Here is a 72,089-nt window from a genome sequence, read left to right as displayed (position 1 = left end):
TGCAATGCAATTATGCAACTTCAGTATTTTGGATACCAATAAAGGATTTATTACTAGTATTGGTCTGATAACTGCTGAGCTGGGTGTGTGTAGGCATGGGTTCATTAAGATCTGGAGCAGAGATTCCCCCATTATGCAGTGTTTCCTTGCTTTGCTGGTTCCAGAGATCAATACAGTTCTTGCCTGGGGATCTCTGTTCTCCATTCTATACTAACGGAGATGCCTCCCTGTCCCATCTTTGATGCAAATGAGGCTAGGGGACTTGCCTTAATCCTGTCATCCTTGTCCGGGGTGTGTGTGTGTGTGTGTGTGTGTTAGGTGTGTCTCCCACTGCCTTTTCATTGCTTTTTGTAAGTCTTTCTTCTGATCGGCTTTGGTTCAAGCAGAGGCTGGGTACTGCGCCCTGGTTCTCCAAGAACACAGAGCTGATAGGTAACATAAGTGCAGGGCTCTCCATTTGTCCTTGTTGAACCTCATCAGATTTCTTTTGGCCCAATCCTCCAATTTGCCTAGGTCATTCTGCACCCTATCCCTACCCTCCAGAATAGCTATCTCTCCCCCCAGCTTAGAGTCAGCCGTGAACTTGCTGAGGTTGCAATCCATCCCATCATCCAGATCAGGGTCTGCAACCTTTGGCATGTGGCCCATCACGGTAATCCGCTGGCGGGCCGTGAAACATCTTGTTTACATTGACCGCCCGCAGGCATGCCCCCCCCCGCAGCTCCCAGTGGCCGAGATTCGCCGTTCCCAGCCATTGGGAGCTGCAGGAAGTAGCACGGGCCACAGGGACGTACTGGCCACTGTGGGGGGCCATGCCTGCAGACAGTCAACGTAAACAAAATGTCTCGTGGCCTGCCAGCAGATTACCATGATGGGCCGCGTGCCAAGGGTTGCCGACCCCTGATCCAGATCATTAATGAAGATGTTGAATAAAACCAGCCCCTGGACCGACCCCTGGGGCATTCTGCTTGATACCAGCTGCCAACTAGACATTGAGCCATTGAGCCCATCAATCTAGCCACCTTTCTATCCACTTCATAGTCCATTCATCCAATCCATACTTCTTTAACTTGCTCAAAAGTAGGGCTGTCGATTAATCGCAGTTAATTCACGTGGTTAACTCAAAAAAATTAATCGCTATTAAAAAAATTAATCATGATTAATCGCACTGCTAAACAATAGAATACCAATTGAAATGTATTAAATATTTGGGATGTTTTTCTACATTTTCAAATATATTGATTTCTATTACAACACAGAATACAATGTGTACAATGATCACTTTATATTATTTTTATTACAAATATTTGCACTGTAAAAATGATAAACAAAACAAATAGTATTTTTCAATTCACCTCGTACAAGTACTGTAGTGCAATCTCTTTATTGTGAAAGTGTAACTTACAAATGTACTTTTTTTTTGGTTACACAACTACACTCAAAAACAAAACAATGTAAAACTTTAGAGCCTACAAATCCACTCAGTCCTAATTCTTGTTCAGCCAACTACAAAGACAAACAAGTTTGTTTACACTTACGGGAGATACTGCTGCCTGCTTCTTTATTTACAATGACACCTGAAAGTGAGAACAGGCATTCAAATGGCAGTTTTGTAGTTGGCATTGCAAGGTATTTACATGCCAGATATGCTAAACATTCATATGCCCCTTCATGCTTTGGCCACCATTCCATGCTAATGATGCTTGTTAAAAAAATAATGCATTAATTAAATTTGTCACTGAACTCCTTGGAATTGTATGTCTCCTGTTCTGTTTTACCTGCATTTCATGTTATAGCAGTCTCGGATGATGACCCAGCACATGTTCTTCTTAAGAATACTTTCACATCAGATTTGATAAAATGCAAAGAAGGTACCAATGTGAGATTTCTAAAAATAGCTATAGCACTCGACCCAGGTTTAAGAATCTGAAAGATCGTCCAAAATCTGAGAGGGACAAAGTGTGGAACATGCTTTCAGAAGTCTTAAAAGAGCAACACTCCAATGTGGAAACTACAGAACCCAAACCACCAAAAAAGAAAATCAACCTTCTGCTGGTGGCATCTAATTCAGATGATGAAAATGAACATGCATCGGTCCACACTGCTTTGGATCATTATCGAGCAGAACCCGTCATCAGCATGTCCTCTGGAATGGTGGTTGAAGCATGAAGGGACATATCAATCTTTAGCACATTTGGCACTTAAATATCTTGCGACACTGGCTACAACAGTGCCATGTGACCACCCGTTCTCACTTTCAGATAACATTGTAAACAAGAAGCGGGCAGCATTATCTTCTGCAAATGTAAACAAACTGGCTGAACAAGAAGTAGCACTGAATGGACTTGTAGGTTCTAAAGTGTTACATTGTTTTATTTTTGAATGCAGTTATTTTTTGTACATAATTCTACATTTTGTAAGTTCAACTTTCATGATAAAGAGATTGCACTACAGTACTTGTATGAAGTGAATTGAAAAATACTATTTCTTTTGTTTTTTATAGCACAAATATTTGTAATAAAAAATTTGAAGTGAGCACTGTACACTTTGTGTTCTGTGTTGTAATTGAAATCAATATGTTGGAAAATATAGAAAACATCCAAAAATATTTAAATAAATGGTATTCTATTATTAATAGTGCAATTAATTGTGCGCTTAATTTTTTTAGTTGCTTGACAGCCCTACTTCTATCAGATGATCATTTTGATTTTCCTCCTCCTGGTAACAAGATTTTAAAATGTGAGAAAAAAATAAGGACTTTCTTCAATTTGGCATACCTGATAAAATTACCCAACCATTTTAAAAAGACCATATCAGCAAAAACTACATCTGCCATTGTGAATATTAATAAAGTTAATCAAGACTCTTGTTTTAGAATATGTCAGCTACTGAAAGGGTAAGGACTTGATTTGACTTAACTGCCCAGCTCACACCTACAGCATTGCACAATGGTGGGATATATTATGGGACTTCACAACCATGATCACCAGACTCAGTGGAGAACCAGTGATCTGATATAAATGTGGCACAACATCTCTATGAATTATGGCTGCATAATATACTGATTCGCCTTACTTACCTTCCACCGATCCTACTATAACCATGGTAATGTTTGTGAATAAGAGTTTACTAACAATGATTTACCCTTCTAACCCCTTTCAAATGCCTATGGAAAACAGGTATCCCCAGACCTGTGGATTAGTTAACGTCTCTTGAATAGGCAATGAATGTTTGGCAGTCGCCTATGCTGTTAGAGACATTTTTTCTTCTTCCTGCATATAAAAATACAGGTCTGTCTCATCTTACGCTGGAGTTACGTTCTGCGGTCAGCGCGTAAAGCGAAAACCGCGTATAGTCAAAATTACGTTGAATGTAATGGTGGGTGGAATTGCCTGCACTACAGGTACAGTATGAAAATTGTTATTTTTCTCTTTTTTGTTTTGTTTTTGCCAACCACGTAAAGCCGAATTCACGCATGTTAAATGTGCGTAAGATGCGACAGACCTGTATTCGTGTGTATCCATCATTTCTACTTTCTGCCTGAAACAGAATTAATGAGTCAGAAATGGCACTAGTTTTAATATTTTAACCATTTGAATAGCTTTCGTTTAGCTAACATACCGATGCGGTATTCTAGCGGCATAGTTCTGATATTTCCTACTGGACAAGAGAAAGGCCAATGAAGCTTCACAGCTACACCCAAATCCTTGGCAGAACATGAAAAAACAGCTCCCTTACAATATTTGCTTTGAAGAGCTCATCTTGTATTCCATAGAAACTAGCTATAGGGAACAGTAACTTTCTCTGGCATATCCATTACCTCAGTTCAAAACAAGTGCTAACAGTACATTTGAATTTATCAACATTCATTTATTATTCATATTAAGCAGTGCATAGTAGCTTCACATGTGACCGCGGCCCCAGTGTGCTGGCACTGTCCTAACACACAGCAAGAGATGGTCCCTACCCCAAAGAGCTCACAGTTTAACTAGACAAACCAGACAAACGATGGGAGGGGAAAGAGAGGATCAAGTGACAGACTAGAAAATAGAATTTGAGTTTCCTGGCATCCAGCCAGGTGCCCTCTGGACAGGATCACACCTTTGTTCATTAAAAGATGTCATTTTTTAAATATGTTTTGGAGCTTTTCAGACTGTGTAAAGTGTTCCAGGAAACAGAATCATCTATAGTAAATGTATCTGTTTCCTAATTCTTCAATAGTGGCTAGAATGGAACTTTACCATTCTAGTTTCTTGGACTAGTTCAGTCTAGATGAATACCCAAGATGCAACATGGATAACAGCATCACTGCCAGTTTCAACACTACAGTAGTGATCTGAACATTCACTTTCCACAAAACTATCTAAAAAGAAAAGCAGAAGCATGTATAAAAGCCAGTGCGGGAATGTGTCTTTGTATGTACTATTTTTAAGAGAAGTAACCTATGCTTAATTATTTAGGGGACGAACATGACACCTTTAGTAACTTTGATTTCCCACTGGTGTGAAGAAAGAGTAGCTATGAAATTCTCCCACTTTTGATGTTTCTAACATCTGAAATGAATGTGGCTGCAGTTTTGCCATGTGCCCTAACTGGGAAGACAAATAAAAATAATTGCCCAGAATTAGAAAATTCTGTCTCTTCCCATTAAGCTCTATGATGGGTCTCTCTTTATAACTTGTGCATTGTAACTTGCAACCATATTATTCTGTAGCTCACCTGGAATAACTATGGGACACCAGCATCCCTCTTTGATCACACACTTGCAGATGAGAGAGGCTCTGCCACTGCGGAATCAGGGGTGCAGGTGGTGTTCTCATGTATTCTCTCTGTTAATGATATGTCTAGGCAGGGATACACACATCCTGGAGATGACTGCATGGTTATGCTGAGGCTGTCTATGAGAGGGCTTTGGCTTCCTTGACCGCGGGATGCTGCTCCAGGAAGGATTGTTAGGAAGGGAGGTAGTCCACCTTATAAATAAGGGGAAGAGCATCTTTGCACACCAATTTGCAAACCTAGGAGGAGGATTTTAAACTAGGTTCAAAGAGGGAAGGTGACAAAAGCCCACAGCTAGGAATAAAAATCAGCGACCTTAACAAAAGACTAAGTGTTGGGGGGAGAAACAGAACATTACAATAGGATCAAGGCACAACAAGAGGGAGAGGCAGACCAGTTGAAAGTCTGTGGGTGAAGTTAAAAGGGGGAAAATAACAGGGGCAATGTCATGATGGGGCCTATGATAGAACAACAAATCAGGAAGAGAAGATGGATGAGGCTTTTTCTAGAATAAGAGAAATATCTGAAACACAAGGCCTTGTAGCAATGGGGAACTTTAACTACCCGGACCTCGGAGTCCTGGTTGATCGCAGGATGACTATGAGTCGGCAATGTGATGTGGCCATTAAAAAAGCTAATGCGGTCTTGGGATGCATTAGGCGAGGTATTTCTAGTAGAGATAAGGAGGTGCTAGTCCCGTTATACAAGGCGTTGGTGAGACCTCATTTGGAGTATTGTGTGCAGTTTTGGTCTCCCATGTTTAAGAAGGATGAATTCAAACTGGAACGGGTACAAAGAAGGGCCACTAGAATGATCCGAGGAATGGAAAGCCTGTCGTATGAAAAGAGACTTGAGGAGCTCGGTTTGTTTTCCTTAACCAAAAGAAGGTTGAGAGGAGATATGATTGCTCTCTTTAAATATATCAGAGGGATAAATACCAGGGAGGGAGAGGAATTATTTCAGCTCAGTACTAATGTGGACACGAGAACAAATGGATATAAATTGGCAGTCGGGAAGTTTAGGCTTGAAATTAGACGAAGGTTTCTAACCATCAGGGGAGTGAAATTCTGGAACAGCCTACCGAGGGAAACAGTGGGGGCAAAGGACCTCTCTGGCTTTAAGATTAAGCTTGATAAGTTTATGGAGGGAATGGTTTGATAGGATAACACTATTTAGTCAATAGGTCAATAACGTGCTGCCACTGGTAATTAGTACCGAGAGTCAATGTTGGGATATTGAAAGTCTTTTTCCTGAGTGTCTGGCTGGAGAGTCTTGCCCGCATGCTCGGGGTTCAGCTGATCGCCATATTTGGGGTCGGGAAGGAATTTTCCTCCAGGGTAGATTGGCAGTGGCCCTGGAGGTTTTTCGCCTTCCTCCGCAGCATGGGGCAGGGGTCGCTTGCTGGAGGATTACCTGCTACTTGAAGTCTTTAAACCAGGATTTGGGGACTTCAACAGCTGAGTCAAGGGAGAGAATTATTTCAAGAGTGGGTGGGTCAGTTTTTGTGGCCTGCATTTTGCGGGAGGTCAGACTAGATGATCATAATGGTCCCTTCTGATCTTAAGTTCTATGATTCTATGATCTTTTGGAAAAGTAATACAGCCAAACACAAAATGCCCAGTAAGTTCCTGGATGTATTGGGCACAACTTGTTGTTTCAGAAGGTGGAGGAAGTATCCAGGGGACAGCTATTTTAGACTTGATTCTGACTAACAGGAACTGTCTGTGAATCTGAAGGTGGAAGGCAGTTTGGGTGAAAGTGATCATGAAATGATATATTTCATGATTCCAAGGAGAGGAGGGAGTAAGAACAGCAGAATAAGGACAGTGGACTTCAAAATACTACTATGATACTACGGTGTCCCTAGCCTCTGTTTGCCAGAAGCTGGGAATGAGTGACAGGGAAAGGTTCATTTGATGATTACCTGTTCTGTTCATTCCCTCTGGGGCACCTGGCAATGGCCACTGTTGGAAGACAGGATACTGGGCTAGATGGACCTTTGGTTTGACCCAGTAGGGCCATTCTTGTGTTCTTAAAATAGACTTTAATAAACTTAGAGAACTGGTAAGCGAATTTTCTATTTTTGTAGCTTCTCTAATCCCCCTGAGCATTTCACAATCACCATCCCAGTCAGGTGGCTGGAAGTATATTCCTACTGCTATCTTCTTATTATTCAAGCATGGCGTTTCTATTTATGGCGATTCTATGGCACAGTTTGAGTCATTTTAGATTTTCACTATATTTGACTCTATGCTTTCTATCTCATATAGGGCCATCCCCCACCAGCAAACCTACTCTGTCATTCCTATATATTTCATACCCTGGTATTACCATATCCCATTATCATCATTCCACCCAATTTCTGAGATGCCTTTTATATCAATATCCTCATTTAATGCCAGGCACTCAAGTTCACTCATCTTAGCATTTAGCCATCTAGCATTTGTATACAAACACTTGCAACATGTATCAAAATTGAGTTGTTTGCCTTCATGTAATTGAATGGGACTCTTTAATTTGACAGTTTTCTCTTCAGCTGTTATCTGTAGCTTATCAACTTCCATCCTCTCTTCTAAGAACATAAGAACGGACGTACCGGGTCAGACCAAAGGTCCATCTAGCCCAGTATCTGTCTACTGACAGTGGCCAATGCCAGGTGCCCCAGAGGGAGTGAACCTAACAGGCAATGATCAAGTGATCTCTCTCCTGCCATCCATCTCCATCCTCTGACGAACAGAGGCTAGGGACACCATTCCTTACCCATCCTGGCTAATCGCCATTTATGGACTTAACCACCATGAATTTATCCAGTTCTCTTTTAAACGCTGTTATAGTCCTAGCCTTCACAACCTCCTCAGGTAAGGAGTTCCACAAGTTGACTGTGCGCTGCGTGAAGAACTTCCTTTTATTTGTTTTAAACCAGGGGTCTCAAACTCAAATGACCCCGAGGGCCGCATGAGGACTAGTGCATTGGCCCGAGGGCCGCATCACTGACACGCCCCCTTGCTGCCCCTGGCCCCACCCCCAATCCACCCCTTCCATGAGGCCCCGCCCCTGCCCTGTCTCTTCTCCACCTCCTCCCCTAAGCGCGCGCAGTTTTAATAAATATATACACTCAGTAATGCACCTCACTCAAAGGACAAAACACGCACTTAGATTTACTGCCTAAGGCTCTGGGAGGGAGTTTGGGTGGGGGAGGGGGTCTGGATGCAGGCTCTGTGCTCGATGCAGGCTCCAGGCTGCGGCAGGGGGTGGGGGTGCAGGCTTTGGGACGGAGTTTGGGGATAGGAGGGAGTGCAGGGGTGAGGGCTGTGGGGCTGAGGGCGAGGGGTACATGATGCAGGAGGGGGCTCAGGGCTAGGGAAGAGGGTTGGGCTGTGGGGTGAGGGCTGTGGATGAGGGGTTCATGATGCGAGGGGGCTCAGGGCTAGGGAAGAGGGTTGGGCTGTGGGGTGAGGGCTGTGGATGAGGGGTTCATGATGCGAGGGGGCTCAGGGCTAGGGAAGAGGGTTGGGCTGTGGGGTGAGGGCTGTGGATGAGGGGTTCATGATGCGAGGGGGCTCAGGGCTAGGGAAGAGGGTTGGGCTGTGGGGTGAGGGCTGTGGATGAGGGGTTCATGATGTGGGGGCGCTCAGGGCTGGGGCAGAGGATTAGGGTGTGGGGGGATGAGGGCTCTGGCTGGGGCTGAGGATTAGGGTGCAGGGGGATGAGGGGTTCATGATGTGGGGGTGCTCAGGGCTGGGGCTGAGGATTAGGGTGCGGGGGGAATGAGGGCTCTGGCTGGAGCTGAGGGTTTGGGGTTGGAGAGGCTCAGGGTAAGGGAAGCCTGCCTTGCCAGTACTGGCGGAGGGCAGGCACTAGGACCCTGCACCCTAATCCTCAGCCCCAGCCAGAGCCCTCATCCCCCCGCACCCTAATCCTCAGCCCCAGCCCTGAGCGCTTCCCTTCCCCCCCCCGCCCGGCCCCGGCGGGTCCCGCTTCCCTTCCCCCCGGCCCGGCCCCGGCGGGTCCCGCTTCCCTCCCCGGCCCGGCCCGGCCCGGCCCGGCCCCGGCGGGTCCCGCTTTCCCCCCCCCTTACCCGAGCGCGTCTCCGGCGGTCCCGCTCAGAGCCGCGTGGTGAGGGGGCGGGGCTGGGAGCTCCACGCCGAGCGCAGCGCTCAGCCCAGAGCTCCCAGCCCCGCCCCCTCCCCACGCGGCTCGGATCGGGGCGGGGCTCAGGCGCTCGGACGGAGACTCGGCGCTCTATGCGCCGAGGCTCCAGGAGAGGGGCGGAGGCGGGAGCCTCCGCTTTTCTCTTGGGGGCCCCTGCGGAGCTCCCCTGGGGAGCTCCGCGGGCCGCAGGGAAGAGCTCCGCGGGCCGCATGCGGCCCGCGGGCCGCATGTTTGAGACCCCTGTTTTAAACCTTCTGCCTATTAATTTCATTTGGTGACCCCTAGTTCTTGTATTATGGGAATAAGTAAATAACTTTTCCTTATCCACTTTCTCCACATCACTCATGATTTTATATACTTCTATAATATCCCCCCTTAGTCTCCTCTTTTCCAAGCTGAAGAGTCCTAGCCTCTTTAATCTTTCCTCATATGGGACCCTCTCAAAACCCCTAATCATTTTAGTTGCCCTTTTCTAGTGCCAGTATATCTTTTTTGAGGTGAGGAGACCACATCTATACACAGTATTCGAGATGTGGGTGTACCAAGGATTTATATAAGGGCAATAATATATTCTCAGTCTTATTCTCTATTCCCTTTTTAATGATTCCTAACATTCTGTTTGCTTTTTTGACCGCCTCTGCACACTGCGTGGACATCTTCAGAGAACTGTCCACGATGACTCCAAGATTTTTTTCCTGACTCGTTGTAGCTAAATTAGCCCCCATCATGTTGTATGTATAGTTGGGGTTATTTTTTCCAATGTGCATTACTTTACATTTATCCACATTAAATTTCATTTGCCATTTTGTTGCCCAATCACTTAGTTTTGTGAAATCTTTTTGAAGTTCTTCACAGTCTGCTTTGGTCTTAACTATCTTGAGCAGTTTAGTATCATCTGCAAACTTTGCCACCTCACTGTTTACCCCTTTCTCCAGATCATTTATGAATAAATTGAATAGGATTGGTCCTAGGACTGACCCTAGGGGAACACCACTAGTTACCCCTCTCCATTCTGAGAATTTACCATTAATTCCTACCCTTTGTTCCCTGTCTTTTAACCAGTTCTCAATCCATGAAAGGACCTTCCCTTTTATCCCATGACAGCTTAATTTATGTAACAGCCTTTGGTGAGGGACCTTGTCAAAGGCTTTCTGGAAATCTAAGTATACTATGTCCACTGGATCCCCCTTGTCCACATGTGTTTGATGACCCCTTCAAAGAACTCTAACAGATTAGTAAGACAGGATTTCCCTTTACAGAAACCATGTTGACTATTGCTCAACAGTTTATGTTTTTCTGTGTGTCTGACAATTTTATTCTTAACTATTGTTTCGACTAATTTGCCCGGTACTGACGTTAGACTTACCGGTCTGTAATTGCCGGGATCACCTCTAGAGCCCTTTTTAAATATTGGCATTATATTAGCTAACTTGGCGTTACATTAGCTAAGTCATTGGGTACCGAAGCCGATTTAAAGGACAGGTTACAAATCTCAGATTAGTCAAATTCCTCAGATTTGTCACCTACAAAAGCCAGCTCAGGTTTGGGAATCTCCCTAACATCCTCAGCCGTGAAGACTGAAGCAAAGAATCCATTTAGTTTCTCTGCAATGACTTTATCATCTTTAAGCGCTCCTTTTGTATCTCGATCATCAACGGGCCCCACTGGTTGTTTAGCAGGCTTCCTGCTTCTGATGTACTTAAACATTTTGTTATTACCTTTGGAGTTTTTGGCTAGCCTTTCTTCAAACTCCTCTTTGGCTTTTCTTATTATACTCTTGCACTTAATTTGGCAGTGTTTATGCTCCTTTCTATTTGCCTCACTAGGATTTGACTTCCATTTTTTTCAAGGAAGTCTTTTTATCTCTCACTGAGAGATAGTTGTTAAGCCATGGTGGCTCTTTTTTAGTTCTTTTACTGTGTTTCTTAATTTGGGGTATACATTTTGAAGTTGGGCCTCTATTATGGTGTCTTTAAAAAGCGCCCATGCAGCTTGCAGGGATTTCACTTTAGTCACTGTACCTTTTAACTTCTGTTTAACTAACCCTCTCATTCTTTACTAGGATATAGAAAATCTCCATTAATAGATGAACTATGTAGAGAAATTCGTGCCTAATCCAGATGCCCAAACCCCCAACATGATAGTTTTATTATGCAAAGATGCATAAGGGACATGAGATGAAAATCTTAATAAAGAGTTTGAGAAACCAAAGGAGTTAATTAAAGAGGCCCATGTCCTGAGGTACTATGACAGTAAGCATGCAACAAAGGTTCCATGGACACCTCCAAAGAGGGGATTGGCACAGTCCTCTTACCACATTATGGTCAAAACTGGAGACAAGTGGTTTATGCATCATGTAGCACTTACAAAAACCGAGTATAAGTATGCTCAAACAGAGGAGGAATCTTTGGCCTTAGTCCATGGGTGTTAGCTGAAACTGACCATACGTTACTTATTGCCATTGCTAAAAGGCGCCTTGCAGACAGCCTCCCAAGAATATAAAGATTTTTTTCCCCTGTTTTAAATGTACGATTTGCAAATGGAATCCAAATGTGGGAGAGATTTGGTTGTTGCAGACACACACACTCTTTAGTGCATTTGACAAAAGTACAGTGGAGCAAAATCCAGAGCTAGATTTTGTAGGTTGATTTCATTAAAAAAAAATTGGTTTCAGACAAAATGTGGACCCTGATTGCCAGAACTACTGCACTGGATGAGACCCTGCAGAAAGTGAGTAATTTATTAGCACAGGGTGGGTAGGATAGCAATTTCCCAGTCCCATCATCATTTTAGGGGGTAGCTCTCAGTCCTAGACCCAATTTTGTTTACAGAAACCAGGTGGATCCCTAAGGTGTTCCCGAAAAATATACAAATATGTTTAAAGGATACATGATGATCAATTGGGGATTGAAAAATCTAAGAGAGAGGCCAGAAACGTTTTATACTGGCCTCAAATGAACAGCAACATTGAGGAAGCTGTCAAGATGTGCCACATATGCCAAAATACAGACCAAGTCAAGAAAATAAGAGCCTATGTTGGTGGCACAGGAAAAAAAATAGCCTCCCTGGAGCACTGTAGGCATAGATTTGTTTATGTTGACTGGAAAAAACTATGTACTCAGTCTTGCCAGTTATTCTCGCTTTCCTGAGAGAGTTTTTACTAGAAAATACTAGTTAAATAGGTGATTGTGCATGTCAAAACTATTTTTGCTTGACATAGTAATGTCTGAAAATGAGCCACAGTTAAGTGTGTTTAAGCAGTTTGCAGTGAAGTTTGGGTTAGAAATCTAACCACTAGTTCCCATTATCCTCAGTCCAACTTGTTGGTAGGAAAATAGTATTCAGATAATAAAGTACCTGCTGCAAAAGGCTGCCAGATCAGACTTAGCACTGTTAAATTACAGGACAGCAGCAATGAAACATGGTTTGTCACCTGCAGACATTCTATTTAACAGAAAATAGAACACAATATCGGTAATGGTAAAAGCTGATGTCTGGGTCTTTGCAGAAAAGAGACAGAAACAGCTAACAAAAAAAATCCATGCGATTTGAGGACTTCAGAGCAGGCACTTCATGAAATTGATGCAGTGCACCATTTATGATGGAAATCAAGGGGTACAAACAGCCATGGTGAGGTTGCTTCACGGCAGTGCTTAATTTGTAATGAAGGAGGAGCTGGGACTTATGAAAGTAAAAAATAAAATTGCTTAACTGGGCTTGCCACATCAGAAGTGCCGGGGCTATGAACAGCTGAGCCAAGAGGTGCCGGGGCACAAATTAAGCACTGCCTCACAGTCTTAGGAAGTTTTTCATAGATTCATAGATTCCAAGGCCAGATGGCACCACTGATCATCTAGTCAGACATCTTGTATAAACACAGGCATAGAGCTTCCCAAAAATAATTCCTAGAGCAGATCTAGAAGTTGTCACCCCAGACAGACACATGCTGAGGAGAAATGGGTAACACCTTCACCAACTTCCAGAAGGAAGGGATATAAGGGCCAATGAGTTTACCTTTTTCCCTCAAAAGGTCTCAAGTTAGGCAATAACCACAACAGGTCACCAAACACCAATTGTGTTTGGCAAAATCCACAATGGGCGCTATTTCCAGAATTTAAAAGTTAAGCCTGCTTTAGGCTGTAAGCTGTAGCAGATTCTCACCTTCAATGGGATTTTCAAAAATCCCATTTTATACTCAGTAATTTTCTTTTCACTGACTATCCTCAAGGCCATGACATGTAACCTGCACACAAGGGTGGAGTCAGTGTCAGACCAGGAAAGGTACCAAAGAAACAACATTGGTTTCAAAGAGACAACATAAAATGGTACAAAATGAAGTTTCTTTTGCATGAGAGCAAAGCAACATCTGCAGCACATACCTTTGGACATACCTGTTTTCATTACTGTAAATAGATCAATCAAATGTTTCCTGTTTCCACTCTACATAGTTTCTGGGAATTAGGCAGGTAGGAAATGAAAAGCATTTGTTTTATTTAGACAGAGACAATCTTAAATCTTTGTTCTTTAGCAATTCAGGAGACTTGAAGAGTCTATAAGATAATCAGTAGGGCACATACAGAAATTGCTTAAGAAAGCTTATAGTTTAATTTGAATCAATTACACAATATTGTTAATGATAATAAAATAATTAGTCAGCACAAAAGACACAACTCCAGAGCCTCAAATCTATAATCAGGGTGGATTATTATTACCGTGTGTGTGGTGGGAGTAGACAAGAAACTGACAGATTGGTTCAGAACAAATGTAGGAGTGAGACTAGGATGCACAGTATCACCAGATTTGTTCAAGTTGGTACTGGAAGCAGTAATGGCTGTAGAATTGAGAGACTGAACAAGAGGACTTACATTATGTGAAAGGACACCTTAGATTTGCAGATGGATACTGACCTCAAATGCATTGACCAAGAAGGATTTGCAGAGAATAACTAACAAGATATATTGGGAAAGCAGAAAATTCAGACTGCAGATCAGCACAAAGACGACAAAAATTATGGTGATTGGAAGGCAAGAGGTCAAGATCAAACTTGGAGTCAGAGAACGAGAGCAAGTGGAAAAATGTGTGTTTTTTAGAGGACTAATAATGAAGAATGGAAATTCTGAAAATGACATAAAAAGAAGAATCGGCTTAGCTGCTATTATATTTGGAAAACTCTAAGATCTGGACTGCTACAGACCTTTAGAGACAAATGAAAATCAGCATATATAAGACAATTGTTGTGTTGCTACTGTTGTACCAGTCAGAATGTTGGAGTATGAGGAAAGCCAACAAACAGAAGATATTGACTGCAGAAATGAACTGACTGAGGGGAATACGGACTTTTTTGTTTTGTTTTTGCAGTCTTGAAACTTAAGAAATGAAGTGACAAGAAAACTGCTAGGGCAAGAAACAATGCTGTTACAGAAGATCTAAGAAAGATGACTGAGATGGTTTTGACCTGTGTCAAGAATGGACCCAGAAAGGATACCATGCATGGCAATAAATACCAGATTGCAGGGAACTAGAAACAGAGGAAGACCGATGATGCATTGGATAGACGCACTGAAGCATGACCTAGACCAAAAAGGTTTAAAGATGAACAAAGCCATGAATTTGTTACAAGACAGAGACGTCATTCACTCCTATTCTCGCTGCTAAGCTGACGGACGGGAATCAAAGAAGAACTGGTATTGCAGTAGCATCTAAAGGAAGTCCCATTGTGCTAGGTGCTCTACTTCTATTAACGATGCCCACATAGAAGAAAGAACCACATATACAAATTAGTGTATATTTAGTCTTGCAGGCATTAAGGGCACCAGCAAAGTAGGTTGTCTTGGTCCGTCTCTTGGAAGTCACCACTCTGCCCTGTTTTCTGGTCCGGTCTTGTGGTTGTCCCAGTGTTGTTTGTAGTGTTCTCTGGGCAGCATAGCAAAATATTCATAAAAATCTAGCAGTACATGCACTAAATCCTCCTTACTCACCTTCCTCTGGATAACAGTGAAAGGAAATTTACTACTTTATGCTCCTATCAAATTGTACTCCCACTAGGTGAACAGATTACTAGAATTTTGCAAGGCTGAGTTAGCGTCCCATTGAGGATGAAGTAGCTAGAACAATTGCTGGGAGTTATGGGTGCTCAGCCTCTTAATGACAGATGGTTTTAAAGGCTAATGGGATGGATTACTACAACCTAGGGCAGTGGTTTTCAAACTTTTTTTCTGGCAACCCAGTTAAAGAAAATTCTTGATGCCTGCGACCCAATGGAGCTGGGGATGAAGGGTTTGGGGTGTGGGAGAGGCTCAGGGCTGAGGCAAAGGGCTGGGGTGCGGGGGTGAGGGCTGCAGGGTGGGGCCAGGAATGAGGGGTTCAGGGTGCAGGAGGGGGCTTTGGGCTGGGGTAGGGGGTTGGGGTGCTGGAGGTGCAGGCTTTGGGGTGGGACCAAGGGTGAGGGGTTTGGGGTGCAGGAAGGAACTCTGGGTTTGGGAGGACTCAGGGCTGAGGCAGGGGATTGGGGCACAGGGTTGGCTTACCTCAGGCAGCTCCTGGTCAGTGGTGCAGCAGGGGTGCTAAGAGAGGCTTCCTACCTGTCCTGGCACCGCAGTCCACGCTGTGCCCCGGAAGCAGCCAGCAGCAGGTCTGGGGCTCCCAGGCAGAGGTGCACAAGTGGCTCCGCATGGCTCTTGCCCACAGGCACCGCAACCCTCAGCTCCCATTGGTTGGTTCCTGGCCAATGGGACTGCAGAGCTGGTGCTCGGGGTGGGGGCAGCACATGGAGCCCCATGGCCCCCCCCTGTCTAGGAGCCAGACCTGCTGCTGGCAGCTTCCGGGGCGCAGCACGGTGTCAGAACAGGGAAAAGCCTGTCTTAGCAGGGCAGCACCCCGACGGGACTTTTAACAGCCTGGTTGGTGGTCCTGACCAGAGCTGTGGCGACCCAGTGCCTTACATTCCACAACCCAGTTCTGGGTCGTGACCTGCAGTTTGAAAACCACCAACCTAGGGTGCACGTGCTCCAGCTGCTGACATTTGGCACAAGAGAAGTTGGGGGCCCAATCCTACTGAACACTGTCATTGACAAGAGTGAAGCAACATAAGATTCCCCAAGATTGCTGAGAAGAAGATATCAGATTCCCACCTCACACTAGCATCCCTTCCCACTGTCTCTATTATCCAGCAGGTTGCTAGCTAGCTTTTCTGCGGTTTCTTTCCCTCTGAAGCAGGATTGGACAGAATCTGTTTATCTAATTGTGGCAGATACTGATTTTTATTTCCAAGTATAATACTTTATTTCATTAATCTTGACTTCTACAATCATTCTGTTTTGAATAAAAGCATCTTAGGTCAAGATTAATGACTTTCACAAATTCAGTCACAGTAGTTGACAATTCTTCATATGTTAATATTTCATTAAGCATCATGGGGTACCAACTTGGCTAAAATCACTCATTTGCTTAGGTGTCAAGCAACAATTTACCAGAATTTAAAAAAAACAAAGCAAAAGAAAAGCCAAAACAAACTTTCCCTCTGTTCATATGAATTAATATTTATGGTAATTGTATGAATCTGCTAGGACATTATCTGATTAAAATATGACCATTTAAATCATAAATCATTGTTGAACCCACTGTTATATATTTGCAAGAAATCTTGTACAAAGGTTGTCAAGTAAGGTGTCTATGAAAAGGTTATGATTGGCTGATCATGATTATGCTATTTGTATGCATGTATCATTTTGTATTTGAAATTATGAGTATCGGCTGTAGACCTGGATTTCAAATGTTTGCTCCTGGGGTAATGCCCACAAGGTAGTTAGGCAGCACATCTTGGAGGAACTATTCAAATTGAGTAGCCCATCAGAAGAACATTTAACTCACAATGGAAGACGCCCACTTAGCCTGAAGGGACTTCCCTGTGAACATGCTGTTTGAGGTATAGGTAATGATTTCCTGCTGTGACTAAGCGAAATCATACATGGACATGTGACTTGTCCATGTGACTCCAAATGCCATCTTCTTACTGTAATTTTCCACAGTAAGAACAATGGGATTATCTCCACACAGCAAAAGGTATAAAAGGCCCTGGAAACACCTCCATTTTGCCTCTTTCCTGCTCCAGCTCTGGACTATGAACTTATACTAATGGAAGCATTCTAACCAATGGACTGAGGACCTTCCACTGATTTGGAAGCAACCAGAGACTTATCAAGCCAGCAGTTTATTCCATCACTGCTACAAGCCTGAACCAAGAACTTTGCATTTATTGTATGTATTTGACTCCTTTATCCACTTTTAACTCTTGCCTTTCTTTTTATAAATAAACCTTTAGATACTAAAGGATTGGCATCAGTGTGATTTTTGGGTAAGATCTGAGCTGTATATTGACCTGCGTGTGTGGCTGGTCCTTGGGGATCAGAAGCACCTTTTATTTGAGTAGATTGGTTTTAAAGAACCACTCCTCTCTAAGTCTAGTGTTTTTGGTGGTGATATAAGGACTGGAATGCCTAAGGAAACTGCTTTTATGACTTCTTGTTAGCCAGTGTGGTGTAACAGAAGTTTACTTTTGTTGCTGGTTTGGTATATTTCATGGGAGAATAATCTCCAACTTCGGGGTGTCCACCCTACTTCTCAGCAATTTGGTATTCTCAGTTGTGTCCCACAAAGGCAGGGTTACATCTGCAAAGCACCTCTCTGATTTTTTTGAATTTACTAGCGGTATCTGCCAAAAACAAATGTGTGCTTATGCAACTACCCAATATAATGCCTTATGACACATAGGAACATAGGGTTATCGCTTGGACAAGACACTACAAGAAATGAATAGCCACTGAGTGTAGAGTACTGGATCATTCTTGAGAGCTCTGACTGGCAATTTCTTCTTCAGACACTGGCCAAAAGAAGATTACATCCGCACACTCTGGAAACTCTACTGGCCAAACTCAGTGATGAATAGGAAGAAGTGTAACTCAACAACTGTTCTGGTCCTGAAAAATCTGAGTGGTGATTGTGACAGATATGCTTTTCTCTTAAGACTATTGTATTTAACATTATGAATATTATCCAAATAACTGAGCCAAAGCATGTAAACTTCAGTGACTATTATACTAAGATGAGCCAGATGACATGATCCTGTGGAATAATTATAACCCTTTGGATCAATAAATGTTATATGTATTTGTGTGGTCTTGGCTCACTGGGGCGGGATTTCCTATAGAATCTGGAATGACCAGAGGGGTAATTAATGCAGATACCCAGCCTTTGAAGCCTTACTCTCTTGGGGATGGGGGCAATGGCTGCCTGTTTTCTGGAGGCTGGGAGACAAAGGCTTTGGGATATAAAGACTGAGCTTAAAAGAGATTCAGGGCCTTCTTTCTGATTCAGCAAACAGACATGACCTTTTTCCAAGGGAGGACCCAAGTCTGATGAAGGTTTGGAAAGACTGGAACCTGCTACAGTCTCCACAGGACTGACGGGGAGCTACTGGTAAAGCATTTAGATCCTGGTTTTTGTTCTCTCTGTATGATTTTATCCTTAAACAAACGTCCTCTTCTGAAAGAGCTGTTTGGGTCACTTGTAACCACTGGCACACCCTGGTCATAGCCCCTTGAGAGAAAGCATAGCGCATGGGTGGGACATTAGTCAGAACTGTTTGGGGAGAATCACAGCGAGTGCAAGGAGACTGCACCTAAACTCCTGTCTTGAGGGAAAGGGAAACGGGTCCCTGTCCAGGGTAAGCTGACTGCTAGAGGCCCAGGACCTGAACAGGCATTTCTTGAGCAGAGAAGAAGGGTTAAAGGTGCAGTTGCCCTGAGATACCCTGCAGTGGTATCTCAGCAGAATCAAGCCCTCCCTCTGTGTGAATGGTATAAAATGAAGCCTCATCCTATCATTAAAGCTGTGGATTAGAGGTCTGTAAATCTGAACTGAATACATAGCTCTGCCATAGGTGTCCCATGTGATCTTGGGCAAGTCACTTAATCTCCCTCAGCCGCATCTGTAAAATCAGAATCTCTCTCTCTTTCTCTCTCTCTCTCTGAGTTGTCTGTTTAGATTGTAAGATTAGCAGGGCAGGGACTGTTTCTTATGTTTATGTATATGCAGAGCACATCGCTCAGAAAGCCAAAACTAAGATCAGGGCCTCTTTTTCTTGTATATGGGCATTGCAGAACAGATCACTCCTGCACCAGAAAGCATTATAGGTACATCTAGCAGAAGAATCATATTGCTGGGTGGTAGTTGCCAGGTACACACTTCTCCACTGTAATCTTAGGCATTGCCTGTCTGCTCCATGGGGCACTAGATGATTCTGGCTTGACTACTAGTAGGATTCTGGACCTAATTTCTTCTGTGTCTGATGAGATCTTCATGGACTGTTCCAGAAGGTGGAATTTCAGCCTCATATCTCAGGACTTGCATGTCCTCATGGAGAAGGATAAGCATACACAGCATCTGCTTGGAGTGTACGATTCCCCCAGGCAGAAGAAATACCTATTGTGCCAAAGAGGATTAGTCCATTGCAGGAAGGACTGGGCTTGAAGGCCGCAGGTTTCAAATCGGCCATTTGATAAGCCCTGCTTAGGAGGATTCTGTAAAGGGGAGTCTGACCAACAAAATTCGGTCCAGATGATTGCTGGTCAATTCATGGCAATCAAAACAGACAGAGATGGGAAGTGGTTTTGAAGATTTGCAGAAGATTTTGACGTTTAGCCTGAGCTAAGAACTAGCATGTTGGACACTCCCCAGGTTGTCTCACTCCCATGGGTGCTAAGAGGGAATTGAGAGATGGCCAAATGCCCCTTTATGCTCTTGTGTGACAGCATGAGTTTGCACAGGGTTTATGTGCGGACCCAACAGACCCTGCTAATCAAAAAAATCCAGTCTTATGTGCATGAGGTGCACGAGCACCTACAGTGGATTCTACACTGACACACACTCAAAAGAACTGTATTTGTTGCAGCTATTGAAAAGAAAATTCCACCCTTTAAGTATGGTTTGTTCTACACCCCTCTACTAGGAGCTATCTGTCCTCACCTACTTCATCACTTGAGAACTTTTCATTTTTCAAGCTAACCACTTACGACAAGTTTATAGAGGTTAGCAATAATCAACTCTAACATTTATCATTACAATGGGAAAAACTCCACTTTAGCCCTTGCAAATCTTTCACAAAGTATAGTGGTATAAATTGCCAACATGGCACACTGTACAGGAAACCCAACACAAAATCTATTGCATAATTCATTATTTAAACATTGGTAGCATGATGAACTTCTCTAGCTTCCATCTTCTGTCAAAATATAAATGATTTCAGTTTAGAGATTCAGTATTAAATTACAGTAATCTCGGTGTCACTAAATCCACTATTGGATGAATATTAACTGCCAATAAAAAGCAGCCAAAAAACTGGCCAGTGAAAGGTTTTGGATTTGCAGGGGAAAGAGTGTTAATTCCATTTTAGTGTGATACTAGTACATTTCTAACCTGTCTTTGTTATGGCATTTCAGTTGAAATAAAGAGGCAAAAATTATCTTCTGTTCAGCAGATTATACAATATTTGTCGTTATTAGCCATCCATCTTGAAGGCAACTACAGCATTATTTTTATAACTTACTCCTAACATACAACACAATAGCTACTTACCACTAATCACTAATCACCCTTGGTAATACCTGGTAATACACTGCATAGTCCCAGAACAGTTGCCAATGTTTTTCACACCCATTCTTTCAATGTTTTCTTATTCCTTTCACTTAGTAATTATTTTTGGTATTCTATTTCTTTTTTCCTCCCCCACAACTGGACACTTTCTACTCCGCTGCTCAGATCCACTGGTAGTTTCAGATGGCCAAGTTACATGTACTCTCACACTTAATCCATACACAGTGAGCATAAAGTAATTTCAGGAGTCTACTCCAATTGTAATTTCAATTTTATTTGTCTGTACGGTATGTTTATACAGTACATATCACAAATAGAGAATTAAATATGAAAAGCCTATACAAACAAAAAGTGTATTTAATATCTAAAAAGTACAGATACTGCATTTGATTTGATACTTAGGTTTCAATACTTCTTAAATTAAAGGGACAAAGTCAGGTGAAATTTGGCCCCATGTGAAGTAAAAGCAAGTTTTTCAAAATTTAAGATCAACATAATAGGTCTCTCTCTCTCTCTCTCATTTAATTCCCATGAAAAAAGAATTAAGTGTTCCCCTATAATGTGTGCTACTCCAACAGTGCAGCACTGCCCTACTGCATCCTGAAAGGTATCTACAGATTAGCTAATCTGTTTTCATTGCCCACCTTGAGAAAAATGCAAAAATAAAGTATCTAACTTACCCAAAAATAAGTTTTAGTAAAAATTCTCAGTTTTAATGGTCTAATGCATAAAACAGAACAATAAATTAAAGTTAAAGTTATTCTTAGATCATGATAGCATCCCCTTAAGTTTTCAAGTAGATCACAAATCAACAAAGACTGTGGAAAGGGCATTTGTTTTCACAACATGATTTTTTTCAAGCTTAAACATTTTAACTAAACATTTAAAATCAAACAGAACACCACAGTGTACACAGAGATGAACTGTTTCTACAGATCTTATAATGTACAGACATTTGTTCCCCCCATACAATGACTCTACACTGAATATAAAACCCTGATCCTGCAAACATATGCACATACGTCCCATTTAAATCAATGTGTCTAAGTTGTGTGTAAAGTAAGGCATGTCCATAAGTGTTTGCAGGAATTAACCAAACTGTAACAGTTAAGTGAAAAAGATTTGCTCTTTGTCTCTTTAAAAGTGTTTTGTTTTGTTTTTAAAAAGGCCTACCAGGAGATGATGGCCTCCTACAATTAAAGAACACTCCCAGACATTAATTTTACAGTCACTGACAGTCTGAGTACTTATCTACAGGAAATATGGTGAAACTTTGAAAAAAACATTACACATTGCATTCTATTTTGTAATACAATTAAAAATTCTGACTGTTGCAGTTTTGAATATTACTCATGCCTTCTTTCTGAAACATTAGGCATTCAGTTCACTGTGCCAGAAAATCTGGTTTTCTGTTCGCAGATTTATGGGGCTACTGTGTTTAGTCAGAGACAAAAAAAAAAAAAACCATGTGGTTTTACCCTGAAAAATGACTTCATCAAAATAGCATTATGGGATTCCATATGTATTGTGTCTTACTGGTTTCTGTAAGAAGTTTGCTCAGTTTCTTGGGGGGAGGAAGGAGGGTGTTGTTTTTGTTTTCCTTCTAATAAAGCTCCAGCCCCACAAACTCTTTCTGGGCTCCAACAATAAAGCTGGATACCTTCCAGCTGAAGCATTTCCACCAGGACTACAGGATCTGCATGTAAAACTAGGTGACTAGTTACACCTGTCTATGCCAACACCTTTGAATGTAATTTAAGTTTGTACAGATGTAGCCAAGGGCATAATCTAAAGAAAATAGGTTTTCACAGGTGTAGTTCAGGGCTTTATTTAGTTGGAAGAACCTCTATTACTGGTGATGGTTTAGATAGAAAGAATCTAGCTTGTATGTCAGAATCTGCCATGAGTTTGCAGGCTTGGCAGTTAGACAAAACTTTTTTTTTTTACCTGCAAATTTGAGATGGAAATTATCAAAAGACCATGAATATGGAAGCCTCCAATGTCATTTTCACTAAGTTATTTTTCAATATAGAACTGCACTTGAAAGCGAATTACTTTAGTCAGATTTTTACCTGAGTAAAACTGCAAGTTTGGGCTCAAGTTTGATAGTGGTCACTGAAGGGGGAAAAAAAAAATCATTGCTCACAGCTCTTGTTAAACTATACAGAAAACATCTGCATTAAAAAAGAAATATCATTAAGACAATGCATGTAATAATCAATTTTGAGGATAATATAAGTTAAACAGTTTTGAAAATATTACAAGTAAATGTGTAGTTTGTTATGCACCACACACTAGTCTTCTTTCTGTGTCGTCTCAAATCGTTCCATTAAAGCCCTAAATACATTTCCTGGTATTTTCTGATGTCTGTCTATTAAAGACTGGATTGCAGCCTTTGCCTGTTAAGAGAAAAAGAAATTGCAAGGAAATTAACTAACTGTTCTTTTATATTAAACTAGTGGGAATACAGCAATTCATAGAATAGATTTTCATCCTACTAAAAATTCCAGAATCCAGGGCACAATACCTACTTTTAAATTAAAACCAGGGGAAATGTACATAGGATCTTTTTCAAAGAAACCACTTACAATTTATTCCTTTACAGACGCCAATGATGCCTGATGTATCTACTTTTGATAAGTATAAATGGCAAAGCACCAGTAAAAAGTACATGCTCACTCCACCTAAGTGTCTAAACATGTAAAGTTTCCATAAAAATATAAAGAAATTAAGCTAATGATGTCTCATAGCTATCATGATGGGAAAATACACCTATAGAACATTGCCTATCTGAAGCTTTCAGGAGATATCCGAACACTTTTGATTAATTGGTCCAGTTGTCATGGGAGATAGTCCAACAGGTTTTGAAGTCTGCGTTTAGGATTAGAGGAAATGCAGGCACTAAGCAAAAAGATTTCAAAGCCTGATATACAACTCCCTTAAATGATAAATCGAAAGCCGCCTTTTCCAAATCCCCCTAGCTTTGCAGCTCTACAGGACTAGTGCTTTAGGCAAACCATGGGGGGAGAAATATCTGAGCTTTAGTTAAATGGGGTTTAAGTAGTACAGTCAAACATTTATCAGCTATGTCATCTTTCAATAAATATGTTCAAAGAGAGCAAACCAGCTAATGAGACCAACCAATTTGATACTGACACAGTCAAAACTTTCATGAGATAGTGAAGGATCTCCTTTCAGAATGCTTATTTTATAAGTACATATTTAAAGAACTTCTGATTATTGACCTAAAATCGCCATTGCCTGCACCATTCATACCTACCAGTCCACCAAAGATCTGCGGGCCTCCTGTACTCTGCACTCACAAAGGCTAGTCATAATTATATGAACATAAAACAGTAGATGACCATAAAATAGAAATGATGACTGAACTAGTCATCTATGAACATACTAAATTTGAAAAGCTTGTGCATGTTGTGTGGGTGTAGGTCAGACACTTAAGACGACGAAGAACTAGAATGTGTAGCTAGGAGGTGGAGAGATCATTTTGCTTTAATGTGATTTTACTTCCTGTTAACATCCATTATTCTCAATAGCAGATCTGGTGGGTTTAACATTTCTTAGTAGTTTTCTTTTACATAAGCCAAGAAATAGAAGGACCTCCTTTGGGACAAATGTAGATGACTTTCATGAACAGGTAAGTACAGCTATTTTCATCGGGATAGAATTCACACTAGAATTTAAGATTATTTGGGTCAGAATGACAGCTTAACACCATGCACTGTTTCAAGAGCCCAAGAACCTATTTCTGTGCCAGAACTTCCTTACCTCCATTTCATATATTATAGCTATCAGCATAGGACAGAAGAGGGTTACAAGAATCAAACAATGAAGAAATCTATCATGAATTCTGACAACATAAGACAGGGATGTAACAACTATAGATGTGTTTTAGAGGGCCACACTGCGCTATGTAACACTTAACTCTTAAGATAAAAATCACTAACTTGAAAACAAATACTTCCAGTATCTATATACAGTAAAAGCTGTTTTATCCAGCACTTCACCAACCAGAAAGCTCTATAAACCAGAATTTTCTGACCTTCATTAAAAGTCCAGTTTATTCCCCAGTTGGCACGTGGCCAGCAGTGTGTTGGGGGCATGTGAGGGGATGTGGAGCACAGGCTCTGGGAGGGAGTTTGGGTATGAAGCACAGGAGGAGGCTCAGGGTGCCGGATTCGGGGGGTGCTCACCTCAGGCGGCTCCCCACAAGGGGCAACCTATCCCGGCTACTCCTAGGCAGAGGCGCGGCAGGTGGCTCTGTGCGCTAACTCCGCAGCTCCCATTGGCCGGAAACTGCAGCGGTGGCACCTGTGGGTGGAGGCAGCACACAGCGCCGCCTGCCATGACTCCACCTAGGAGCAGCCGGGACAGGTCGCCGCATGCGGGGAGCCGCCCGAATTGAGCGCCCCCAGGGTCCGGCACCCCCCACTCCCTCCCCCGCCCCAAGACCCCTCCCACACCCAAATTCTCTCCCAGATCCCATGCTCCGCACCCCCTCCCTCGCCCCAACCCTCCACCCAAACTCCCTCCCTCTTAGTTAACCCACATTTTTCATTTACCGGCATCCTCCATTCCTCCAACATGCTGGATAAAACAGCTTTTACTGTAATAAGCTTCCAGGATTGTCAATCTCTCCTTATGTCACTCTGAAGCCTAGAGTTTCTGCTGAGTCAGTGTGAAGGGACAGAAACAGCTACAAGCATGGTAGATAGATCTCTTTGTTTAGAATATCACCAGTTTCAATCGTCACATGGATTTTTAAATTCTCAGCCATTTTGACTTTATGAATTACACCCATGCCAAGAATCCTAGGCCACTAATATATCACCACCCTTACTCTACAGGTAATCTGCATAGGCTGTATGAGGGAGACTGCATAGATAGTGGATCTCTTGGCCCAACAACCACAGTTCACTAGGTCCAATCATCACTGGGATTCACAATCTTTTACTTTCCAATTTGTGGAATTCTCATCTATCTATCTATCTATTTATTTATTTAAACACTCATGGCTTCATGACAGCAGGGACTTTCAACTACTAGTATTTTAAACAGTTTCAGTATTGCAAGTAGGGGAAAAAACCCCAAACCTTACCTTTCCAGACAGTTCTGCGGCATTTATATTTGGATCATATGGAATAGGATCTCCAATGTATGTACGAAATTTGACTGGAAACTCTCCGTATATAGGAACAAGTGGTAATCGAAGACGTTCATATATCAACCTAAATAATCCTGTTTTTCAGTTTAAAAAAATATTAATTTGCATTTTGGGAGGCAGTAGATAAATTAACTTGTAAAGTAACCCAGGCCTCTGATCTCAGGTTCCCAAATGAACAACAGTATCTTTGAAGTGCTATTCCACCCTTCATCTTCACTTTGTAAAAATGGAAGAGTCACAGCCAAAACAAAAGTAACCTCAACCCTCTCCTATTATGCCTGGAAGGGAGCTTTTTAGAGTTCTCTTCTGCCAACAGCAGAAGGTAATCCAGTGACTGCCAGTGAAAGGGCAAGGAGAGCTACTTGAGATAGATGGGAGTTAAGATTAGTAGATAGCCTCCTCAAAATCCTGTGGAGAGGGGTATGACTGGAGGGAAGAAAGGGTGCACACAGGACAGCAAACCCTCCCCTATCTAACAGGAGAAAAGGAAACAGGCACCCCTAGGAGACCCTCCTCAACTGATTCCTGTCAGGGAGGGATGTCAAATATCTATTTTTTAAAATCTCCAAAACAACCCCCTACCAAACTAAAATGCACATACACCTATCTCTTCCCCTTGGCCCCCAAAATATGAGAAGGAGAGAATGAACCACACATGATAGATGTAAATCACATTGCTTAACACGCTACTGAAAGATGCTCAGATACTAGCGTAATAAGGGCAATATAAGAACCTATAGAAGGCTAGAATTTAGAATAGAACTAGCTACCTGAATTCAGGGATTTGGGGTCTGGAGGGAAGGGAAAGGAATCCTTCAATTGGAAGAGGCCTGGGTGAGAAAGGAGAGTTGCACACACAAAAAACCTACTGCTCTGGTCCCCACCATGTGGAAGATCAAAGAGCCATCCTGCACTATAGAGTGTATATGGCATATTATATATTGATTTTTAGGAGACAAAATCAGAGGCATCAGTCAGCATTAAGTGGCCTCCATCATATGCTTATTTATTTTACTATTTTTTTTAAAGCACTTATCTCAAGGTCACCAGAGTGGAGTCATCTCAAAGCTGTGACAGTAATAGACCTGTGACCTTAGACTAGAACTTAGTTTAACAGAGTGTAAAGAGATAAGAAAATCATCAGTTACTGGGTTATTAAGTTTTGTGTACAGAGCATACAAGACCTAAGAAAGTCCAAATGTAATGAAAGCAATGACTGGCAGATCTAAAAGGACAAAATATACCAATAATAAGTTAACTAAATTTCTCTAAGATATCTACTAATCCTACTGCAAATAGCAGGAAAGATATTAGATCAAAACAACCCCAATTCTTCGTAGAATAGAAACAAACTCCCAAGGCACTAGAGATTGTAGCACTTCTAGGGATGGAGCTTTTTGCAAAAGCCAAGTTTGGTCTTGTACCTTTAGAATTACAGAGGGTGGCACCATGGCTTAGCTAGCGCCTTTCTAGTGAAAAGGAGCTCCTGGGTTTCATTCCCAGTGATGCCTTCCTTAGCTAGCCTCTCTCCTATGCTGGTAGCTTAGCTACATGGTCTAAGGAACTGGATGAAGGCTCCGGTCTCTTTAGGGGTGTGGGTTTGAATCCCACCTCTACAACATGCCACTTTTACAGGAGGTCAGAATAGATGACTATAATGGTCCCTTCTGGCCTATGAATCTTGAATACTGCATCAATTAATGGTTGTATGTCTATTTTGTAGTGCATGGAGAACATGTGGCTACCTTGCACTTCTCCGTTTGTTGCCCGAGTTCTCTCTGTCCAGAATTCTGTCCCTGATCATGACTGGAAGCAATGTCAGGAGGAAAGATTGCTTTTTGCCTGTAGTACTGTGAAACAGGAGAAGGAGCAGCTGTGGTTGAGATAGAAGGTGCTACACAGACAGATGTGGCTACTGTAGTAATCCTCTGACCCATATGCAGGAGCCTAGAGGAGAGGTATGTCTAATGCAACCTGCACTAGTGGCTCAGCAGAGACCCTGTCATCTAGCTGTCCTAGGAGCAAACTGTTTAGACTTCATGTGTGTGTTTTGGAAGAACTGAAGGGGGAGGGGTAAGTGGAAAGAGAGAGGCGGGACACGTATTTATTTTCACACATGTTTTCTGCCTGATTAGCAAACTAGATATGGATTAAAATTAAGTTGAACTGTTTAGATTTTTTCCCCACCTTTAAATAAATGTAGGCAGCATTAATTAGAGCTGGTCTACCTCCCAAACTCAGAACAGAAAACTCACAGTAGGCATAGCAGACATGTTAATCGTATGACAAATCTAAACACAGATTTTAAAGAGAGTATTTCTACTGAGGTAAGGAGATTGAACATATACAGAAAATTAAAAATAGAAAAATAGATATTTTATATCTTACTTATTCCTCCTAATGTCCTAATTCCTTCCCGAACATTTTGTGTGAACATAGGAATGATGGGCTATGAGAAAAAAGAAAGACAAGAATTTAATGCAAATATGTGGAAGACTGTTTTACATAGTGTTTATTTGAAAACAAATGTGCAACTTATTTGATAAATACATTTCACAGACAGCTGATTTTTCAGTGAACACCACAATGTTCTACAAGCTATTTTACCATAGTACTGAAAGGTCCAAATTGGAAGATACCACCTACTAATGTAGAGTTGGTACAGTTAGTATATTTCAGTCGGTCAATCTTCTTAAAGTCACGTATAGCTTTAGAGCCCCCGCAGCACTTAGAACAGGATTCTGCAAGCATTTGCACATGTGTGACTTTACTCATTTGAGTAGCCTTCTGGACTTAAATAAGCAATTACATATGTGCAAGATTTGCAGGACTGGGACCATAGGGTGCTTGATTAATATATGTGTAGGCAATGTTATTGTCTCAGACCTAAATTAAATTGGGCAGAGCATCATGGCTAGGGATATAAGGAATCATTTGCTGGGGCAAACTATGGGGAGTTATGTTAACATTTAACATATTCTGCTATCCATACATTCAAGTATCAGAGGGGTAGCCGTGTTAGTCTGGTTCTGTAGAAGCAGCAAAGAATCCTGTGGCACCTTATAGACTAACAGACGTTTTGCAGCATGAGCTTTCGTGGGTGAATGCCCACTTCTTCGGATGTCTTGCATCCGAAGAAGTGGGCATTCACCCACGAAAGCTCATGCTGCAAAACGTCTGTTAGTCTATAAGGTGCCACAGGATTCTTTGCTGCTTATCCATACATTGTTAATGATGCTGTAGAAATTGACATAAGGCTGTCAAATTTACAAAAGCTTTTGGAGGCCCTTATTGTTAAAGGTTATTTAATCTCAAATTGGTCTGTCATACATCCACATCATAAATACACACACGCACACCATTAGCTAGCATTTGTAGCCACATATGACTACTATACCGCTTATCATTACACCAGCATTTAGTTACATGAGCATATTTCTCATAGAAGACAAAATATTTTCATCTCATATTTCCTAAGAATTTGAACAAACATCTGTAACATCTTGTAGAACAGTTTAGTACTGTATGGAAGATGGAACTCATGGAAGTCATTTAGCTAAGTCACACTAATAATTTTGAGCCACAGAAGCACTCAGATTTTGGTTACTGGACTCTGACACTTAGAGATTAAACAAATGCTAGGATAATATATCACCAATAGGTTTTTTTTTAGCATTTTAAGGAAAGATACTCCAATACTACATACACTACTGTACTATTAAAAGTTTGTGACATGAGCTTGTGCAAAATGAAAGTTAGCTGAATTTCAATATCAGACAAAAAAGAAATTAAAAAATTATACAACTAAGCATACCTATCTCATAGAACTGGAAGGGACCCCAAAAGGTCATTGAGTCCCCTGCCTTCACTAGCAGGACCAAGTACTGATTTTTGCCCCAGATCCCTATATGGTCCCCTTAAGGATTGATCTCACAACCCTGGGTTTAGCAGGCCAATGCTCAAACCAGTGAGCTATTCCTCCCCATGCATTAAGAAACAGGAGAGGAGATAGAATGATATAATTTAGTTACAAACATTAGGAAGAAACTATTTATGATACATCTATAACATAAATATTTGCTTTACTGTGCTGAGAAAAATAGCATTAGTCCCAGAGAAAGACCTAAAAATCTAACCTTCTTTGCTTCTGTTCTGTGATCCTCCACACACACTCACCACTTTTGCATCAATGGCCACCTGAGCAAAGCCCGTACGATTACCCCATACAAGAACATAGGTTTCATCACTAAAGAGTGCTTCTCTAACTCCACCTGGCGAGATAGCCACCAAGTGGCCATTCTTCAGAGCTTTAACACATTCTTCCTTTGGTCCATGCATAACACCAAACACATCAAGTAAAAGTTTAAAACCTGCAAGATGTAAAAAATAAGTTATCAACACAGAACATTTAAGATGTGTTACATAGCTATTGATTTCACACATTCTCAAAACAAAATATATTGGTCAAGATTTTCAAAACAGTAGTGATTTGGGGTACCCAAGCTGAGATACTTCTAAAAGGGTCTGGTTTTCAGAAGGTATAGAGCATCCATTTTCTGAAAGTCAGCCACTTTAGAAGCATTCCAAATGGGGCACCCCCCAAAAAAATATCACTATGAGGTTTTGAAAATCCTGGCCAATAAAATCTAAACTTTAAAGCAGGCCTGCACAACTCGTAAAGCGGCGAGAGCCATATTATTCCAAATAAAACAGCTGAGGGCCAAACCCCCCAGCCCTGCCGAACCACCATCCCCCAGCACCGCCTGCCCCCTGGAAACAAACCCTCCTTCCCCAGCGCTGCCCCTCCGAACAGCGGTATTGAACCTTGGTAATATGTTATAGCGGGCCCCTAAGGTAGTAAAATTAAGTTAAAGAAAAATGTCTTTTTGCTAGAAGTAGAATAAGATCTTCCCCCAACGATGTAATCAATTGCCCTGTTGAATGAATGAGGTGTGAATGAGGAAGGCGTGGAAGGCAGGCGCCTCCAGACAGCTGAAACCCTTGGAGAGGGGATGGGAGCCAGACCAGATCAGTAGAACGGGTCAGCCATTGACTCCTCACTCGCCTCCTCAGCCCCCCACCCCTCCGACTCGCCTACTGACCCCCCACCATTGCCCGCCTGGTCGCCTCCTCAGTCTCCCACCCCCCCAGCTCACCTCCTAACCCCCCACCACTGCCCGCCCGCCTCTTCAGCCCCCCTCCCTCACCCACCACTTCCCTACTCACCCCCCGCGGGCCACACAGTGAGCCCACGTGGGCCGCATGTGGCCCCCAGGCCGCATGTTGTGCAGGCCTGCTTTAAAGGATTGTTTTTAATGGCTCTGTACATCACACCTAATCAAATTAGGTGCTACCTCATAATCAGTAGTAACAACTTCAATCATAACAAAAAAAATCAAACCAACAAAAACACAGTGATGCCTTTGGCCAGGTTAATCAACTAGGCAGGAGGAGTAAGCACAGTCGACAGGGGCACCGCGGCAGTTGACTCACCACCGTGAGGATGGCCAGGTAAGTCGAACTAAGATACTTCGACTTCAGCTACGCAAATAGCGTAGCTGAAGTTGCGTATCATAGTTCGAACTCCCCCCTAGTGTAGACCAGCCCTTAGTTAACCTCCTGACTGAGATGAATGAGGCACCTCTCAGAGCTATTATTCCAGCCTCTTTGCAGATTTACATACCTCTCTCTTCACTGATTACACTCAATTCATATTTTTGAGGGTTTCCCCTACCCAACCATAACAACTAGCAACTTACTGTTTTTTTAAAAGAAAGCTGAGACCAGGTCCACATAAGAAGTGTTTACTGGTATGGGAATGCCAGTATACTATACTGACAGCGCTCCTGTGGGCACAGCTATACTAGCAAAGCTGTGATTTATACTTGTACAGTAATTTCACAGAATAGGGGAGGGGCAGTACAGGGTGGTTTAAGGTACAGCAATAAGAATGCAGCTTATTCTTCTTAACTGACATAGCAAGATACTCCTAGTGCAGACCTGACCTAAGCAAACTGAGTTATGAGTATAAGAAAAACACTATTTTTAGGTCATCTGATTTTTTTTTTAAATTCATTTCTTAAAAGCGTAAAACATAGGAGGGCAGGGATTAAGAATTTTATTTTAAATTAAAGTTTTGGAGAAGAACGTAGAAGTTAATGATATCTTCTACAAGCTAAAAAATAGAACATATTTTTAACTGATATGATTTAACATGCACAATTCGCTGCTTTTTCAGAGCACATTTTGCAAAGCTGCTGTAATTAGGGTTGAGGTTAGCCAGAGCAATATCATGGCTGGCGATATGGAATATTTGTCTAAAATTTTTTTTTTTTAAGAAGAAATTTTTCCTTCAGCCCCAGACTTATCCTAATTTTGAAGTTTAAACTTGGGCAATAGATTTTCCTGGGTTAGATGGAAAAAAAAATAAGACTAATTCTCTCCCCCTTCCCATGTAATAATATCAAGCACAGTCTAACTTTCAAAGTTCAAACGTTTTACATAGTTAGCCTTTGCTAAGGAGCACTGTGTTCTGAGTTCATAAAAAGGACTCTTTCAAAATGTAATTTGAAGCAGTGAAAAAATAATGTAACTCCACAAACGTGAACTCATACAGAAAGATTCTCAGCAGGAATTCAATAAGACTATGCTAATTTCTACTAGATGAGGATCTGGCCCATAATATATGTATACGTGCAGCACACACGAACACCAAATTGCCCACTTTCCTACAACTGTTAAGAGGCACACGTCAACCAAGATGGACTCCACTCAGTTGCCTAAGACTTTAAAAAAAAACAAAAAACAAACAAAAAAACAAAACAATTGCAAGTCTTAAAATTACGTGAAAAAAGCTATGTTTATGAAAAATTAATGTACAAGTAAAATGAGAGGAAATGGAAGAGGCAAGGTTCCTACAGTACCATGAACTCAGCTATACTGCACATGTTGTTTCCATTTATTTTTATAAATGTGTAGTTTAATGTATTATTGTTCGTTAAATCTAATCCATTCAATATACTGGATGGGCAGGATGGCTGACTTAAGGTTCTTTTATGTTAACTGAACAATTCTAAGGTCTGGTCTACACGGGGGTGGGAATCAATCTAAGTTACGCAACTTCAGCTACGTGAATGACATAGCTGAAGTTGACATACTTAGATCTACTCACCGCAAGGTCTTCACTGCAGTGAGTCAACTGCTGATGCTCCCCCATCGACTCCACCTGCGCCTCTCGCCCCGGTGGAGTACCGGAGTCGATGGGAGAGCACTCGGCTGCCCATTTATTGCGTCTAGACTAGACGTGATAAATTGACCCCCGCTGGATCAATCGCTGCCCGTCATGGGTACAAGCCCTAACACTGCATGGCAGTTCTTTCCATTTAATAACCAAAAACCTAAGTTCTTCAGAAGAGAACACACTCTTATCCATTTAAATAATATGCACAAATATTCTGAAATCTATGCACCTTAAACTATACTGAACTTTTTATTCAAACATTTATTCAATAGGACATATCTGAACAAAAAGTTGGGAGGAAGGAAGAAGGGACATCTTATAGAAAATTCCACCATTTCCTCAAGGACAAGACAAAAGATGGCATCTGGGAGAATTTGTTCCTCATCAGCATTTAGGTAAATTTTAGGTTACTTTAATATAAAAAGTTAGTTTAATGAATTATCACAGGCTTCCATATTTACCCTCTTTAACTTTCTCTATACTAGTGCTCAGGAGGACCTTAACGTTTAGAGTTCATATACATTTATTTAAACCAATGTATCCCTACCTCAACCACCTCTAAGTCCCTCTGCCAAAGCGGCTCGATCCTACTGAAGCCCAGTTACATTATGCATTTTTTCAGGGAGAGGATATTAAAGACATTTTTATTGCCTCTGGCAACTTGAGGGGCATCCCCCCAGCTACTGAATGTCACTTCATACCCTTCCGCCCCAGTCAGTCACCCAAATCACTGACTGCATTATTAAATGGGAGGAAGCATGGAAACTGGTGCTGTTGGTTAATCAAAATGGCTACTTAGTGCTGTGATCTACTTTGCTTTCAGACTCAATGGGACAGATGAGGTAGCAATGGTCACCAAACAATCCTATCCAATCCATACAATGGTATTTATAAACTGGGACAATGCTGGCCTTGGGCTACTACAGACCAAAGGAAGTCCTGTCCAACATAGACTGCTGACAGATACGGTCCGACTACTTGTTCTAATTACTGTGTGTCAGTAATATTATGGTATTATATCCCTAAAAAAAGGGTGTCTACAATTAAATGTTCCAAGCTCACTATATGCAATGAAAGACCCTTACCTGGTAATTTAAAGACAAAGTGATCAGCTACCGTATAGCACATTCTGTTCTTCAGTATAAGGAGTTTAGCCAAGAAGTAGAAATAGTCTATAGGAGTTGCACCATGGTAAAAAACAACAAGCCCAGGTCCTTCTGGTAGTTTTTCCAGACCATGAACCTCATAACCTGTTAGAAGTACAAGGTACAATGGTGTCGATGTTTTATACCACTCATACTCCAATATAACAACATCTTTGAGAAAAGTTAACACATTATAGAGCACAATGAACACAAGAGCTGCTGCATGGCAGTTCAATACTTGGTGACTTCGAAGATGACAAAAGCTGATTTCACAGCAATTAACTATTTTCTCTGAAAGAAGAATTTCACTAAACACAAAGTTTACAATAATACAAAAGCTACCTTACTATCTTGAACTACTGTATCATTTTAATGTATGTTTTCCCCCAAGACATCTACAGTATTGCTGAAGTATTAATAATTAAGACTTAATTAATAATTAATTAAGAACTTAATAATTCATATCACTTATGTAATTGTGATTATTTAAAAATAATTAAAACAAGGAACAGATGAGGGGAAGGATTGGTAGGTAAACCACAGTTTGAAACAGTGACAAATCAGTGATCGAGAACAACTATTTTATGTAAATGGGGACAGGAAAAAGTTTTGACTAGACAATGTGCCCTTCAGTTTTTTCATTTGCAGGCATTTTGTATAAAAAACAAAAACAAAATCTCTTCTTAGGAAAAAATGTATCTGCAGAACTAATGAGATAGTGGCGGCAGAGGAAAGTACTAAAAGCAATTTTGGGACTTGTGCAGAGGTTTGAAACATATTTATTTAAATGTTTTCTTGAAATGTGTTACACACACACACACACACACACACACACACACACACACTATCTTGCCTTTCTTTTATTGGGTAGCCATTTCTAATGGTATTTTTCTGCCCATTCATGTTAAATGTGTAAAATGTTCAGCTGTAGTTTAGTTACATGCTTTCCTTTTATTTTTCTTGCTGCTTTTTTTTGCTTTTCCATGCCTCTCACTCTCTTTGATTGTATCTATACTCTTGCCTCATCTCTTGATTAGCTTTTCCTTTCAAAATTTAAGGAGCTGTAACACCACAGTAAAGAAATGATGATCTGGTTTCCTGGCACGCTGATCTTGTCTATTTGATGAAACACTCTCAAAGCTAGAAAGAGGAAATGAGGTCACTTATCAAAGACTATACTCGTCTAACTCCTTTATTCTACATACAAGTTTTAACTGTAAAAAGAGAAATCCTGTCTGCTGCCAGTCCCAATCCTAAAACTCATACAAATGCTAAGACAATAATGTTAGCAGTATTAGGCTAATGTCATATACAAATAACTTTATTACTTTCATGGTATTAGACAACTTCTCAGATGAACAGAGAAACAGTAGTTGTGCATCTTACTTAAATGGAAAGAAAAACTGCATTTTGAAATAACTAAAGGTGTGCATAGGGGAGAGAGATGTCAGAAAGGCCAGAGAGGATGAGTTTACTTCAGACAGTAGATGAGGGCCTGGAGAGAGTTTTAGCTGTGCAGACAGAATTGTGAAACCTTAGATATGGTATGAGGAAGAAACAGCAAGTGTCTCGGAGAATGATAATTTTCTTTACAAAAAAAGCAATTAAATATATATATGCACATCCTTTTTCTGCTCTTTGATATAGCTGATGGTTTTGGTCCAATATGCTTTAATGGATTTCAAGTTGCATTTTTGGCTCTGTAAGCCTTTTTGATGCAGGCTTTGCACTATCTAGTTATCAATGCCTTAGAAACTCACTTTCCTTTGACTGAATGGCAGAGAACAAGTGCAGATGATTTTCAGGAAGGATTTTGTTCTTAATGTAAATTGCTCTTCAAACATCCTTTTTTTGCTTTGGCTGTATCTAGACAAGGTGGTTATGAAAAAGGCTCAGAAATAGGTGATTTTCTTATGTATAAAGAGCAGATCATTTCTTAGAATTTCTTTATATTTATAGTAGGAGTAGTAAAGAGGCCATGGATGGAGACCATAGTTTTGACATTCTCCTAGCAGAATTGATAGATGTCAAAAATACTTCTTTAATGGAAAAAACCAGGTGACGTATGACTTCTGAATGGTTAAGGCTCCAAGGTCAAGTTAAGGTAATGGGTGGGAAAAGTGAATTAGACTGAAGTTAAGTGCTGATTTTGAGAATCTCTTGACATGAGGCTTAGAAGAGACATGACATGTTCTGTCTAAATAAATTGTACTAACAAATGCTGAGTTGTTAACTTTCAGGGCAATGGCAGTTAGCCTCAATGATAATACAAAGAGAAGGAATTGTAAGCAGCATTTAATTTTGATCCAATATGCTTATTTGATCACCAGTGCTGGGAAAATCAGTGCTGGGATTTTATACATCATGTACTCCTGAGGGCATTCTGCACCAAAATATTAAAAATTCTGCACACAACATTTTAAAATTCTGCAAGTTTTATTTGTCAATAAATAAATGCAGAGGCTCCAGCATGGCATTGGGGGTGCTCAGGCCACTGGCTGCACAAAGGTGGGAGATCCTGCAGCCCCCCCAACCCTCCACCCCTGGGACAAAAACTCAGCGATGAGACTGCCCCGACCCTGACACAGCACAAGGCCTGAGCCAGAAACACCCTGACATGCCAAACCTGCGGAAAAAAACGCAGAAATTGGGTTTGTTTCTGGCTTAATTGGCTTGTGAGTTGTTTGTTGGCTAATTTTTGGCTTGTAGCTTCTTTTTTTAAATCGGCTCCAGCAAGCAGGGGGAAGGGTGGGGGTGCACAATGGGCCCCCCACAGTCCCAGACTGTACGATGGGGGGGGGGGGGGATCTAGTCACATCGGGTGTTGGGGTTCTTAGGAATTGGCTTGTTTTGGCCCTGTACCACTCACTAGGCAGGCACCATGCTCACCAGCAGCTGTCCCTGGTCACGCTTGTGTGTTCAAGTGGTACGCACGGCCCTGGACAGGAGACACACACTGCTGCATGGAAGCGCTCAGTACCATGGCTCTCCTTGTCTCCAGCAGTGCTGTTTTAGAAGAGGTGGTCTGGTCACTACTGCCGCTCATCAGACAGTACCGACACTCTGAGCCTGTGCCCCTCAGGTCTTTAGGCGCAGTGCCAGTACCTGCAGAACCAAATGCCTCATGGGTACTGCACCGCAGCTCCGCTGGTACCAAAGTGGCTGACTTTGCCGGGGATCTCTTTTTCCCAGTCAACTGTTTGGTCTGGGGACTTGTAGTCCTCTTTTTTGTGCTTTTGTGAGAGGAATCTGTAGATTTCCTCTTTGGTGCTACCAGAGTTTGATGTCCCATGGATGTTGATGGGATTGTTGCTCTGGGGGAGTCCCAGGACCAGGAGTCGGAGGCTGGTCTCAGAGAGCTCTCTATCATCAGAAGTCCGAGTGTTAATTCACAGCTCTTTCTGGTACCTTCTGTCAAAAATTGAAGTCGAGGACATTTCTGATACATGGGATTCTCCTAAGTCGCGAATGGCATCGCTGACCAGAATCGCCTCTCTGTAGGCGAGACAGCGTTTAAACCTGGGAGAGCCAGGAATGCCCCTTCTTGGGTTCTTTCCCCACAAGGGAAGAAGATAAAAATCAAAAAGTACAGAGAGATAACTGTTTTTGAAGCCAGAACAAACAAAAACAAAAGTTTGTTTTTTTAGTATACATTTTAAAAGGAGAAGGGAGCAGTAAATGTCTAAACAACAGAAACTCTAGGAGCTACTCTATAAACTAAAACAAGGTTGAGAACCAATCATCTATCAGACTCTGCTCATACTTCATCTCAGGCCAAGGGTGGCTGAGAAGGAACTGAGGGTGGTTCACCCACGCAGCGCTAGATAGCCTCAAGGTCAGGCATGAGACAGAGAAAGCACATGTGTGGGCCAAATGGACACTGCTACCTAAAATCTCCGATTGAGGCGCATGGACATGGATGCACCTAGAGTGGAGCACCCACCGGGATGCTACTCAAAGAACTAATCATTGCAAAAAACAAGGAAAAAAACCCCATCCTCAGTTATAGGTTTGAGCATCTGCATCCTGAGCTAGGCATAGGGTGACCAGACAGCAAGTGTGAAAAATCAGGATGGGGGTGGGGGGGTAATAGGAGCCTATATAAGAAAAAGACTAAAAAAACGGGACTGTCCCTATAAAATCAGGACATCTGGTCAGAGGCGGCTCTAGGCATTTTGCCGCCCCAAGCACGGCAGGCAGGCTGCCTTCAGCGGCTTGCCTACGGGAGGTCCCCGGTCCCGCGAATTCGGCGGCACGCCTGCGGGAGGTCCGCCAAAGCCGCGGGACCAGCGGACCCTCCGCAGGCATGCCGCCGAAGGCAGCCTGCCTGCCGCCCTTGCGGCGACCGGCAGAGCGCCCCCCCGTGGCTTGCCGCCCCAAGCACACGCTTGGCGTGCTGGTGCCTGGAGCCGCCCCTGCATCTGGTCACCCTAGTTAGGCACCACCTGGGCCAAGAGCTATTATTCAAATTCAGAGAGTGCCTGTTTATTACATACAATATTAGAGACACTTATTAGTCTGATGTCCTGTAATAGGGCAGGGGAGGGAATGATATCTCCATTGGCACAAATGCTTTCCGTTTTCTCAAAGACAAATACAGCTGTTTAAACTGCTGCAGGTTGGTATGGATCAGTTACAGCAAAGGCTGTCTGCAGAAAGATTATCTGTAGTGATTGAAGTAACAGTTTTCTTTTGTTTGAGTGCTCACTGAAGTTTTTAGTTCCCCTCCTCACCTGGAAGGATATCACTAATCCATTTTCACATTCTCTATAGAATATAAGGCCTGTCTGTCAGCAGGGACCTCATCTAACATAAGCTGTAAGGAAAGCTGAGCATGGCAGAAAGGGAAGAACGGTAGAGAAGCTGCTAGGCTCTTGGCTGAAATAGCAATCTTAAGGATTGAAGAGGACACAGAGTTACACCCAAATATGGATGGAAAACTGTCTGGCCTAATCAATGCAACCAGGGTATGGTACTGCCTTGCAGCAGGGTTGGGGCGAGGCAGGAGTCAATCCCTCCTCCAAACATGGTTTGAGGGTGGGGGAGTTGGAGACAGTCAAGCAGAGCAAACTGAGGTGCTGCTTAGGCTCTTAATTTTATCCTCTGTCTTGTCAATCATTAGAGACACAAGGTGGCCTGAAGAAGAGCTCTGTGTAAGCTCAAAAGCTTGTCACTCTCACCAACAGAAGTTGGTCCAATAAAAGATATTACCTCACCCACCTTCCGTCTCTAATATCCTCAGACCAACATGGCTACAACACAGCACATTGTCAATCATGAGCACACGTTTATTTTCTGAGCAAATAAGAGTTACATGAAATTTTCAAACAAATACGAAAAAGAAGGCTGATAGGCCTAAGTCATTAAACTACAGTGACAATAATTTCAGCACTTACAAAACAATCAGATCTTGCTTACCGTGCCATATTCTTGCATGTCCATCCCATAAAGTTGCCACCATTTGCCTTGCACCATCCCAGATATCATTGGAATAAGCCTCTTTTAGTTCATTCTTCCTCTTATAAACATAAAGAAAAATAATGGAAATGTAGAGGAGGAGGAGGATAAGTCCAGGAAGTATAAAAACTATTATGAGTGGAGTAAACACCCATAAAAGGTAGGCCACATAATTCAGATAGTCCTCAAGGTACTCCACACCAGTCCATTCTTCCAATATGTAAATTAGGCAGCATAAGTAGCTCATAGGTACCTGCCCTGAAGTACAGGATTCATTTCTATGTATCATCTCCTATTTAAAAAGAGAACAAAACAAGTCAAACTGTCTCCAGATCATGGAAGCTTCTTAATCTAGGGCAGGAATAAAAAGTGTTATCTTATCAGACAAAATAAAAACTTGTACAAATTTCATTTAAATGATATTCATAATATCCTCCAATTGTCCTCATGGAAAGCAGAATGGCTATATTATTAGGATGATGGCCATGTAAAATTTCATGTAACACAGCACAAAAGAATTAATAAAGCAAATGAAAGCTAAGCATTGAAATTTGCTGGCATAACATTGCACGCAGTGTGGACAGAGGTTGTAACAAAACTGACACAGTGGCAAGAATTTAAGAAGGGACACTCATTTTCAGTTATTTAAAATAGATTTTTTTTTTTAAAAATCCACAATTTATGTAGTATGTTAATTTTGTTTTAATTCCTTTTTTTGAAGAGAAGTTTATTTCCCTGTTAACGTTTGTAAAGGGTCTTTTCAACAAGAAAACTAAACTATTTGACTATTCAGCAGAAACAATTAAACTGACTGTACACAAAGTGCAGTAAAATGAACAAAAAAAGAAATGTCTTAATTTCTTTCAAACTACCCAAATGCTTACATTGAAGCTCACAAGTAATCCACTAACCACAGTTGCAGCAGTATGCCACAGGACTGAAAAGTGTCTCTCAAATAGGTAGGTGCCAAGTCATTTAGGAATCACTAAGTCCACCTGGAAACCTACAGATAGCCAATACCAAGTCACAAAGAAGAGTGTGCGAGAAACTTCACCCAACAACTGAGCTCTGCTTTTTGTACTAACTTCAGACTCCCAGTTGATTTATGGCATAGCCCCATGTAGAATGCACTGCATACTATAACCCTGATGTTACAAAAGCAAGAATAATGGTAACACTGTGCATGCATCAGAAAGAACTGGTTGCAACCTCATAGCCAAATACAGATGGAAATTAAAAGCCATCCTTATCAGAGCATCTATAGTTACACAGAACTGGAGATCCAACAGTAACCCCAGTCTGCCAAGTTGAGTAACAAATGGCAGATACACATCCTAAATTAAAAGGGGAAATATTTTCATATCTTTCAGTTGCTTCACTCATCCTACACCATTGCTTTAATGTTAACTGGACAGAGACTCAGCTGGCAATCCATCATCTATTCTACACCACATGAAAGGTTTCAAAAATCTGTTAAAGACAAGCAAGGTCATATGAAACTGAGGCAGAGAGGATGAGACAATATTGTCAGCATACTTAAGACACTGCAACTCATGTCTGCATACAAATCTTCCCACCAGCCCCATATAAACTATAAACGAAATGGGGGGGCCATGATGGAACCCTGTGGAAACACGAGAGAATACTGGGGCAGAAGAGCATTTGCCCAAAACTAGCCACAGGGATCTCTCCAAGAAATAGGAACAAATGCCTGGACCTACAAAGATACTTTGCTGTTGCAACACTCAGCATTGTAAAACCTAACTTTTTACTGCCTAGAAAACAAAAAAGTCACAGAAACAGCGAGATCCACAAAACCTTAGTTAAGTGCCTTTGCTCCCTATACAATGAATGGGGAAAGATAGGCACCTTAGAATGCAATATACAAAACCCAGCATGCTAGGCAGGGAGCTGCCTAAGGTAGCCATTAGGAAATGCCAGTGAGAGCAGTGTGTCCTAAGCCCCCGACCCTCTCACAGAGATATGCACCTATATCTGATCTACAGGGAGGTGCCTATCTGTTTGTGATCCATGAACTGGAGGAAGATAGGTGCACTGGGCCTGGTCTAATAGATGTGCTCAGAGACTGCCTAACTCCACAGAAAACCCCCACCTAGGGAGATGTGGAACCACCTCAATTAGATCTTTTGGCCCAGTGATTAGGGTACTCACCTGGGATGTAAGAGCCACTGGTTCAATTCTTGCATCCCCACCCGAGGAGAAGGGATTTGACAAGGGATCTGATACGTTTCAGGTGAGAGCTCTACCTGCTGAGCTCTAGAATGATTCTCATTCTCTCTGGCCTAATATTGAATTAAAGAGTGCAACTTCAATAGGAGAGATTGAGGGAGACACACATCAGAATATCCCACAGTCCAGTGTTTAGAGCACTCACTTGACAGGCGGCAGCTCTCTCAAATCCCCTCTCAATAGGCAGAAGAGGGGAATTGAACGGGTAGTCTCCCACATCCCAGGTGTGTACCCTAAACACTAGGCTAGAGATTGTAAGGGAGGTCCTCCTCCTCTCCAATCGTCCCGCTGATGTGTGTGGAGTCAGGTGACCTCTGAGCATGCCTACTGGATCAGACCCAGCACATGAGTTAGGTACAGGAACATCTATCTTCCCCTGGCTCATGGATTGCTTGGGGGAATAGGCAAGAGACAAGTGCCTACGCACCTACCATGAGATCGCAGTGGACATGTTCAGAGGCAAGGAACTTAAGCAATGAGTGAGTTTACAGCACTACCTGGGGACTTTTCAGAGAGCATAAACAAGAGTTTAATTCACTTTGCATTCACAACATTGGTTCTCTCACTATTAAGTGTGGCAAGGCACCTTCCCGGTCTCACCAGCCTCAGCTGCTTTTAGCCTTGGCGAGACAGGTTTGGGTAAAATAGTCCCTCTTGGTGGCACAGGGAAAGTTCATTCCTTCTCTCCACCAGTCGTCTTAGCTTGTTTTTCTCCCTTATAGGAGGGAATGCAGCCTCCCCTCCTGGTGAGGCTCTCTGTCTTGCTGTTCCTAACCTACTGGCAGCAGGACTCCTTCTCTGTCTCCTTCCTCCCTTCTCCCAACAGAGAGGGTTTTAAAAGGTCTCAGGCAGCCCTTAGGTGGATCCTAATTGACCGCAGGTAACTCCCTCTCAGCTGATCCTAACTGATTATCTGGTAACCCCTTCTCAGCTGAACCTGATTGACCTGTAGTTACCCCTCCTCAGTTGATAGGGAGGAGGGCCTTTTAACCATCTGAGACTGTTTTCTACCTCCCTCCCCACCACACCCTCCACCTTGCAGCTGTCTGTCCTGAGTTTATCACATAAGCAATTGTCATTCTCTTGCTACTGAGCAGGACCAAGACTCCATTCATACTCTTCAGTGCATCTGCTTCAAAATAATATAGTGAGTATTAGCAGGACACTACCAGGTACTGCAAATACTAATTTAGGCTAAATACTTTCTGAGCCTGGAGTTAGATATTATATCATCATCAACTACTTATGGAGAAATCTCATTAAGAACAGTTTTTAAGTGTAATCTTAACTTTAAATTTTCTAAGCTGTAAGAGCAATTCTTCTGGGCACGTCTCTCTCTCACACACACACACCTGATTTTCCTCAATCTTTCCAAAAAAATCCTATCATAGTAGAGACATGACAACTTTCAGGCAGATTGATTAAGTTATAAGGGTTTCAGGGGTGGAGTAGTAACAACAACAAAAAAGGAGCCACCATGAAAAAAAAAAAAAAAGATTTCATCTTTAGCTATGATATTGCTACCATGTCTCCACCAAAGAGACTTAAAAAAAAAAATACAACAAACTTCATGTTACCATATCTTCTCCATTCCCTCCTTCCATGGTATATCTGCCTCTCTCTGAAACTAACATTTTCCCCCTAGATCAGTGGTCACCAACCAGTAGATTGCGATCGACTGGTCGATCATGGAGCCTCTGACAGTTGATCTAAGCCTCAGTTCCCCATTTCATTTTTTTTCAAGCTAAAGTTAGGCAAAAAATAAAGCAGCATGCATGATCACATCAGACCAGACCCTTTTAAACTAATCATGTTGTTAGCTAGGCATGATGAGTTGACCCCCTCAACGTGACAGGTTATAAATTTGGAACAGCTTCGTAACTACATTTAAAACAGCACTTATTATTGGTTGCAAGTGCAGAATTGAAAAAAGAAAAAAAGCTCACCGTGCATGGGGCACATGTCTACTGCTCAGAAGTGTTTCCTATAGATTAGTCGTCACTAGTGCTCTCCTTTTCCCCTTTTTATAATAAAAAAATACATAATTAGCTAGCTAGCATTAACAACGAGTGATGAACCCAGGCCATCGAAAAAGAAACCGAAAACCTGTAACTTCCATTCGGAATGGGAAAGTGAATTTCTGTTCGCAACAGTGAAAGATAAGTGTGCATGTCTTCTATGCCACAAAAGTACATCAATAAGTAAAAAGGGGAATTTAGAAAGACACCACAAAACAATGCATAGCAAATTCAAGGACAGTGTCCCCTTGAATAGCACACTCCATACAAAGAAAGTTAATGAATTCAAGGCTGTTTTGAAAGCTCAACAGTCATTTTTTTACTAAATCAGCAGCAAAAGGGAAGGCCTCTACTGAAGTATCCTTCGTGTTTGTCATCTGGTGACAAAACACAAGAAATTGTTTACAGATGGAGAAGTATTTAAAGAGGCGACGGCTGTGCCAGCAGACTCCTTATTTAAAGACTTTAAAAACAAAGAGGAAATAATGATGGCAATTCACAGCATAACACTTGGTGCTTCCACAATAGCAAGACGGGTGGAATCATTGTCCAAAGACATCTTTCAGCAAGGACAGCAGGATTTGAATGACTGCAATTGCTATCCACTGCAGTTTGATGAATCACTTGACATCAGCCCAGGTAATTGTTTTTGTTTGAATGGTTTTTAAGGACATGACAACTAGAGGACCTTCTGACTGCTTTGCCCCTTAAAGAGAGAACAAGAGGCAAAGATATCTTCAACGAATTTAAAAAGTACATGCTTGAGAAAATCATTCCAGTCAAGAAACTTGTTTCGATCACAATGGATGATGCATCCGCCATGCTTGGTGAAAATGCAAGCTTTGTTGCATTTTGCAAAAATGATCCACATTTTCTTTCATTTGTAAATTACCACTGTATAATCCATCTGCAAGCATTAGCGAGTAAAGTTATGGACTTCCCACATATAATGAAAATCGCTGTCAGAATTGTAAACTCAAGTCAAGCAAGAGCTGACCAAATTAGCAGAGGAATTCAACAGGCAATTTAAAGAATTAGACATGATGGAGCCAATCATCATGTGTATCTCAAATCCGTTCCTTCCAGAAGACATTGGTGGGTTGGCTGCAATATTCCATCAGCTGTTTGATTTACAAAGTAGTGGAATTGATATGGAGATAGTTACCATGACAGCCAGATCTAGGGACAATGATTTTGAGGGATTCATAAACCGAAAAAAGTAGCCCTGTGACATTATTGACATGAACTGTGACCATATAGATCATGGTGCAACCAAGGTCCTATACTTGCACCAAATTTTGTACAAAGGAGGTCAAGTAAGGTGTCTATGGAACGGTTGTAATTTGCTGGTTATGATTATGCTGTCTGTACGTGTGTATCATTTTTGTATTTGAAGTTATGAATATTGGCTACGTATTTGTATGTCAGTGTGTTTGATTCTAAGTAGCATCAGTGAAGCATTTGGTCAGCTTCTTGAGAAAGGACAGTAACTATGAGGGGTGAACCAGGCCATAAACTACAACGTTGGTCTGAAAAGGATTGGGCCCAGACTAGGAAGGAGTCTAGTCTGTGAAAGCAGCTTACTGGAACATCTTTGAGGGTGAGATTTCATCTGTAATCAGTTTCTTAATGTATTAGGCTTAGACTTGCGTGTTTTGTTTTATTTTGCTTGGTAACTTACTTTGTTCTGTCTGTTATTAATTGAAACCATTTAAATCCTACCTTTTATACTTAATAAAATCACTTGTGTTTATTAATTAACCCAGAGTAGTGATTAATACCGGGGGGAGCAAACAGCTGTGCATATCTCTCTATCAGTGTTATAGAGGGTGGACAATTTATGAGTTTACCATGTATAAGCTTTATACAGAGTAAAATGGATTTATTCAGGGTTTAGGCTCCCAGAAAGACTGAATACTGGGTGCTGGGAAAATCCCTGTTAACTGAGAAGTCCCTGGGCTAAGTGAATCTTAATTTCTGTGAACTGCTGGGGGGGGCATGGCACAACTCCTAGGTCTGTGCTGAAGCCGACTGGTGTGACTAGCTCAGCAAGACAGAGTGGAGGGAAGCCTTTTCTGGCAGGGGGGGTTGTTCTCAGTGGCATCCCTGCACATCTAGTGACAGCCTTGAGGGAGTTTCTGTGACCCAACCCATCACAACCCCCTTCTATTGTCCTGTGCTTTAAAAGTGAAAGCTTATTTTGGTTCCACCTATCTGTGTGAGAGCATTCTCGCAAATGAAGATTATCAAGTCCAAGTATTGCACCTGCCTCAGATGCTCCTCTGCAGGACTGCATCCAACAAGCTATTTCAAATTACAACCCGAATTTCAAGACACTAGTAGATAATGTGCAGTCACAAGTGTCACACTAAGACTCGGTAAGTAGGAAAAATGTATAATTATACATATTAATCACTTGATCTCAGCTTTATATAACAAATTTATTTCTACATTTTCTTTGAGGTACATCTTGGGTTACACTTAAATTCAAAATGTGATCTTGTGCTTAAAAAGGTTGGAGACCACAGCCCTAAATTTTTAGTATATAAGGGGGAAGACTAGGGTTCATCTCATTCAGCCAGCACATGCTAAAATACCACTTGCCTCATCTCCACAAGTGTTTTAAAAGATGTTAGCTAGCATCTTTATAATACACCTTTTATCCCAGTCTAGACAAACCCTAAGTGACAACAGTTTGGAAAATAAAGCAAATCTACCTGTCAATGGCAAGTACGAAAATGTTTCTGTCATGTAAAATGTAGAGACAGTGGAGGAGAGGTTGTTCCTGATTCACCAGTCTGAAAGAATGTATGCTTTTACAAAGTCGTTTACAGCACATACAGTTACAATGTACGTTAATTAGTAAGCTTGAAGAGACATCATTCCATCATATCTCGGCTGCTACTCATACTTTTCCCAAGCGACAGACTAAAATTATAACATGCTAACTAGTTTCACTGTTGCTATTCAGAATCCTAAGGGCCGAAAAAAAGATGTCACTTTCATTCAGCTTTTGCTTGGCGCAGCTGTGAGCATCTGAGGCAGGTACTGGAACTATTTTCTACAGAAGACCATTTTTTAAAACAAATTAAAAAGAGACTGGAGAATAAGGGAAGTAGCAGAAACTCCCCATTTCTGTAGCTAGAAGCTAGAGGAGAGGTTTCAAACCATGGGGCACGCCATCCTGGGGGCATGGAGGAACATTCAGAAGGCGGGGAGTGGTGACACCAGGCGGCTCATGCCAGTGCTGCGGAACATAGGCCAGCCCCCACGGGGAGCGGGGAGGAAGCACCACCTTCACCCCCAACTCATTTCAGCAGGCCACCCAGCCTGTGAGTCAGTGTGAACACCCACTGCAGCCACATCAATTTCCACTTCCGGCAGCCTCCACACCCAGAAACCATTGCACCTGAAGGGGAAGGTACTGGCCCTGCCCTAACAGTGCAGCCTGGCTGCAAGGCAGAAGCAGGAAACCTGGGCTGTGCCATTAAATATCTGTGTATTTGAAACTTACTTACAGTTGTAGTAATTTAATTAAAAGTTATGTTACGGTCTCCGTTAGGTTTATGAGTAGGCTGTCAAGCATACTTTTGCATGTGTCTATTTTTGTCAGGACTGGGGGGCACAACCAAAAATTGTAACTCAAAGCAGGGGGGGGGGAGGGCGGCTCAGCTCAAAAAGTATGAAAACTGCTGAACTAGAGGGAAGAGGTAGAACAACAGTGGCAAAGGGACAGCTTTCTACCACATGTAAATGACCAGTAAACTGTGTTGTTACTTCTGCAAAGGACCTTGCACTGTGATCCAGGCCTTGAAGTGAGGCTACTGCAACCCACTCTTCATGGAGGTCCTGAGTACATGAACAATAGATGGCCTCTTACGCAACACACTGTGAGCACATCACTCCAGTGGTCCGCGTACTACATTAACTCCACGTTTTCTTTTAGATTGAATTCAAAATTGTAATCCTAATTTAGCAAGGCCCCAAACAGGTAAAATCATGGTTATTTCAAAGAACATGTCACCATCCACAACCCACTAAGAAAGCTGCATTCTACAGAGATGGTGCAGCTAGACAAGCTGAGGTTTAGGTTCTCAAGCACCGAAGGCATAACATTCTCATTGGTGGAATTTTGCTTGTAGCCGTAGATCTCCATACTGAATGGATCAGAGGCCCTGGTAGAGGAGGAGAGGAGAAGAGAAGAGAGCTCCTTTTCCTTTCCAACAGCCAAAGTAGGGTTTCAGTATCCATCACATATCTGTCAGCCTGCACCTAGTTTAAGAGATTAAGTTTATGAGCCCCAGCAGTGTCCACAGACAGTTCCCTACCACAAGATGATCAAGCTGCACACCAGATTTTTACCCCTGGACTTCACTGACGCTCCCTCCCCAACTCATCTTTCATATCCATCTCTGTCTTGTAGTGCTCTGGAAGTCATTTCAAAGTGTATATGTGGCTACATCCATTCAAAGTCTATTTAAGAGTTGAGGTCTAACTGCCACTACAACACCTCTCTTTCAGTTGCTCATAACTTTTTCAAACCCAATTCCTTATGGGTTGAGCTGAAAGACTTGTCTGCGTGTGTAACCCTTGCAGAATTTGGCTACCCCGTCACACATAATTATATGTAATATTTCTACTGCAACCACCAGTTTCCTAGGTGCTACTTACAAAACTATGGATTACTGCAAATTCTGTTCATACTAGAACCCAAATGCCTCACTGTTAGGCACCAGAAGGGAAGGGAAGCTCCAGTCCCTTCATCACCAGTACATGGGGCTACTGGGTCTCTGGCATTGACTTTGCCCTGCAGAAACCCAACTGCAAACCCAGCAGGTTGTTTTCTGTTATCCTGGAGAATATTCTCAGGCCTTTCTGCAACTTCATTTTTGTGAGAAAGCCTGATTAAAGAAAGTCTTGTTTTTCACTCTAACAAGTCTAGGATCTGTCTTGACCATGAGTGTCAGAGTTCCAAAGCCCAGAGCATTCCACTGAGAATGCTCTACACAGGGGCGGCTCTACAAATTCGGCCGCCCCAAGCAGTCATGCCCGGGAGGCGCCCCCGAGCCGCGGGAGCAGCGGACCTCCCGCGGGCGTGACTGCGGAGGGTCCGCTGGTCGCGCGGCTCGGCTGGACCTCCCGCAGCTGCGGGCGGTTCACTGGTCCGGCGGCTCCGCTTGAGCTGCCGCAGTCATGCCTGCGGGAGGTCCAGCCGAGCCGCGGGACCAGCGAACCGTCCGCAGTCATGCCTGCGGGAGGTCCACTGGAGCCGGCGGCCGAGCGTCCCCTCCGCAGTCATGCCTGCGGCAGGTCCACTGCTCCCGGGGCTCCGGTGGACCTCCCGCAGGCATGACTGCGGCAGGTCCGCCGGCCCAGCCTGCCGCCCCCCCGGGAAAGGGCCGCCCCAGGCGGCTGCTTGCCCCGCTGGGCTCTGGAGCCGGCCCTGGCTCTACATTCCATCCTAAAAACATCATCCTGTGGTCGCCAGGCATAGCAAACTCAAAGGTTGCAGAGTGCCAGCTACCTCTGACCAGGTTGCAACAATGAGTCCAAACTGATTTTGAGATGATACACCTTCATTATTTGTGGGCAAGTTTCGACAGAGCTATTATGTCCTTGAAGTGCTTTCCACTTCTAACTAGCATCATCTGCATATTTCCCACATTTAACCTCAGACAGATGTTTTTCATTCAGATTGCAATTTCCTTCATATAGTGGAATAGTTTGAAGAGCTCATTGTCTGCATTGGATGAGAAAGATACACATAGCTGTGTCTCATTGGCACAATAATGGTGTCGCACGTTGTCTTCTTACAATCTTACTAAATTACTTTAATTGATGTTGAATAAGACTGGTGACAAGATTAAAGTTAGGATTAAGATTTCCTCTTTGGAGAGGAGAAACAGCAGATGCTCCTCACAAATCTCCAGAATCGGACTAAGAGAAGTTAGCTAAAACAGCTTAACGTGTTCACAGCAACACCTGCAAAGAGCAGCATTTTGCTGTCTATGATGTCAGCTGCATCTGTTATTTCAAGCAAAATTAGCATGGCCATGGGAAAAACCCATCAGTGCAACTAGTGCCATCCCAGCACAAGGAAAAATCTATAGCCACCAGAGTTAAGGACAAAAAGAAGGAGTTTTTTAAATCTATTAGGAACAGAAAGAATCCTGACAATGGTATTGGTCCATTACTAGAAGGAAATGGTAGAATTAGCAATAATAATGTAGAAAAGACAGAAGTGTTTAAAAAATATTTTGATTCTGTATATGGAGAAAAAACAGTACATACAGTCTCATCATATGCGGATGGTAACACTCTTTCCCTGCACTAGTATTTCTGGAGGATGTTCAACAGAAGCTACCAAAGTTACACATTTTTAAATTGGGCGGTCCAGATAACATGCATCCAGGAGTTTTACAAGGTTTTCAATAATCCTTGGAGCACTGGGGAAGTTCCAGAAGACTGGAAGAAAGCTAATTTTGTGCCAATTTTTAAAAAGGGTAAACAGGATGACCTGGTTAATATTAGGCCTATCAGCCTGACATCTATCCCAGGCAAGATAATAGAGTGGCTGATATGAGACCCAATTAAAGAATTAAAGGAAAGCGATGTAATAATGCAAATCAACATGGGTTTATGGAACCCATGTTAAACTAATTTGATATCTTTTTTTGGTGAGATTACAAATTTTGGTTGATTAGACGTAATAGTGTTGACATAATATATTTAAACTTCTGTACAGCATTTGACTTGATACTGCACAACATTTTGATAATACACTAGAATGATATAAAACATGGCACATATTAAATGGATTAAAAACTGGCTAACTGATCGGTCTCAAAATGCAACCGTAAATGTGGAATCAACATCAAGCAAGTATGTTTCCAGTGGCATCCTGCAGGGATCTGTTCTCGGTCCTATGCTATTTTTTACATTTTTATCAATGACATGGAAGAAAACATTAAATCATCATTGACACTGATAAAGTTTGCAGATGACACAAAACTGGGGGAATGGTAAATAATGAAGAGGATCAGTCATTGATTCAGAGCAATCCAGATTGCCTGTTAAACTTGGCACAAGCAAACAATGTGCATTTTAATATGACTATATGTTAATGTAAACATCCAAGAACAAGGAGTGCAAGCCATACTTACAGTTTGGGGGATGCCATACTGGGAAGCTATGATTGAAAAAGATTTGGGAGTCATGGTGGATAATTAGTTGAACATGAGCTCCCAGTGTGACACTGTGGCCAAAAAGTGGGATCCAGAAACAGGAGAATCTCAAGTAGGAGTAAAGAGGTTATTTTACCTCTGTATTTGACACTAATGTCTGGAATACTCAGTCCTGTTCTGGTGCCAAGAAGGATGTTGATAATTGGAGAAGATTCAGAGAAGAGCCGCAAGAATGATTAGAGTATAAGGAAAACATGCCTTATAGCGACAGACTCAAAAAGCTCAATCTATTTATCTTAAAGAAAAGGTTAAAGGGTGACTTGACTACAGTCTTTATATAATCACATAGAGAATATTTAATAATGCACTCATCAATCTAGCAGAGAAAGGTCCACAGTTGGATGTTGAAGCTAGACAAATTCAGACAGTAAATAAGGCGTACATTTTTAGCAGTGAGGGTAATTAACCATTGGATTCTCCATCACTGACAATTTTTTAAATCAAGATTAGATGTTTTTCTGAGAAATATATTCTAGGATAATTTTGAGGAAGTTCTATGGCCTGTGTTATACAAGATGTCAGACTAGATGTTCAATGAATGCATATTTTAAAAGCATTCTTTTCCCTTTACGTTCTGATAAAAAAATGTGTACACAACAGCAAAAAACACCCCAAATAAATACATTAAAAAACTGCTAAAACAATTTTGTTCAAACTGGGTTGTTTTGTAAGATTTAAGGAGCTATAAGGAATAAGACGGGTTTGAAGAAAATTGTGTCAGTGGCGCTAGAGCCATACTATTTAAAGTGAGAAATTCTTATATGCAGCCAAATGCAACATAGGGGTCCCCAGAGAAATGACTTTAAGATCTGTAGAATTTAAGTCAATGACATTTTAAATAATTTGATTCAATAAAAATATTCTACCAAGTGTCTTGTGCAGTTCTCTGAGCAAATACCTCTATGTATAGGACGCCTTATCTGGCTTTCCTGTAATGTTTAATGATCTGTTGTGTTTGTGAACAGAAGTATTTTTGCAACAAAGAGTCCTGTGGCACCTTAAAGACTAACAGATGTATTGGCAAAAAGAACAGGAGTACTTGTGGCACCTTAGGCTATGGCTACACTTGCACTTCAAAGCGCTGCTGCGGCAGCGCTTTGAAGCGTTAAGTGTAGTCGCTTTGCAGCGTCGCAATTTGCAGCGCTGCAGAGGGTGTGTTTTCACACCCTGCTGCAGCGCTGCAAATCTGCAAGTGTAGCCATGGCCTTAGAGACTAACAAATTTATTTCAGCATAAGCTTTCGTGGGCTACAGCTCATTTCTTCAGATACATAGAGTGGAACACACAGACAGAAGATATTTATACATACAGAGAACATGAAAAGGTGAAAGTACCCATACCAATGGTAAGAGTCCAATCAACTGAGATGAGCTATAATCAGCAGGAGAAAAAAACCTTTGAAGTGATAATCGAGATGACTCATAAAAGGAGTGAGGAGAACTTAACATGGGGAAATAGATTCAATTAGTGTAATGACACAACCATTCCCAGTCTCTGTTTAAACCTAAGTTAATTGTATCTAATTTGCATATTAATTCGAGTTCAGCAGTCTCTCTTTGGAGTCTCTTTTTGAAGTTTTTTTGTTGCAAAATTGCCACCTTCAACCTCGCTAACCACTCAATGACAGACTTGAAGTGTTCTCCCACTGGTTGTATTGGATGTATTGGAGCATAAGCTTTTGTGGGTGAATACCCACTTTGTCAGAAGTATTTTTGATTACTCAGAATTGTGTTTCAAGATTGAATGATGTCCAGATGAAGTCTAAATTGGTTGTGCTGGGGTCATTTAATTGGTTAGTGGGTTTGCTTAAAGTAATATAATATATATGGAGATATACCTATCTCACAGAACTAGAAGAGACCCTGAAAGGTCATCGAATCCAGCCCCTGCTTTCACTAGCAGGGCCAAGTACTGATTTTTTGCCCCAGATCCCTAAGTGGCCCCCTCAAGGATTGAACTCACAACCCTGGATTTAGCAGACCAATGTTCAAACCACTGAGCTATTCCCCTAGTGTCAAGGTAATTGACATTGATAATTTCCTGAATATACAGTGCTTTTATTTTTCCTACTGTAGTTGTATTTGTTCACATATTTTTTATTATCAAGTCATTTTTTCTTTTAAAAATCAAAAGCACGTTTTTCATGAGAGCACGATCCAAGCCTGTTGCTGGGTGCATCACACCCGTTGATTTCGGTACGGGTCACAGGCCCAGCCGCGCAGCACCAGGGAACATCACACATTTAGGGCTTCTTTATACATACAAAGAAGTAATGGGGGAGGGGGGGAGGATCCCACCTCACCGCTCCCTCGTGTGCAGAGGAGGAGGATCGAGGTCAATAGTGCCTCAGTGGGGAGCAGCCGGTGATAACCCTACACACGTCTCTCCCCCCAACCCGGAGGCCATGGGCAGGGCCGGCTCCAGACCCCAGCGCGCCAAGCGCACGCCTGCGCCAGGTCCACCGGCGCCGCGGGACTGGGAGGGGCAGAGCGTCCCCCCCCGCGGCGCGCCGCCCTGCTCGGGGCGGCGGAAATCCTAGAGCCGCCCCTGGCCATGGGACCCAGTCGACTGGGCTCCCGCCAAGCCGCGGCCGCCGCAGTTCCGGGGCTGGCTGCAGCCGGCAGAGGGTGACGCGGACGGGACGCGCCAGCCTAGGGGCCGCGCCCCCGCAGCCTGGCCAAGAGGGGGACGAGCCCCCACATCGCGCTGCGGCAGCGGCTCCCCGCGGAGCGACCCAACGACGGCCCCCCCCGCCGCCGCCGCCGCCGCCGCCGCCGCACACGAGGGACGCGGGCGCCTCCCTCCTCACCTCGCTCCGCCAGCGGCTCCGACTCTAGTCCTGCGTCGGGTTTTCTCCTCCACCTGCCGCCCCCGCGGAGTCCGGGTCCCGGCCAGGGCGGCTCCCCTCCCCTCCGGGGCCAGGTCAGGGAGCCGGGGCGTATCGGCGACACCTCGTCTCTAATGAGGCAAAATCCTCCGGACTCCATTGGGTGCGACACGCGCCGCGCGCCGCTTCCGGCGGAAGGAATCCGGCGGTGCGCACGCGCTGGCCGGTGCAGGGCGGAGCCGATCTCGGGAGTTTCGGGGCGCTCCAGAGTGACGCGCGCGCCGGGCCGGGCCGGGCCGCTGCGTTCCCTGCCGCGCGGCCCCTCTGCAGGGGCCGGGAGCGCTGCAGCCGGCGGTGCGCGGAGCCCCGGCGCGGGGCGTTGTCAGCGCGAGAGCCTGGCACCGGCAGCCTCCGTGCCCAGCTCCGCTCCGAAGACCCCGACCAGCCGCCAGAGTCAGCGCTGCCCTCCCGCAGCGCCCGGGTGCCTCCTGCCCAGGTTTCCCATGGTAGCCCCGTGTTTCAGGCCGCTGTCCTGAGAAATCTGTCGGCGAGCTCTACGCGCTGCCAGCTTCTCCAGGCTTATGGAAGAAATCACAGAATCCCGCCTAAAAGAACGAAGGAGCATAAGGGCATTTAGTTTTCATAGGTAAAAGGGAAAGAACTCATGCATGCTCCGCTCTTTTGTAGACAGACGTGGCTTTCTTCAGCACCTTATGTCTAGGAAGGCGGAAGGCTTTTAATTTAGGTCCCAGTCGTGCAAACACTGGAACACATGCATGATTTGACGCACCCAGTGGGATTCTGCATAGGTGTGGTGTAGAATCGGGGCCTCATTGTTCCACTGTTAACCTTTATAAGAGAGGGAAAAGGGCTTAGCTACACTTGCAAGTTAGAGCCCATTAAAGCAGCCCCAGGCACCCTAACTCACTACCCATCCACACTTGCAAGGCACTAAGAGCGCCTGGACTCTGCAGCTGGAGCGCGCCTGGTAATCCACTTCCACAAGAAGCATGATGCTTGCTGCACCTCAGCTGAAACACCGCAGCATCAGTGTTGCCTTACTGCAGCGCAGTTGGCCTCTGGAAACATCCCATAATCCCTTTAAGTCAAGTGGCCACTCTTGTCATTGTTTTGGAATCGGGTGTAGGAATACAGCATTCAAAGCTCTGTTTCTGACAGTGGGCTGCTTATCTGCCCCTGGACAAAGCAACCATTAGTGTGGAATGTTGCAGCTGTGAGTGTGTGAGAGAGAGAGAGGCGGGGGAGAGGGTCTGCTGCTCTCTGAACTTACAAGACGGCATGCTGACATGCTCTCAGCCCCCCCCCCCCCCAAATCCTCTCTTTCTCCCTACACGTACACAACACACTCTCTGTCACACTCCACCTCCCCACCCCCCATTTGAAAAGCACATTGCAGCCACTTGCATGCTGGGATAGCTACCACAATGCACTGCTCTCTGTGGCATTGCAAGAGCTGCTTGAATCTGACACTGCAGCGCTTTCCCTACTGCGCTCTCCGAGGGATGGTTTAACTCACAGCGCTCTACATCTGCAAGTGTAGACATGCCCAAAGAAATCTAAAACAAGTGTGAGGCAATGCAAACTGCTTGTATTGTTTTGTTCAGGAAAATAGAACACAGTCATAAATATGTGAATTTATGATGTGGCAACATTAAGATGCATATAATTTTTAAGTACATGTCCATAATTTTTAAGAACATCAGGAGCAAAAAGCCTGCTAAACAACCAGTGGGGCAACTGGGCAATCAAGATGCTAACAGAGTACTCAAGGGAGATAAGACCATTGCGGAGAAACTAAATAAATTCTTCGCATCAGTCTTCACAGCTGAGGATGTGAGGGAGATTCCCAAAGTTGAGCCATTCTTTTTAAGTGACAAATCTGAGGAACTGTCCAAGTTTGAGGTGTCATTAGAGGAGGTTTTTTAATAAACCGATAACATTAAACAGTAATAAGTTACCAGGACCAGATGGTATTCACCCAAGAGTTCTGAAGGAACTCAAATGTGAAATTGCAGAACAACTAACTTATCATTGAAATCAGTGTCTGTACCAGATGACTGGAGGTAAGCTAATGTGACGCCAATTTTTTAAAAGGGCTCCAGAGGTGATCCCGGCAATTACAGGCCACTAAACCTGACTTCAGTACTGGGCAAACTGGTTGAAACTATAGTAAAGAATGGAATTGTCAGACACATAGATAAACAATCTTGGGGGGAAGTGTCTACATAGTTTTTGTAAAAGGAAATAATTCCTCACAAATCTACTAGAATTCTTTGCGGGGGTCAATAAGCATGTGGACAAGGGTGAGCCAGTAGATATAGTGTGCATAGGTGCAAATGAAAAAAGGCAGTGATGGCCAAGAGCTTCTTTCTATTTTCCTCAGTAGGATTTAACTTCCACTTTTTAAAGGATGCCTTTTTGCCTCTCACTGCTTCTTTCGCTTTGTTATTTAACCATGGGGTGGTACTTTTTTGGTTTTCTTACTATGTTTTTTAATTTGGGGTATACATTTAAATGGAGCCTCTACTATGATGTCTTTTTAAAGTTTCCATGAAGCTTGCAGAGATTTCACTTTTGGCACTGTATCTTTTAATTTCTGTTTAACTAAATTCCTCATTTGTGTGTGTAGTGCCTCTTTCTGAAATTAAATGCTACCATGGTGGGCTGCTGTTGTGTTTTCCCCGCCACAGGGCTGTTAAATTTAATTATATTACAGTCAATATTACCAAGCAGTTCAGCTGTATTTACCTCTTGGACCAGATCCTGTGCTCCACATAGGACTAAATCAAGAATTGTGTTTCCTCTTGTGGGTTCCAGGACTAACTGCTCCAAGAAGCAGTCATTTAAGGTGTCAAGAAACTTTATCTCTGCATCCTGTCCTGAGGTGACCTGTACCAGTCAATATGGGGATAATTGAAATCCCCATTATTGAGTTTTTTATTTTTATAGCCTCTGTAACAGGGCCGGCTTTAAGCCTATTCCACCAATTCCCCCGAATCGGGCCCCGCGCCTAAGAGGGCCCAGGGCCCAGTGAGAATCCCTTCCCTGGCTAGAGGCGCCTTTTTAATTTTTACTCACCCAGTGGTGCTCTGGGTCTTCGGTGGCACTTCAGTGGTGGGTTCTTCACTTGCTCTGGGTCTTCGACGGCACTTCCGCGGTGGGTCCTTCGCTTGCTCTGGGTCTTCAGCAGCAGGTCCTTCAGTGCCGCCGAGGACCTGGAGCGAGTGAAGGACCCGTTGCCGAAGTGCCGCCGAAGACTCGGAGCAGTCCAGTGAGTACAAGCCCCACATGTTTTTTTACATGTGGTTTTTTTTTTTTTAGTCATCCCTGCTGGGGGCCCATCAAAAGTGTTCGAATTGGGCCCCGCACTTCCTAAAGCTGGGCCTGGCTGTAGGGAATACATCCCATCTCTCTATGTGAGACAGATGCATGTATATCTATCATTCTCTATGGCGATAGAAAGAGAGTCGTGTACCTTTATTTGCTATTTTTCTCACTGTCTCTGATACTATGGGATAGTATTAACATGGAAAAAAATCAATGATGGTTATGAAGGAGGTTAGAGAGATACAATGTCAGATAGTAAACAGTATGAAAGTTTTAGAGTTCACTTAAATAGCTGAAAGCTAAAAAATAAAAATGATGACACAAGATGACAAAGCGCCAGGTTTAATTTTTAAAGCAAATTTTACTTAACATTTTCTACTGATGCCCAGGCAAATTTCCGTCTATGCAGAGCCCTTCCCTTCTATGGTGACAATGAATACACCATGTCAAGTAACACACAGACTGAAACAATGTTAATGTCAGCTTTTGCTTTTTGGCCCTGCTCCCCCGGCCGGAGCCCGGCAAGTCCCGCGGCCCCGCTCCCCCGGCCGGAGCCCCGAAATCCCGCAGCCCCACTCTCCTAGCCGGAGCCCCGCAACCCCATGGTCCCACTCTCCCAGCCGCAGCGCGGCAAGTCCCACGGCCCCGCTCCCCTGGCCGGAGCCCTGCATCCCCGCTCCTTCGGCTGGAGCCCCGCGACCCCGGTCCCCCGGCCCGAGAGTGGCAAGTGCGGCTGCCCCGCTCCCACGGCCGGCGCCCCGCAACCCCATGGCCCCGCTAACACCGCCAGAGGGAGGAAATCTGAAGTGCCGCCCGGAGAGTACATGCCCCACAAATCAGGCCCCACACTGGCTAAAGCTGGCCCTGCTCTCTAATCTTGAGCATTTCATAGTCACTATCACCGTCCTGGTCACGTGGTCGGTAGTACTGTATATCCCTACTGATATTTTCTTATTGTTCAAGCATGGAATTATTATCTGTAGAAATTCTATGGTACGGTTTGGTTCATTTAAGATTTTTACTTCATTTGATTCTACACTTTCTTTCACATATACTGCCACTCCCCCACCAGCCTGACCTGTACTGTCCTTCTGATATATTTTGTGCCCTGGTATTACTGTGTCCCGTTGATTGTCCTCATTCCATCAATATCCTCATTTAATACAAGGCACTCTTGTTCACCCATTTTGTTATTTATATATAAACACTTTAAAATTGTCACCTTTTAGCTATCTGCCATTAAGTGATGTAATTAAATGAAACTCCTTTTCATTTGACTGTCTCTCATCAGATCCTACCTGTATTTTATTTTCCATCCTTTCCTCCTTACTAGGACATAGAGAATTGTTACCTCAGTTTCCCTAGAAACCAACCCAGGGTTACACATATTGGTTTTATTAAATGCCGCTATTGGATCAAACAGAAAAGGGATGGAGCTTATTCATGCACTCCTACATTCATTGCATTCATACCCTAATGCACCCACAAAGTCACACAGGCGGAGAGTTACCAGAGACAGCAGAGAAGCCGAGACATAGTAGATCCGGTGTGTCCGCCTGCAGTCATGGGTCCAGGCCGGCGAGCAGGTCAAAAAACCCAGCAGGCTTGTGTGCATGCCTTCTTCCTTTTATTGGAACTGGGCAGCTCCTGTCACTGAGTTTCCCTTCTGTGTCCATCACCAAGAAGCATTTCCAAGCCTTGTTCCTTTCGTGCATACCAGGTTCTTCTTTTCTTTACAGCCCAGGCAGATTGCCTTCCCAGGGCAGATTACATCAGACACACCTGGCTCCTGGCTCTTTTCTCCTTGTAGTTCCTCTCTACCCAGTCCCATATACACTCCCTTGTTCACACTCCTTTATCTCCCACACACACTCTCTCTGATTGCGTGATGGAATATTAAAAAGCTTGGAGGTTTATACAAGTGGTAACTGAAAAGGTTACAAAGCTTGCAAAAGTTAGGGTATGTCTACACTACAAGACTATTTCGAATCAACTTAATTCGAATTTGTGGAATCGACCTTATGAAGTCGAAGTTGTGTATCCACACTAAATACACTAATTCGACTGTGTGAGTCCACAGTAACGGGGCCAGCGTCGACTTTGGAAGCGGTGCACTGTGGGAAGCTATCCCACAGTTCCCGCACTCCCCGCTGACCATTGGAATTCTGGGATTTCCCCCCAATGCATGCTGGGGGAAAAAATGTGTCGAGGGTGGTTTTGGGTAACTGTCATCATTGAACCGTCAATCACGCCCTCCCTCCCTCCCCGAAAGCGCCTGCGGGCAATCTGTTCGTGCACTTTTCTGCTCAGTGACAGCGCGGGCGCCACAGCACTGCGAGCACGGAGCCCGCTGCAGTTATGGCCGTTGTCAACTCCTCGCACCTTATCGTCCACCTCTTCCACAGTCAGCTGCTGAGAAATAGGGCTACTTTTCAATGGTGCTGCGAGCACTGGTGGACCATGGGGGACGTTTTACCAACATCAACGTCGGGTGGCCAGGCAAAGTTCATGACGCGCGTGTTTTCAGGAACTCTGCTCTGTTTAGACACCTGCAGGAAGTTAGTTTCTTCCCGGACCACAAAATAACTCTTGGGGATGTGCAGATGCCTATAGTGATCGTCGGGGACACAGCCTGCCCTGGCTCGTGAAGCCCTATGCAGGCGCCTTGCACAGCGACAAGGAACTCTTCAAGTACCAGCGAGCAGCGTGACCTTTGACTGTTCAGTTTCTTTACAGAGAAGCTGAACCTGCCCCTGTTTCTTTACCAAGTTACTGTTGACTAGCATCTGCAGTTACATACCCGTCCACCCCGCTTCCCCCACTTCCAACACACGTTTAAAAATAAAATACATGTTCCACTGTAACTTTACAAAGGTTTCTTTATTGATGACTTTGCGTTAAAGGGTTGAAACTGGGACGCGGACTGTGCTGGGTAGGGTGTGCAGTGATGTAAAGACCGCCTCTAAACTCGAGGAATGACAGGCTCCTGCTCCCAGAGCGGTCTGCAGTGCTGGACTGGTTGTTTCAACGGAGCCTGCCATCCCTCCTTTTTGGGACTCTGTGTGCGGGGGCTATGTGGCCTTTTGGTGGGGGAGGACGGATACAGATTCCTCTGCTGCGTGGCTCTGTGGTCCAGGACAGGGACTGTTGCATGAGATCTGTAACCCCCCTCCCCCGCTACAAATTCACGTACCCCCCCACCCACACAGAACCTGCAAACCACCTCCCATACCGACCAGGGTGCCTACTGACTGCACTGTGTGTGTGACCTGCTGCTGATCCTGCCCCCGTGTCTGTACCCTGGTAAAGGTGATTGTCCTGTCCAATTACCAACCCCCTTCCCCCCCTTCAAACACAGTCTCCTCTAAAAGAACATGACAGAAACAGTAATTAACAGAAAAGTATTTTTTATTATCAACTAGACAGTTAGGGGATGAAACTGGGACGGGGGCTTGGGTGAGGCGGGAAGGAAAGGACTTCTCAAAATTTAGGGTATGAGAGCTTTTGGGTACTTGAGCACTCTGCTGGGGTGCAGTGACAGTTTTCACGGCCCCTGGCGCCCCTCCTTCTGGTTATTTTGGGTGAGGGGGGTATGAGACTTTGTGGCGGGGGAGGGCGGTTGCAGATACACTGCAGGGGGGCTCTGTTCTCCTGCCTGCGGTCCTGCAGAACATGCACAAGGCGCCGGAGCATGTCCGTTTGCTCCCCCATTAGTCCAAGCAGCGTTTGAGTCGCCTGCTTGTCTTCCTCACGCCACCTCTCCTCCCGTTCGCTGTGTGAGTGCTGGTACAGAGAGAGGGTCTCCCTCCACTGGCTCTGCTGGTCCGCCTCGGCTCGGGAGCACCCCATAAGTTCAGCGAACATCTCGTCCCGTGTCTTTTTCTTTCGCCGCCTAATCTTTGCCAGCCTCTGTGAGGGGGATGCTGTGGCAGGTCTGGAGACAGTCGAAGCTGTCTGATGGGAAAAAGGGAGTGAATTCCTTGCAAAGATACATTTTTGCGAACAATGAACACAGTCTAGTCTGTCTCTGTGAATTCTGGGTTGAGATCCCAGTGCCTGATGGGGCAAAAACCATTTTCGCGGGTGGTTCTGGGTAAATGTCGTCAGTCATCCCTTCCTCAGGGAAAGCAACGGCAGACAATCATTTCAAGCCCGTTTTCCCTGGATTGCCCTGGCAGACGCCACAGCGTGGCAACCATGGAGCCTGTTTTGCCTTTTGTGCCTGTCACCGTATGTGTACTAGATGCCGCTGACAGAGGCGGTCCAGCAGTGCTACACAGCAGCATGCTTTTGCTTTTGCATGACAGCAGAGATGGTTACCAGCCATACTGTACCATCTACCATACCATAAATTGGTAATAAGATGATCACGGTTACCAGTCCTTTTGCACTGCACCATTTGCTGCTGTCATAAGTGCCCCTGGCTGCTCTTAGCCAGGGGCGCAAAAGCCAAAATTGGGAATGACTCCCTGAGTCAATCCCTCCTTTTTGGTATCTAAAAATAGAATCAGTCCTGCCTAGAATATGGGCAAGTGTACTAGAGAACCACTGTATCAGAGAACCAGAGAGCACATCTGCTCTGTGTCAGATCCTGCATAAATTATGAGCTGTATGCTATTCACAGGGGGGTGCTCCTGCAACAACCCCACCTGTTCATTCCGTTCTTCCCCCAGCCTTCCTGGGCTACCATAGCATTGTCCCCCCACTTGTGTGATGAAGTAATAAAGAATGCAGGAATAAGACACAGTGACTTGTTAGTGAGAAATGAGTGGAAGGCAGCCTCCAGCTGCTATGATAGTCCAGACAGGACATTAAGGAGTGTGGAGGAGGGGAGCCCAGCATCCCTCTGCTAGTCCAGGGGCAATTGAATCTTTTCTTTACACATGAAGGGTGGGGGCTGATGGAGCTCAGCCCCCTGTTGCTATGATGAGGACGGTTACCAGCCATACTGCACCATCTACCAGGAAAAATTAGGAACAGGCACCCTTGATCGACCTCACTGATGCTAGTCAGCATGGTTACCAGTCCTTTTGCACTGCCCCATGTGCCAATAGGCTGATGATGATGATGGGTATCAGTCATATTGTACCGTCAGCCACCCATGGCGGGGGGGGGGGAGCAAGGATATTGGTGTTGAGTGCTGCAGCATCGCATCTATCTGCAGCATTCAGTAAAGATAGGGTGATATGTAAAAGAGTCAACAGAGGATTGTTTTCCCTTTCACTTCTGGGGGTGGGGGGGGGTGCGTAAATTGCCGAGCTATGCTCTGACCCACCGCGGACACTGTGTTTGACCCTAGAAGCATTTGGAGCTCAGCCAAGAATGCAAATGCTTTTCGGAGACAGCAGGAACTGTGGGATACCTTGCGTCCTCAGTCCCCCCTCCCTCCATGAGCGTCCATTTGATTCTTTGGCTTTCCGTTACGCTTGTCACGCAGCAGTGTGCTGAGTCTCTGCTACGCCGTCTGTCTGGAGATTTTTTAAAAAGACTTTGGACCAGGCGTAACATTACAGTAATTCCCCTAATTAGATGCAGGAGTCTCCGAGCGAGATCACCCTGAGGACGGTCACTGAAGGAGATAGAGAGCGTATGCTGCGTGAAAGCCAGCACAAACCAGGGGCCTATGCAGCCGTGCTCGGGGAGGCAATGCTCCCTGAGTACCTCATGAAAGCCTGGCGCGGAAAAGTGTGCTACCACAGAGCACCCAATAAGGCAGCTCTCCCCAGGAACCTCCTGTGGAGGCTTTTCGATTCCCTCCTGGAGAGCTTCGTGGAGATCTCCCAGGAGGATTTCTGTTCTATCCCCATATATAGAGAGACCTCCTTTTCACATACTTCAGATTCCTGTAATATTAAGAATAAAAGTTTACATGTTTAAAGCACTTACCGACTGCTCCTTCCCCTGATTCAGGGTCCGGGTAAACGGCCGGGGAGGGTTGGTAGGGGATCTCCGTGAGGGTGATGAAGAGATCCTGGCTGTCGGGGAAACCAGCGTTGTAAGCGCTGTCGCCTGCCTTGTCCTCCACAAACCCTTCCTCATCTTCCCCGTCCGCGAACATCGCCGAAGAAATGGCCGTCGACACTGTCCCATCGTCAGAGTCCACGGTCACTGGTGGGGCAGTGGTGGCAGGCTCCGTAGCTTCCGTTTGCCGCTTTGATTTTTTGGTAGCCTTGTCTGGGGTCCTTGATTTTCACGCGGCGCTGCATTGCATCCCGCCTGTATCCTCTGTCTCTCATGGCTTTGGTGACCTTCTCGTAGGTCTTTGCATTCCGTTTTTTGGAGCGCAGCTCCGAAAGCACAGACTCCTCGCCCCACACACCGATCAGATCCAAGACTTCCCGGTCAGTCTATGCTGGGTCCCTCTTTCTATTCAGAGATTACATGAACTCCTCTGCTGGAGAGCTCTGCATTGCTGCCGGTGCTGCTGAGCTCGCCCCGATGTCCAACCACGAAATCAGATTCAAACTGTCCGGACAGGAAAAGGAATTCAAATTTTCCCGGGGCTTTTCCTGTGTGGCTGGTCAGAACATCCAAGCTCGGACTGCTGTCCAGAGCGTCAACAGAGTGGTGCACTGTGGGATAGCTCCCGGAGCTACTAAGTTCGATTTGCATCCACACCTAGCCTAATTCGACATAGCCATGTCGAATTTAGCGCTACTCCCCTCGTCGGGGAGGAGTACAGAATTCGAACTAAAGAGCCCTCTATGTCGAATTAAATGGCTTCCTGGTGTGGACGGGTGCACGGTTAATTTGAATTAACGCTGCTAAATTCGAATTAAAGTCCTAGTGTAGACCAGGCCTTACAAAACTTAAAAGGTTATGCTAACAATAACTAAAGTTGCAAAGTTTGCAAAAGGTTACAGATCTTAATGATCATACTTAGCAATGACTGAAAAGTTACGAATCTTACAATCGCATTCCAAGAGATTGAGCGGAGGCTTTACATAACAAGACTCTCCATTAATAGATCCTCCCCTCAGGGATGTCTCTGTCCAAACCACGTGCTCCTCCGCACCTGTCGGCTTTCCCCCAGCTCTTAGTTTAAAAACTACTCTATGACCTTTTTAATTTTACATACCAGCAATCTGGTTCCATTTTGGCTTAGGTGAAGCCCATCCTTCCTGTATAGGCTCCCCCTTTCCCAAAAGGTTCCCCAGTTCCTAATAAATCTAAACCCCTCCTCCCTACACTATCGTTTCATCCATGCATTGAGACCCTACAGTTCTGCGTATCTAGCTGGCCCTGTATGTGGAACTGGAAGCATTTCAGAGAATACTACCATGGAGGTTCTGGACTTCAATCTCTTACCTGCCAACCTAAATTTGACCTCCAGAACCTCTTTTCTATCCTTTCCTATGTCATTGGTATCTATATGTACCACAATCACCAGCACCTTCCCAGCACTACACATAAGTCTATCTATATATCTTGAGAGATCCAATGGTTTCAGTGCCAAAATGGTCAAAGTGGATGATGCTGTTGCAGTTACAGGCATCGGTGCTGACATCTGAGTGCTCTTTGCTATTGGAGCAGGTGGTGGCACCATAGCCTGTGGAGAGCACCTTGGTGCTGTGTCTTTGGGCGGTTCTCTTGATGTCATAGCAAAGGAGGTGGGCGTCTGTTTGCCTCTTGACTCCAAGCCTGCCCGCTTGTGGTCACTGGCGTGGTACCGGAGGATCCTGATGCCTCATATGTACTTAGCTGTGGCACAGTCAGTACTGAGGATACAGAATGAGCCTTTTCGGTGGCTTTTTCAGGAGGGAAGTTGATGCTTTTCTCATGACTACCTTTTTGGCAAAGTGAGCTTTCCTCTGTGAAGAGGGTTAAAGTCTCTGGAGATCATTGTCCAGAGGGGGTCTGTCATAGAGACTTCTCCATAAGTATAAGTTTGAGATGCAAGTGTAACCCCCAAAGAGATTACATAGATTCCTGGAGCTCTGTCTGCTGGCAGCTCAGGGAGGAGGAGCCAAGGCAAACTCAGAGTCTGCCCAGCAACCAATAGGGAGTGGAGATGCCCCTCCCAGGGAGTTGAGGAGAGGGAGAAGCCATTTTGAGGAGAGGCTGGAGCCAGCCAGGAAAAAGGCCAAACTGGCTGTGTGGGGAGCTGGTGAGTCCCAGGCCTGCAAGCAGGGTTCCCCCTGAGAACTGGCCTCTAGGGACCTGACACCAGATTCCCCAGCTGGGTTTTCCTTCCTCACGGATTATTCCCAATTGTTATGTTTGCTGAGAAATTTCCCCAGCCAGGCTGGGTTCGCCTCCAGCTCTCCTGGTGAGACCAGTCCCCACATGGTCAGCGCTGCTAGTCCAGGGCTGATTCCTGCCTGAGGAGGATCCCTGCCAGCGGACAGCAGCCCCTGAAATCGTCCAGCGTCATCCTCAACCCTGAAGATCATTTGTGGAGTTCGTGAGTGCCTTGTCTTTAGTTAGTTAGTCAGGGTATTTGTTTTGGGGACCCTCTACTCCCTGAACTGTGTCCTCAAGCCAGGGAGTGAGGGTTTGAGGATTTTATAATTTACCGCTTATTACACCTGTGGAGGGATTCATCACCTCCTCCCACTTGTGGGTCTTTTGGGCTGTACTGAACCCAGTCAGCCACACTGCTACACCTCTGCAGAGAATTGTATAGGTCATCCAGGGCCCCAGCAAAGTACGCGTACCAACAGGACACCAGTTTTGCATTTGTTACATCCAGACACGGGTATTTTAAGTGTGGGCACCGGTGACCCTAAAAATAGTGTTTCCCCTGTTATGTTGTATTTGTTGCCTGTTTAATATAATTGTTGTGTTGAATATATTTTTATGTGTTGTGCTATTTCTTGGAAGTCTCCAACTATCTGGCAAATAAGTGGGGATTCCTCTGTAGTTAGAATTTTCCGCCCAAGCTGCCCTGGTGACTCTGCCAGGAAGGAGCGAGGGGGGTGGAGGCACCGCCAACTAATTTCATAACCAAAATAGATTCACCCTACTGAGTGGGTGGCGGGATCCAAAAGAACCCAGACCTGTCCATCAGAACCTGTAAGTAGATTGCCAGTAAAGGAGGTAATCAGGTGGAGAGGGGCGCTACATTGGAGGCACCGCTGGGATCCCGTCTTTTAAACTCAGACCTTATATACACCCCTGCTGTCTTCCTGGGAAATTACGTAAATTCCCAGTATGGATTACCAGAAGAGGCTTGTGACTTGGTGTGAGCTGGAGGGGGCTGACCCTGAACGCCACTTCCTGCTCACGAATGTACCCACTGAATGGGACATCAGAAAAATTGAAGAGGAGATTGCTAATGTTAGAGAATGGGGAACCTGTGTGGTTCGGAGTCAGATGCAAGCAAAAGGGGAAGCTACTTTATCCCTTCTTGTAGAGAGCAAGATTATACTGTCTACTGTGGTGACTCCCCATGTAATTCTGCCAGATGGAGAGAAGGATGGATGGAAGGTGACCATACAAGCACAATCACATTTTCCCTCCCCACCTGCCCCACCATCTGAACCTATCAATTTTCAGTCCAAATTGAGAGACTTTCTTAGGCAGGAAGGGAAGACCATGAGTGACTTAAGGACTCTTTTGGGAAGTAGTCCTGTACCTCCCTCCAGTTCTACGGACCAAATAATTTTTGCTATGGGACAAGCAATAGGGGAGTCCATAAAGACAGCATATGAATCGGGTCCTTACAGAAAGCTGAAGTACTTTTCAGGTATTAAACCAGTGCCTGTAGGGGAAGATGACTATGACACTTGGAGGCATCAACTAAATCAGGTGATGCAGGAATGGCAATGTAGTGAGGCTGAAAAGAGGAAACGTGTTGCAGAAAGCCTGCGAGGACCTGCAGGGAATGTAATATGTGCATTAAAGGCCAGCAAGCCGGTTGCCACTGTTGATGACTATCTCTCGGCCATGGAGGATGCCTTTGGGAGCCTAGAGACAGGGGAAGACCTCTACTTTCAATTTCGTTCCTGTTACCAACAGCCAGGTGAAAAACTATCTTCCTATCTTCACAGATTGGAACCGTCCCTTCAGCTGTGCATCCGCCGTAAAGGCATTGAGAGGAGCAAGGAACACCGAGTACGACTAGAACAGGTCATACGAGGTGCCATTTATGATGACTTTCTAATTATGAAATTGAAACTTGTAGACCGCTTGGACAGTCCTCCTGAATTCCATCAATTGCTGCGAGAAGTCCGGGAGGAGGAGGAAAAGAGAACTGTTAGAGAAAGGAATAAGATCTCAGTGAGCAGGACCGTTGCTCCTAACCAACTGAAGGAAGATCCTTGTCTGTCCACCACTGAGGACCTCCATCAACAGCTTAAAACCCTGACAGCACAGCTTACGGAATTGATGACGAGTAAGATGCCTCGGGGATCACTTAGCGAAATTCTTCCACCAACTTTGATGGCAAGAAAGTGCCCTCCTTTTCGCCCAGGAAGAGGAGACCCCAACAGAGAACCTGTAAAGAAAACCTTGGCAACCCTCCCAAGGAACAAGAGATTCTGCTACCGATGTGGTGAGGATGGGCACATTTCCACCCAGTGTGACAACTCAAGGAATGAAGAGAAGGTAGCACAACGAAAAAGGGAGCTACAGGGAAACTCCCAAGGGTCCCAGTAATGGAGCATACTGGGAGCCATCACAGGCCGAGCTCCACTAAGTTGCATTATGAACAGCCTTCCTGGAGCCCATTCCCAGAGGGATTGATAGGCCCAGCAGCGGTAGTTAATGTGATGGTAGAAGGAATTCCTTGTAGGGCCCTGCTGGACAGTGGATCTCAGGTCACCATTATTACTAGAGAATTCCATCGGCAATTCCTGCCTCAAGTGAAGATCTATCCTCTAGAGGGACTGGCAATATGGGGCCTTAGCAATGCTAGTTATCCGTACGATGGGTATGTACTAGTGACTCTAAGTTTTCCTGCAGAACTGGCTGGATGTCTCCAGGAATGTGATACTCTGGCTTTGATTTGTCCTGAGACGAAAAATTCTGATGGCATTCCCATATTGATTGGAACCAACAGCAACATGTTCCGGTCTTTGGCCACTCTTTGTGGTCGTTTGGGCCAGAAGACCCCAGGCATGGTTCACCCTCCAGGGCAAGAGCCTAACCTGGGCAAATCCCGGATGTATTATGACCATGATAGCTGTGTCGATGACTCACTAGGGAAAGTTGTGAGAGTATCCAAAGCGGTTTTGTCCATACCCCCACATGGTGAGATTGACTTGAGAGGAAAACTTGAGAAGCACAGTCGCAGCCTTCCTCCTACAGTGATGATGGAGCCTTCTGATGGAGATAACCTCCCTAGTGGTCTGATGGTTCAGAGAGGTTTATTATCCTTACCACAAATGGAGGAAGCTGGCATTGTGGTAAGAGTAAGAAATGAAACCAACCATCCCATAGCCATCAGGAAAGGAATGGTGTTGGCACGATTGTTTAGGGTAGAGAGTGTCGTGAGCCCTGCAACTGCATCCAGAAAGACCTGTAAGGCATTGGATCCTGATCTTTTTAATTTTGGTGACTCTCCTGTATCTCCCAGTTGGAAAGACCGACTGAAAAAACAGCTAAGTGAGAGACCTAATGTGTTTTCCACTGAGGAATGGGATGTGGGGTGTGCCATTAACGTGGAACACACCATTCGTTTGGCAGATGGCAGGCCTTTTAGGGAAAGGTCCCGAAGACTGGCACCTGCAGACATTGAGGATGTGAGAAAGCATATCCATGAACTATTGGAAGCAGGAATAATTTCTGAATCCCGTAGCCCCTATGCATCCCCTATTGTGGTGGTGCGAAAGAAAAATGGGACTGTGCGCATGTGTGTGGACTATCGCACACTGAATAAAAGGACCATCCCAGATCAATACACTGTACCCAGGGTAGATGATGCCTTAGCTTGCCTAGCAGGAAGCAGATGGTTCTCTGTCTTAGATTTACGAAGCGGCTACTACCAGATCCCGATGAGCTCTGAAGACAAAGAGAAAACAGCTTTCATTTGCCCTTTAGGATTCTACCAGTTTGAGAGGATGCCCCAAGGTATCTCGGGAGCTCCTGCTACATTCCAGCGTTTGATGGAAAAGACGGTGGGGGATATGAATTTGTTAGAAGTGCTGGTGTATCTGGATGACTTAATTGTTTTTGGGAAGACTCTGGAAGAGCATGAAGTTCGACTAATGAAAGTGTTAGACCGCCTGGAAGCTAGTGGGTTGAAACTGTCACTTGATAAATGTCAATTTTGTCAGACCCGAGTAAAATATGTAGGCCATATTGTGTCGGCAGAAGGTGTGGCGACTGACTCAGAGAAAATTGAGGCACTAACCACCTGGCCTATACCCAAAGACCTGAAAGCTTTACAGTCTTTCCTAGGCTTCTGTGGATATTACCGCCGATTTGTAAAAAATTACTCCTCCATTGTTAGACCTCTCACCAATTTGACAAGGGGCTACCCCCCAACGTGGAAGAGATCACCCCAACATAAGCTTGCGAGTCCTCCTGAGAGGTATTTCAAGGTGAATGAGCCCTTTGGGGACCGTTGGACCGAGGAATGCAACAACGCTTTCCATACCCTTATTGAGAAACTCACTACTGCACCAGTATTAACCTTTGCTGATCCTACCAAGCCCCATGAACTTCACATAGATGCCAGTCTTGATGGATTAGGAGCAGTTCTCTATCAAAATTATGAGAATCAATGGAAACCTGTGGCCTTTGTCAGTCGAGGGCTGACTGCATCAGAAAGACACTATCCCGTGCACAAACTTGAGTTTTTAGCTCTCAAATGGGCTGTTGTGGACAAACTTCATGATTATCTGTACGGAGCGACCTTTGTAGTAAAAACCGATAATAACCCACTTACTTATGTGCAGACCACAGCTAAACTAGATGCTACTGGGCAGCGATGGATGGCTGCCTTGGCTGCTTATGACTTTAAGCTGCAGTACCGTTCGGGTCAAACCAATGCAGATGCAGATGCATTGTCCCGTCGCCCTCATAACTCACTTGAGAAAGAGTCTGAGTGGATGGAAATACCTTCTCCTGCTATTCGTGCCACCTGCAAGACCATAATAGGAAAACTGCATTCCCCTTATGTAAATGATGAAAGATATGCTGATACACTGGGGGTATCTGACGAGGCTATACCTACACTTTATGCCAACCTCGTTGGGCTAAAGACTTTTGAATTGCCCCAGTTAACTCCAACTGAATTGAGAAGAGCTCAGTGGAAAGATTCAGACATTAGGCCTGTGCTGGAAGCTGTGGAAAAGGGTGAGAAACCCATCTCCAAGGCTAACTTTCCCCCCAGCACAATTCTTCTCTTAAAAGAGTGGGATCATTTAGTGATCAACAAAGGCTTGTTATTCCGGACCATCCAGACTATAAGGGGCCATGTGCGAAAACAACTGGTCTTACCCCGAGAATACCAGGAGATGGTGTTGAAGTCATTGCACGATGACCATGGTCACTTGGGGGTAGACAAGACTTTGGAATTGGTCAAAGACCGGTTTTATTGGCCCAAAATGATGGCATCTGTGGAAAACCACTGCAACCGGTGCTCTCGGTGCGTTAAGCGGAAGACCCTGCCAAAAAGGGCAGCGCCTATGGTGAACATCACTACAGATGCACCCATGCAATTGGTGTGCATTGACTTTTTGTCATTGGAGCCTGATAGAAAAAACCACACCAGTATACTGGTAATTACTGACCATTTTACAAGGTATTCCCAAGCATATCCCACAAAAGACCAAAAAGCTAGTACAGTGGCCAAAATTTTATGGGACAAATTCTTTATACATTATGGTTTCCCTGCCCGAATCCATTCTGACCAGGGAAGGGATTTTGAAAGCAGACTAATTCATGAACTGACAAAAACCTTAGGAATAAGGAAGTCCAGAACCACTCCTTACCATCCTCAGGGAGATCCACAACCGGAGAGATTCAACCGGACTTTGCTAAACATGTTGGGAACTCTGCACCCATCCCGAAAGACCAGATGGAGTGAGCATGTCAGTTACCTTGTGCATGCTTATAACTGCAGTAAAAATGAGTCCACTGGATTTTCGCCTTATTATTTAATGTTTGGTAGAGAAGCAAGGCTACCGATTGACTTGTGTTTCGGGATATCCTCGGATGAAGCTAGCGAAACAACTTATCTCCAGTACATTCAAAATCTTAGACGTGACTTGCGGGAAGCTTACAAACTGGCCTCCCAAGCAGCCAGGAAAAGCAACCTTGCCAACAAGCAGAGATATGATAGTTGGGTCCGTGAACAGGATCTGCAGGTAGGAGACAGAGTCTTAATCCGAAATCTAGGTCTCACTGGAAAGCACAAATTAGCTGACCGGTGGAATGGAGACACCTACATAGTGGTTGATAAGCTACCAGACTTGCCTGTATACCGCCTTAGGATGGAAAATGGAAAAAATGTTTGTAAGACTATTCACCGAAACCACCTCTTGCCAGTGGGGCAGTTAATAGGTGAAGAGAACAATAGTGAATGTGGTCCCTCCCGGCGACCCATTACTCGCTCTAGACTAAGGAAGCAAGTTTCTGCAGAAAGAAGCCTTCCTGCACAACTTGAACCTGCTGAGGAGGCAGACAACGAGTCTTTAACCTCCCTTGGAGAAAATGATCCTCATTCACAAAGTAGCAGTGAGGAGGAATTCTTCCCCTATTATCCAACACCTTCTATGCTTCATGAGCTGTTACCTGAGGTAGAAACTATTAAAGAGGGAGAATCTGGGCCTCCTCTAGCTCAAATTCTTAACCCTGAAGCTGCACCATTTGTCCCCCATCAGTCAACAATAGAGCATGATAACCCCTGC

At 44.0% G+C, this 72,089-nt stretch overlaps 2 protein-coding genes across 7 annotated transcripts; one reads left to right on the top strand and one right to left on the bottom strand.

Moving 5' to 3' along the window:
• Positions 1 to 20,833: 20,833 nt before the first annotated feature.
• LOC123364545 (transmembrane protein 68-like) lies at positions 20,834 to 54,107 on the bottom strand. Of its 6 annotated transcripts, none has more exons than XM_045006761.1 (8): positions 53,926 to 54,107; positions 39,858 to 39,896; positions 39,566 to 39,665; positions 34,088 to 34,252; positions 29,939 to 30,132; positions 28,151 to 28,211; positions 25,697 to 25,836; positions 20,834 to 22,979 (listed from the first exon to the last, which is right to left on the bottom strand). In XM_045006761.1, the coding sequence occupies exons 2-8, from the start codon at positions 39,891 to 39,893 to the stop codon at positions 22,875 to 22,877; spliced, it is 801 nt and encodes a 266-aa protein (XP_044862696.1). In that variant the 5' UTR covers positions 39,894 to 39,896; positions 53,926 to 54,107; the 3' UTR covers positions 20,834 to 22,874. The 6 variants fall into 6 exon arrangements, with proteins under 6 accessions (XP_044862696.1, XP_044862697.1, XP_044862694.1 ...); XM_045006762.1 differs by lacking the exon at positions 53,926 to 54,107 and adding an exon at positions 43,801 to 43,919; XM_045006759.1 differs by having other exon boundaries at positions 39,566 to 39,896.
• Positions 54,108 to 66,444: 12,337 nt separating this feature from the next.
• Positions 66,445 to 67,890, top strand: LOC123363178 (paraneoplastic antigen Ma1 homolog). Its single transcript, XM_045004064.1, has one exon. It carries the CDS (start codon positions 66,445 to 66,447, stop codon positions 67,888 to 67,890), a length of 1,446 nt encoding a protein of 481 aa, XP_044859999.1.
• Positions 67,891 to 72,089: the final 4,199 nt, after the last annotated feature.

This window comes from Mauremys mutica, chromosome 2 (genome assembly GCF_020497125.1).
Source record: "Mauremys mutica isolate MM-2020 ecotype Southern chromosome 2, ASM2049712v1, whole genome shotgun sequence".
NCBI classification, from domain to species: Eukaryota; Metazoa; Chordata; order Testudines; family Geoemydidae; genus Mauremys; species Mauremys mutica.
Note: the sequence above shows the minus strand (reverse complement) of the source record. Positions and strands in the feature narration are given on the sequence as shown.

Excerpts from the sequence above, each read along its gene's own strand:
- LOC123363178 (XM_045004064.1), top strand. The coding sequence starts at position 66,445 with ATGGATTACCAGAAGAGGCTTGTGACTTGGTGTGAGCTGGAGGGGGCT.
- LOC123364545 (XM_045006759.1), bottom strand. The coding sequence starts at position 39,893 with ATGATACATAGAAATGAATCCTGTACTTCAGGGCAGGTACCTATGAGC. Across the intron at positions 25,837-28,150 it reads TAGGACATTAGGAGGAATAA|GATTATTTAGGTTGATATAT; the intron begins GTAAGATATAAA and ends ACTGAAAAACAG. Across the intron at positions 22,980-25,696 it reads CCGCAGAACTGTCTGGAAAG|GCAAAGGCTGCAATCCAGTC; the intron begins GTAAGGTTTGGG and ends TTCTCTTAACAG.